General features: G+C 44.7%; 1 long non-coding RNA gene across 2 annotated transcripts; it reads left to right on the top strand.

Moving 5' to 3' along the window:
* The first annotated feature begins 23372 nt into the window (after positions 1-23372).
* Positions 23373-43473, top strand: LOC114698525. Of its 2 annotated transcripts, XR_005090111.1 has the most exons (6): positions 23373-23729; positions 25759-25949; positions 26546-26692; positions 28788-29197; positions 40262-40580; positions 41087-43473. It is a non-coding gene; the product is annotated as an uncharacterized LOC114698525 (long non-coding RNA). The 2 variants fall into 2 exon arrangements; XR_005090110.1 differs by lacking the exon at positions 23373-23729 and having other exon boundaries at positions 23763-25949.
* The last annotated feature ends 28616 nt before the right edge of the window (positions 43474-72089 follow it).

Here is a 72089-nt window from a genome sequence, read left to right as displayed (position 1 = left end):
GTGTATTGTATAGTTGATATGGGATTGAAAGGCAGGCTGTGAGTTCTGTGGCTTTGTGAACACAGGTTGTGAGCAGCACACACGTGGGAGTGAGTTCTCCTGGAGTGCCTCCTCAAGGTGCTATAAGTTGATTTTGTATGAACCTGGACTGTGCGATTTAGGATTAGTTTAGAAGTTGGAGAGGTCAGGTGCAAACTAACTCCTGCTAAGCAATTTCTGGATTTGTGAAATGCCAATTGGTCCGTCATTTTGACAGTATTTCTAGGAGCAGATGTACTGCCGCAACGCAGCTTGGAGTGTGGTGTGGATGTGTGTGTGGGGTTGTGTGTGTGTAAGCTGCAATCCCTGGTAAGCTAATCTTAAAATAACAGATTCGGTTGTTTGTAAGAACATGTACAAGTAATGAGTTGAACATATCGCATAGCATTGTTGTCGCAGATGACTTGTAGACAGCGGTTCGTTTCAGCTTTGGTGAGCTTAATGCTGGTATGTGGCGGACAATTGCGCTATCGCAGCGTGAAAAGCCACCCTGAGCAGTGCTCCAAGTTTCATTGAGCTCAACCAAAACGGCAGAATACAATCTGGGAGGGAGTAAATGTCCAGATTTTTTAAAAGGAAAATAGGAATGACAGTCCCGAGAGGCGGCGAGGGTGCCCAAGGGACGGAATACTGGTGTACTGATTGGCAGAACAAGTTCACTAGTAGGGATGTCGCATGCGACTGGCCTTTTGTGGGTTAGTCCGCCAACTCACAGGAAGTGGCCAGCTTGTGCCACTTGTGATGCAGCGTGGGGCTTGTGCAGGGCAGGTTGTCTTCAATTCAAGTGTAACTGGCACTCACACATCTTCTTTTGGAGATACAACTTCTCTGTCATGCTCTCTTGAGCCGAGCACGGAGGAAGTCATAGATACTAGTTTAGATGGGGGCAGCGTGAGAGACGTTGGGCCAAAGTCTCAATCTACTTACAGGGTCTCCTTCCAGATTAAAAACAGTGGTGAGCTACATGCATTAGCAGTGTGTTTTCATGACTGCATTAATAACTGCTGGCTGGTGTCACAAAGACACACTTTCGGGAAGTGTGGATTCTTAGAACAACGAATCAGCGCGGACACTCCAGCCAGGCTGTGCAGCCCGTTGCAGCTGATGATGCTAGTTGTCTTCTGTATTCCTGTTGTAATTTTTTTTTTAGTTGCTGTGATTGTATCGAATTTTCTGACTATAGTATCATGAAAGGCTCGATGAATGAACAGAGTAGTAGCTATGAAGAAGCATTTGTCGAGTTATAATTTCTGAGTTTCCACAGCGTATTTTTTCAGAAAGAAAAAACGTTCTCTTTCTAAGCACAATGATCATGCATAGATGTGCTCAATTCTTGCTGTTGAAGAAACGCAAAACATGCCTCGGTTCACTAACACATTCAAGAAGCCTGGCTGAGGTAATGACAGCCTTGGTCGAGCGCTTTTTGGATGGCTCTAACCAGCAGCTTTGGTTTAATTAGATAATTTACAGCCTGGTCAGCTGCACTGAATAGTACAGGCAATTAGCAGTGAACTTTGGCGCTAAGCCATTTTCCCCTTTGGGTGTTCATTTAACTGTCATTAAGTTTTAACGTACTAGAATCAATTTATATCGTTATCACCGAACAATGCAAACTTTATTCTCATCAAATCTTATGACCAAGGATATATAGAACTAGATGTGGGTGCACTGTTTAGTAATCTAAGGCTCATTTATTTGTCTGCCACCGCTGTGGATAAGTGGTCAACAAATAGAGGCACTTATTAGAAGTAGCCACGCTCCGTAATTTCCGATGATTGCTTTATTGTGATTCAAACTCAAGAATGGACAGAACTGCGTGGATAGATGTAGCTCAATTGTAGGTTGATTCTGAAAGACTTGGAATAAAGAGAAACGTATCCATAAGGTTCTCCGAGGCGAGGCCCCAATACTAGGAGCTTTCTCCTGGCTTGAAGTGGAGTCGCGTTAGAGCCGTGGAACAAATTGGCAGAAGCGTCGTAAAGAAGAGAAGAGTTGCATGGGGTTGCAGCAGAGTGAGCGGGGGGCAGTGTGCCTTAGTCTCAAGTGATTTCCGCATACATGCATACGTGGGATCCGTTATCGTAATGTCTGGGTATGACTTTGAGGCAGGACAGTAATTAGGAAGGTGGAGGAGAGGGTGCGCAGAGAGAAGGTGCTTCAGCAGGAGAGTGTGGCTAGGGTCACCTAGGACAGAGCTGTAAGTCTCATCTCTTTCTCAAGGGTTACTGATTCTGGTTTTTCTGGATTTGATTAGCAAAAGAATTGGTATCTTCGTCCAGAATGAAAGAGTTTTTTAAGTTCTTCGAGAGTATGTTACAGTTTTCCTACTCACTAGAGATCACTTTAGTAATGCAGAAGAGCGAGTCCTCTGATCCACCAGCAGTGTTAGTTGACCAGGGTCCTTAATGGCACAGGACCTTTTGTACACATAAACTGAGCGTTTTACGGTGTATTTACAAATCTAAGAGGATCTGTGTGTAGATTCAAGCATTAGCGATTAGAAGAATTAGTGCAGCCAATAAGTAGCATTTCAGGAAATTGAAATTAAGTTCGTAGATTGCTTACCGTATAACTTTAAGGCAGAATATTAAAAAGGTAGGTATGGATAAACAGTAATTTTCCTCTGAATGAGATAGAATGCTGCGTATGAATCTTATCTTGAGTACGGATCCAATCGGATTGCTCTTGTGGAACTCTGAGAAATGGGGAAATATTTCTTCCCCACGCAAGCATAAACTAGCAATTAGATAGGAGTTCAAAAATTGCCAATTGCTTTAATAAGACTTCATTCAAATTAAAGAAGACATACATGAACATTAAAGCTCTTGCTTTATTCATTAAACTAAGTTTGAAAGTAATTGAATAATTATAGGAATGTGCTTAAGGTAGCACGAATTATGGTGCATAGAGAGGAAACGCGAGTGCAAGAGTCTCTCCTAACTCACCAGGCCCGATTATTAGTGCCATAAGGAGGCACAGGGTTGACTGGCTTGATGGCCCCTGCGTTCAGATGGCAGCTGTCCAGCGCTACACAGCAGTAGCTTACTCTAGTAAGCAAGCTAGCGGCACAGTAGTCGCTGTTCCACTAAGGAAATGCTTGGCACTTGGGGTAGCAGAACCTTTCTGTGGTGTTGTTCGAATGTTCTACCTCGGGTTGTGCGGAGTTGTCATTAGGCAACACGCTCTCAAGCATATATTGTCTGTAACATCGGACAGCTTCGTCCACGTACCAGATCGCCGAACTCATAAATATCTCGCATCTGTTCTTGTCCTCAGCTTAACTACCGGCATCCGAGCGAGAGTCAGTGGTGACTCCAAATAGCAGATCGTGGGCAAGGTTTTCAACTTTTAAAGGGCATACGTTTTGCAATTGGTGCTTATATCAAACATAATACACCATTTATTAACATGTATGTATAAAAACAATAATAACATGATGTATATGTTTGATAAATATAGCCTACGAGCAAAGTGAATGATATGTATATGCATATATGACAGCAGGTGTAGATGTACAGTGCATATAGGCTTCATTTTTTAGAAAATGATGTACATGATCAAATTATGGATAGTCTAGATAGCCCTTGTAGTAATCTTTTTGTTTTAATTCTTTGTTTTGTGTTTTGTTGCTGCTGTTGAGCCTATTAAGGTGTCCTGCGAAATGTGCTCTTAGACCAGACCTGTCCTAGGAAGAGATCTGCCTGTCTCTGTGCTCCCAAGTGCGGGATTTAGGTGCCGTGCGCGGCACTACTTGCAGCACCCTGTAAGTACTTTATGTTTTTTTGTTTTGATCTCTTTAGGTTGGATTTGTTTATGTTGTTTTTGTATGATATTTGAGAGATTGTTGTTATTTGTTTTTTTTTTTGGTTTCTTTTAGTCTGTTTTATGCACGGAAGACACGGCAGATTATGCGTCTGTAGCTGTTGCGCCTTTCGAGCTCACTGGTAGCCCAAGCATGCGCTGACGCTCGACAGAGACTCCGCGTCCGCCCTCCTCGCCTGTCCTGCTGGGATTAAAAGCGTGTGCCAAGCCTAGCTGAGGAAACGCACTAGAGGTTTGTGATCAGGTGGAGCGGGGTGTAGAGAGTAGTACGCCGACCTTTCCTAACTGCTGTATATCTCAAGGCTGCCGATGTCTCAAACACACCAGCCTCCCGAGTCCTGAGGATTAAGCGTGCGCCACGATCTTAGTGCACAGCTCTCGACGCAATAGAGATCTTCGAGCACGAGAATATAAGATCAGTTCAGAACTTGAATGTTTTGCGGCTCCTGGTGAATTGCTGATCGCACACAAATAGTAGCGTGGCCTTGTTTCTATAGGTACAAGGGCTTAGTTCCGCACTAAGAAAACACGCCTGGTCCTCCTCTCGGATTAGAACACGTGTTCATCCATGATCGTTACCTTTCATTAGAGTCAGTAGCTGAAATATTCAGTTTCGAGCTAAGATGGGGGCCGGGTTTTGCGCCAACTATAGACGCCAGCTGCCGACGATGTGTAGTATCGAGAGCAGGTATATGGTACGAAGCCGGAGAAGAGAGAGCAATCTGAGCTGGTCGAGATCGACAGAGCAGCGGCAGACGGTTGTTGTTATTTCACTCACTGGCAGCGCTAGAGTGTCGAGGGAGAGAAGTTGGAATGGGACATGGGGTCCGGAGATGGGCTGGCGAGTAGCGAAATGAAACAAGAGGCAACTCTCGAAAGAGGCTGGCTGTTGACGATAGACCTGTAGAATTAAGCATCCTTAGGACAGTTTAACTATGTAGTGCAGTTTTCGTCTACTAACCTATTGTATACGCGTTTTTGACCTCAAAATTGAATGAATATAAAGAGCAGAGCTAGTCATCTTTAGAAGGATGACTAAATAAGACAGAACGGAACTGGCATCCCCAGAGATGGTGGGAATTTCGAGCCCATAGAGAGTAGAGAAATACGTATAAGATAGAGCGGGAGCAACAGGTAGATTTTTCTAAGCATGAGTGGAGGAAGGAAACGAAGCACAGTACTCACGGGGATGATGGCGCGTGGGCGTAAAAAGAGCTGGCTAGTTCTGATCCAAGCATCAGTAGGACGTTGGGAAAGCATGGCCGTGGAACAGTTTAGCTGTGCGGGCTCCTGTAGGGATCTCGAACTGATGAGCACCAACATGCGAGTCTGCCTATACACCAGGCTGCTCACTTTAGTGGGCGATGTAGTGGAGGAGCATGGCCAGGTAAATTTCCTCAACGTACTATCAAGTGTAAACAGATATGTTGAGGCTAGCTAAAAGAGAGAAGTGTAGCACATCACGGGCAAGAAGCGCAGAGGAGCTCGTACGACTATGCAGCGGCTCATACAGGTTGCGTGTAGGTGGCGAGATCGCCGATGGGGTAGTAGACTAGATGTGAGTACTATTAGAGAGCTATCAGAGTAGTAAGGCTGATGGAAAGTTCGGAGAGCTAGCTTCCTTGGATTAGTCTGAAGCACGCTTTGGTGCATGCCGAACTGAAAGCTTAAAAGTGCAGAGCGAAACGAATTATAACATACTTCTCGCAGTGCTCGATTTTGCTAAATCTGACTTATAGGTGCTCGGAGTTCATCCATTCTGAACCTCAGCCATGTGTTTTTTTAAGGCCCCTTCTTCTCAATAGCAGGTCCATCATAATCAACAAGGTGATCAGCAAGTTTCATATTTGTACCTTTGGTACCTACATCCTGGATTTTGGTTTTAACCTGTTCTCACTTCAGTCAGACTTGTCCCACGAGCTGTTTGACTATAAGACAGGCGCTTGTGGTTAAAGAGCATACATACAGAAGGCGTAGCAAGCACGATGGCACGCTGGGTGTACAGCAGCTTGCCGAAAGTCTGCCCTCGGCCGCCAAGCCACTGTAATCACTCTCTGGAAATCACACATCCAGGCTGTACAGAGGCAATCCTTTTTTCTTTTTCACGAGTGCATGAGCTATATATCGCTGAAGGTAGGAAGCAGGTAACCGGTCACCCGTCCACCGGAAGCCGGCTAGACAGTGAAGAGACAGGAAAGCCCGAGACACAAGAGTGAGCCGTTGTCCCCTATCGTGGGGAGGGATTGGGACAGAGAACCGGGGAAACGTGGCTCACCTGAATGGGATAACACCTCGTCCTTAGTGACGAACAGCAGGTCATTGATGTAAGTTCGTATTTTTTTCAAGGTAACTCACAGAACCAATACGATTACATGAACATGGAGCATTGTGGGAGCCTCTCTCGCGGTCCTACCTGGCTTTTCCCGCAACAGCTCCACAAGCATAGAGATGATTAGGAAGCGACCATGGCCTGAGAGTGAGGTGTCGAGATGGTCTTGCCTTGCTGTTGCTGGGGGAAGGAGCTGCTCTATTGCTCCACTCAGCCCTGCGGTCTTATAAAAACGCTGGACAGAGACGTCGCGAGCTCCCTGGAAAAGGTTCAGTCCTCACCCGAAGGCGCTATCCTATTAATTTTTGTTTATCGTCACTTGCAAGATTCTCCAGCAATATATCTATAGTCTAAATATGCGCGCTGGCTCAGACACATCAAGAGAGAAGCTCGACGGAAAGGCTCTGATTAATGAGCACTGCGGGTAGCTGTGGGTGATATACGCGCCCAGCACGGACCATAGCTGGCCTATTATCTTTACGACTCGATACGGCATTTTCACTGGACTAGCACTCGTGAGGAAAGAGATGGTACGCGTCCTTGCTGCGAATGTCACGAGGAGAACCAATGCAGAGCAGGTACAGAAACAAACGGAGACGACTGAGCGACAGGGATAGTACCATGAGTGAGAGGCTTAAGCTCATTGAGGAGAAGATATCCTGAGCTATCAGCTTCCATTCAAATGAATTGATGTGAAAGGGTAGAGGAAGCTGGCGAGCAGAGCGCTGCAGTGGTATGAAGGCACCTGTGCCAGACGTCAATGGACAACGCAGTGTTAGAATACCAAGCAGACTCGTCACATAAGATTTATTTACTGGGAAGACAGTGTCGGAGATAAACCGTCATTGCGAGCCCTTAAGTGTGAAGAAGAGTTACAGATGTAAACGTCATATAAGTAACAGTATCGATGTGTGTGACAGGTAGTGGGTCGGGAGTGGTTTTTGTTTTGGCACGAGAGCTAATCTGGGGTTGGGCTCGGTGAAAGAACACACCTCAGTATATCTAATCGTACAGTTGCGTTGCAGATCAACTTGTTTATTAATCTCTATGGATAAAGGGGTACATCGGCGACTTGACTATAATTGTGCTCCAGTTATGCCTCTCAGGCAGCAGAATCGTCGCACTGTCCCCTACGTGCCGGAGGAAATGTATGAACCGACGCACGTGGCTGGCATTTACTTATCGAGACCAGACTCATGGACGTCGTTAGTCTGTTTTTATGTTGTTTATTTATGATTTATTCCTTCTTTTTATATTGCTTTTTTTTTTTTAATTTGGTGTAGTGAAGAGAAGTGTGAGCCTGTGGTGTGTTGGGTAGAAGCGACACGAGAATTAACACAGTATATTGAACATATACTTAATATATAATATAAAACATATTAGCCGGGCAGTGGTGGCACACGCCTTTAATCCCAGCACTTGGGAGGCAGAGCCAGGCAGATCTCTGTGAGTTCGAGGCCAGCCTGGTCTACAAAGCGAGTTCCAGGAAAGGTGCAAAGCTACACAGAGAAACCCTGTCTCGAAAAACCAAAAAAAAAAAAAAAAACAAAACATATTAACACATACATACACATACATAATATATTAACATATACCTAATATATAAAATATAATACATTTTTTTTTTCATGTAGATTCTGGGACTGAACTCAGAACCTCATGCTTTCCAGGCAAGGGCCCAACAGACTGCACTATCGGCCCAGCCCACTAGTTAATACTTTTTGATTGCTGATGGCGTTGCCCTTCGCCTTCCAGCACCAATAGAGGGAACACCTTGGAGGCACCCCGTCCGCAGGTGCCAGTCACCCACACAAAGAGCACACCTCTTCTTGTGTGTCACTGCTTGGTGATAAGCTCGTCAAGATGTGATAAGCTAGTCAAGTAAAAGGTCCTGAGGAGACTGTACCCACTTGACATCTGCTGGCCCTTTGGGACTCCCTCTTGGCTCCTTCCCATGCCTGGGAAGGCTGTTTCCCAGTATGGCCAGCAGTAGATGGGAGAGTTGAGTGCAGCTGTGACAACTTTGATTTACCGAGCCCTCGGAATGAAAGGAGTTGATCTAATTGTTCTTTATTGTACATTTAGAGGAGAATTGGGTGAAGAGCCAAGAACGTATCATCAGAGCATCAGCACCTCAATCACTCCAGACCTCAGAAGTGGGGTTTGGTTATCACATATCCTCAGAGCTGAAGGTGGCTTGGAAAGATGCAGACCTTCAGTGGTGTTTGGGTCACAAGATGCAATCTAGGGAAAACATTGGCCTACCAGTTACCCTTCATTGTCTACAACAACACTGGATTGTACCAGGCCCGGTCCCCTCTCTCACCTCTCATCCTGCCTTCGTTGTTCTACATCCCTCTTACAGACAGAGATGCTCCCTGCGCGTGGCTGTCTTCTGCTTGTCATTTGGCACAGTTCTCCTTGTCCTCACCACTTTTCTGCGCCACTGTTCTCTGACCCCGAATCTCTTGCTCCTTCTGATTTCCTCGCTGCTTCCTTGACTGTTGCAGTTTGGTCTGGAAGTCCTTCCTTGCCCCCGACCCCTCCAGGGAATGGCAGCCATTACTCTTCTCCTCCGCTTTAATGTGTAGAATCATTTCTCTTCCTCCTAACACGTTTCCGTGTCTCACAAACTACAATTTGTGGTGATATTTTATTTGTGCTTTAATAAATGAAGCTTGCCTGGAGATCAGAGGAATGGGAACAGCCATCATAAGTAAACAAAGAAGTCATGCAATGTTAGCATTCACCTTTAATCCTATCACTTGGCAGGCAGGATCTCTGTGTGTTCAAGGCCACACTGGAAACAGAGCCAGGTGTGGTGGCACACTCCCTAAATTCCAAAACTAGTTAACCATGGAGGTGTGGAGGTCTGTACAGACAGGCAGGAAGTGACAGAGCTGGGCAGGAAGAGGAAGGGATGTAGCTGGACAGAGAGCGAATCAGATGGCAGAACAGCAAGGCATATGTGCATGGGTAGACAGGAAGTATCTCACTTTTGGAAGCTGCAGAGTTGGTGAGGTAAGGCTGGCTGGTGGCTTTCCCTATTTCCATGATCTCTCTAAGGCTTTCACCCCTATATTTGGTTCCATGTTTTTTTTATTTAATAAGACCATTTAGAAATTCATCTACAACAGTTCTCTTTCAGGGACCCCTGTTTCCAGGAACAAGTCCTATAGTACACCATTTGCAAAGTCACCCCTTGGCATTTACAAAACAGTGTGCATTAGTTGCTTTCATCTTTCCAAAGCACCTGATGGAAACAAGGGAGGGAAGACTCGTTTTGGAGCATGAGTTCAGAGGGCTTAGTCCATGGTTGCTTGGCCCCTGCAGTTGGATAGAGCATCATGGCAGTGGGAGCCTGGGACAGAGGAGGCTCTTCACTTCATGGTGGATATGAAGCAGAAAGAGAAGAGGGCTATCACCGTCAAAGGCACACCCCCAGAGCCCCACTTCCTCTCCCTCCGCCCCAGTTCCTGAACTCCTCACTACCTCCCAACAAGGACATTCATGTGAAAATTTTCAGACGGATGTGGATGACTCCAGGGATCTCACTAGTTTTGAAAGAACAGAAAATGAACCAATTTATTCTCAAACCCATTAGCATTTTCCATTGAGATGTTGCATGAATGAAGTGCATTCAAAACTGGACTTTAAAACTTCTCTGACAAATACACTGTGAACAAGAGCGTGGCTCAGATGCCAGCGTATGATCTAGATGTGACCGGTGCCCCGGGTCAGCTGTTCTTCTGTGGCTTCCAGATTATTGGACAGCCGATAAAAGAGCAAGCCAGTCAAGCAGGTGTGCCTGCGCAAGCTGGTAAAGAGAAAGGTCCCGTGTTGTTAAAATAGTTTATCCAGACACTATTTCACAATAGAAAATTGCCTGCTTTCCCACACTTCTTAGTCAAGCCTCCCTTCTATTTAATGTACAAAATAATAGTTCAGTTTTCTGGGGGCCTTGGGATTTCCCCTGCACAAAGAGTATGGGGTGCCTTTTCATATCTCCAGGCTGGGGAAACCCCACTCTAGGCAAAGGGCCAATTTCAGAGCCAACAGCTCATTAAGGAGATTAGAGTCTGAGGAACCACAAAGATAATGACCTGGAGGACACAAGGAAAGACAATACCCACTGCTCTGACCAAGGGTACAGTGACCTCCCTGTCTTAGAAAGAGGAAGAAGGATACAGATGAGGTGGGATGCCAAGTGAGAACAGATGTTCATTCCCCCCTGGTGGCAGTGTGTTTTATGGGCACGTCTTCCAGAGACAACAGGCCATTTTCATCTTAAGATCTTTATAAAGCATCTAAGCAGATGCTTTATAAATTGTGAGATAAAAATCAATCTTGGGCCTGGAGAGATGGCTCAGTGGTTATAAGCACTGGCTGCTTTTCCAGAAGACCCAAGTTTCATCCCCAACATCTACATGGTAGCTCACAACCACTGTAACTCCAGTTCCAGGGGATCCAGTGTCTTCTGTCTCCACGGGCACTTCATGCACATGGTGCACAGACAGACATTCAGGCAAAACACCCATACACACACACACAAAAAGAAAAAATTAAATATATCAATCTCAACACTGCCCAGTCACAATCTCTCTGATAAACATAGATGCAAATTTTTTCATTAAAATACTGGCAAGCCAAATTCTAGAACACATAAAAAAGATCATCCACCATGATCAAGTTGGCTTCATTGCAGAGATGGAGGGATGGTTTAGCATACACAAATCAATGAATACAATCCTTCGCATAAAGGACTTAAGGGTAGAGGTCACAAGATCATCTCAGTAGATTAAAAAAAAAAGACTTTTTGACAAAATCAAATGTTTCTTTATAATAATACTTTCATCAAAGTGGCATGATACAAAATTAACCTGCAAAGACTGGTGGCCTCCTTATACACCAATAAAAACAGAAATGCAAAGAAACCATGGAAACAATCCCATCCACAATTTCTATGAAGAAACCAACCCCCCAATTACAGCTAACCAAGAAAGTGAAAGACGTCAATAAGGAAAACCCTAGAACACTGGAGAAAGGAATCTAAGAAGACACTAAAAGGAAAGACCTCCCACACTCCTGAACTAGAGGAACTAATATTGTGAAAATGGCTACTACCAAAGCAATCCACAGACTCAGTGACCCTGTCAAAATTCCAACGCCCTTCTTCACAGACATAGAAAAGTGTCTTCACGTTTATCTGCATGTACAAAAGACCCCCGCAAAGCAAAGCAAACGAGCAAGAAAGAATAATGCTCAAGTTAGTCCATACTTGATTTCAAGTTGTACCACAGAGCCATAGCAAGAGAATAGTGGATCTTCTCGGCCTTTCTCTTGCCTCATAAGGACCACGTGACTTCAGTCAGCCACATCATAGCTCGTCAGTTTCCCCCTTTGGGACTAAGCACATCACACACTTCTGCCTTCCTGACTCTGGCCACTCTAGTGAGTTAACTTAGTTTGTGGAGGTCCTCCATCAAAACCACTGCTGGGTAAAAAACACAATTTGCTGTGTGTCAGGTGCGTTCCCGAGTCCATGTGTCGAGAACAACCTTCAGTGCAGCAGTATTAAGACATAGGACCATTAAGAGGGGATGAGCTCATGAGGCCATGGCCCTTACATGGATTAATGAGGGGTTGTTGAGGGAGTCCGCGATAAAAGGATGAGTGATCTCTCTCCCTCCCACCTGCTGCTCTTTTTCTCTGTTTTCCATACCACCTTTCATCTTGGGTCAGTGCAGCAATAGGGAGCCTGACAGAGTGCCAGCACTTTTATACCAGGTTTCTCAGCCTCCCGAACTGTGAGAAGTAAATTTCCCGGTCAGAGGGATCGTTTTTATAACAATAGAAGGTAGACAAAGATGATACAATAATCCTCTGGATGGAGTCACCGAAGTCTATACACCCCCCAATGTAGGGGGACAGTGATAATCATGATGCAGCTTGAGCATTTGGCCTCACTGATATGCTTACCACCGTGTCTGTGGCTTATATTGATGTGGTCACAGGACACTGCATCTGTGTATGCGTGTACATGGATGTGTGTTCTTTATTGTGAGAGTGGTTAGATTCTAGGTCTGTGTTTCATTTTTCCTTTAGTAGTGCAGCAGATAGATTTGATAAGCAGACCCTTGCCACCTCCACCCCATCACCAATCATGTGTTTCAGTGGTAGCCTGCAGCCTGCAGCAAGGAGGAGACATCCACCCATTGCTTTAGTAGGGTCCATGTGTCCAGAGTCACTTTGTGTCCTCCTTGCTCTTCGTAGCACTTGATGTATTTTCTCCCCTTGTCTGTAAGGGTCCTCACATACTTTGAGAAATGCCTCGCTAGAATGAAAGTACACAGGTTTGGCTTTTCCCTGGGGTGATTTGCCATGCCTTTGAGGATCCTTGTGGCTCTATATCAACCCAACCTCCTCTTAGTGAGTATGGCTTCATTTAAGCCCTCTAAGAAACATCAGGATATAATGCAAACTACTACTTTTATTTTCCCACTGTGATCAGTTTCATGACTGTAGGCAAGGCAGATCATTTCTTCAGATTACCCCTTGGAAAGAAAATCTGTTCAGTGATGGGCATTTTGTTATTTAGAGTCCTGTGTTTAACACTTTATTCTAGATGGTTCCTAGAAACAGCAAGAACACTGCTGTGCTTTGTGACTTTTTTGTGAAAAGAAAAATTTAAAAATGTGTGTCAGATGACATTTAAAAAATATTTTTTTATTTAGTGTATGTACATTGGGGTTTTGCCTGCATATATGTCTGTGTGAGGGTGTCAGATCCCCTGGAACTGGAGTTATAGATCATAATCCTAAGTTTTCTCAGGTCCTGCCCGCCCCTTGGTCTTGTGTTCCTCTGGTCTTGTCTGGCCCTGTGGTCCCTCAGCCACATATAAAATAATCATTCAGAGGCTTGATATTAATTTATCAACTGTATGGCCTATGGCAGACCTCTTGCTAGCTAGCTCTTATAGTTTAACTCAACCCATAACTGTAGCACAAATCTTAAAAGGTCTTACTAGTAAAAACAAACCCAGGGCCAGTTATTGGGGTGAATGCTGGAAGATCAGAGAGACAGAAAACAAGCCACAGCTTCCTCACCTCACCAACTGATCTTGTTTCCTCAGACTGAAAGCCTCTGATTCCTAATCTAAATGGATCTCAGCTGAACTGTTGCTAAAGTGTTAAAAAACTAAAGTTCCTGGTCCTCATGCCTTATATTTCTGCTTCCTGCCATCACTTCCTGGGATTAAAGGCATGTGTCACCATGCCTGGCTGTTTCCAGTGTGGCCTTGAAATCATAGAGATCTGGATGGATCTCTGCCTCTAGAAGGCTAGGATTAAAAGTGTGTGAGTGTCATCATTTTCTGGTCTCCAGGTCTATCTAGTGGCTGTTCTGTTCTCTGACCCAAGATAAGTTTATTAGGGTACACAATATATTGGGGGACACAATATCACCACACATAACTATTAATCTAAGTATCACCATATTTTCTATGGCTTTACCTGCATCCCATCACATGTTGTTCCTAGGATGGCAGTCTAGCATCTCCCTACTCTGCCTTTCCCTTCCGGTCTCTCTCCTTAGATTTCCTGCCTGCTCTAAGCTGCCTTGCCATAGGCCAAAGCAGCTTATTTATTAACCAATGGGAACAACATATATATTCACAGCATACAGAAAGACATCCCCCAGCATGTCCCCTTTTGTATCTAATCAAAAAGGAAACTTTTAGCTTTAATATAGTAAAATTATATATAACAAACATTATCAAGCAAGAATTACAGTTACAATATCTAATCTATTTGTATTTGGCAAAATTAAAGAAAACATTTTATCATCCATCCTATATTTGTGAGTCTAAAATTTCATATCTAATTTATCTTTTATTATAACCAAGGAAAATTGTAATTATAACTATTTAGTCTTCAACTACACCAAAGACCCCAAAAGGCTATGATATTACCTAAGTAAACAAGAAGAGCATTGTAAGCAATTTCCAAAAGTCTAGAATGACAAAGACAGCTAGCTGGCTGGACAGTCACCCAAAGTTCCTCTGTAACATTGGTGCATCCATCTTCAGCCTACAGGCCTAGAGTTTTTCAGTCACTTCTCCCTGTGTCCTGTAGACTATCTGGTAGTCACCTCTATGAAGCAGGAACCTGAAGGACCATCTGCCTTGTCTTGGCAAAATTTAGTGGTCATTTTTCCATGGGTCCTGCATGCCCAGTCGATACAACATTTTGTCAAGCAGTCCAGGCAAGAACAGTTTCTTGCCCAAATGGCTAACTTTTGCCATAACGAAAGCAAACTCCATATGGAGTTTCTTTGATTTCCGCCATCTCCTTTGAAGTAAATCAGTGCTGCCAGGAGCAGACATGTCTCATTGTCTAGAAAGTCTAAATTTTTTAAACATTTTAAATGCCATATTCTATAGGTCTTTGAAGTGTTTGAAGATTACCTACCTAGTTGAAATATATCTGTGTATACCTAGAAAACATAAGTAACATGACTATAAGTTTGATTATCATAGATGACTAATTATTAATCTGTATTTCTTAATTATATATTACAATCTTAAATGAGCTATATAAACATAATACCTTAAACAAGAGTAGAAATATACATACAGTATAACAAAATTAACTTAAAATTTGTATCAATAAACTAAAATCCACAGCAATGTAAAACATTTTAAACAAGTTGTTGCTCTTTAAAAGTAGATTCAATAATTGACCCTTTTATCCTATCATATTTCTACTATCCATTTTTCCTTTTAGAAAGAGATTGCATTTATAATCAACCTCCTTTAAATAAAGATAAACATTTATAAACAATATTTTGGGAATTTGGGCATAGTTTCATCTACTATTTCCTGCTGATTGGGGGTGCTGGTAATCTTATGGGGATCCTGAGAAAATTAAGAATTATAGTTAAATCTTGGTTGTAGTAGTTTGTGAGGCTAGATTGTCTCAGCCAGTTGCTTTGAAGCTGATTTTGGATGTTGGTTCATCTGGGCCATGGTGTCATCAGAGACCTTTCAGGGGGTCTTGTCTGATTAAACCATATTAGCCTGGAAGCAATCCATAGGTTCTCATCTTCTGTGGAGACAAAAGCAGAGCCTCTTTTCCAAAGCAATATATCCTTAGACATAAATTTTGAAGTCAAGATACCTTTAATATATATACATATAGGTTTAACTCAACAGCCTTTACAATCAAATGTCTTTCTGTAGTTAAAAATCCCAAAGACAATATAATCCAGATTCCCTGTGTGATTTCCATTTTTTTTTACATGGCTTATTATATTACTTTTACTGTCTCTAAAGATTTTATTTTTTAAAACTATTTATTTCTATAACTGTCTATCCTCCTTTTCCTCTCTCTTCCAAGCTTATGTACATTTTTACACACAATGTCAACCATTTAGAAGTTTATCCTATCTGAATCTGTCTTTTGTGTATCTAATAGTCCTTTTCTGATCATTGCAAACTGCAGCATGGCTAAGACTGAAGCAGCAGCCTTGGCTGCTGACTCTGCCCATTTCAGCTCCCCAACATGGTGGAGGTACCCAGGAAAGTCACGCTTACTCCGTCAACTCTAGCGTTCATGCTGCCTTCAGGTAGCATGCAGCTGGCCCATAAACGCTTTTTGTCTATATGAGTAAAAGTTAAATCCTCCATGCAGTGTGCTGCACAGCTTGGAGACAGCTCTGGGTACCTATGCAGGAATCCACCATGCTGCACTCAAGCCTGAATGCTGTGGCATCTCTGTACCACGGCCCCCCTGAGACATGGAGTGGGAAGCTGTTTTGGGCTCCACTTTAGAATCTCTTATTAAGTTCTCTCAGGTTTTAGGTGGGGACTCTTGCCCTGTGTTGGGCAGCCAAATGTAGCTGTCAGTTTCCCTGGATCCAGCCCAGCCCTGTGGTCCTTCAGCCACTTATAAAATAATTGTTCAGAGGCTTAATATTAATTGTCTCAGCCACTGATAAAATAATCGTTCAGAGGCTTAATATCAATTGTCTCAGCCACTTATAAAATATCGTTCAGAGGCTTAATATTAATTATCAACTGTATGGCCTAGGCAGCCCTCTTGCTAGCTAGCTCTTACAGTTTAATTCAACCCATAACTGTTAATCTATGTATGGCCATGTGTTCTGTGGCTTTACATGTTCCTAGGATGGCAGTCTGGTGACTCCCCACTCTGCCTTTACCTTCCCGTCTCTCTTCTTGGATTTCCTGCCTGCCTTTAAGCTGCCTTGCCATAGGCCAAAGCAGCTTATTTATTAACCCAATGGGAACAACATATATTCACAGCGTACAGAAATACATTCCCCAGCAACAGATGGTTGTTAACTGCCATGTGGGAATTGAACCCAAGTCTTTGAAAGAGCAGCCAGTGCCCTTAACCACCTCTCCAGCCCCATTTAATGGCATTTTAGACATTTAACCACATTTCAACTCTTTTCTATGAAAAAATAATCTAGATGAATCACTTAATAGAACCAAATACTTCCTCCACAATTTTTAATATATGTACATCTGGTTATATTTTTGTATGTTTAAGCATTTTCTTCTACATAATTTTTGTGCAAGAAACATAATATACCTAGCCATGTAGAAGGATTAGAGCCCCAAATTATAGCATTTACAGAACAGATCAGCATCTTTATTCTGTCAATTTAGTTGTTTTCTTAGGCCCCGATGTCTGAGTTTCTGGAAGTTCATATATCTCTTCCTGCGGCTCATCAGGTACATCAGGACAGATAGATTGTGGGTAGTTGAAGGGAAATAGATAACCTTTCATGGAACACATGAGACCTCAGAGCCTGCTGTCACCATAGCCCATGCTGAACCTCTTGACTCTGTGGACTTCAGATTTGGTTTTGCTGAGGCTACTTTGGCATTGTTGGATATGACACAACACCTTGAACACATCAAAGAACTGGCCTGGGTCCCACAGAGAGAACCTCCACAAGAGAGCTTGCTTCTGCTGTTGGAGGTGAAGCAAATGTCTTAAGTGACACAGAGCACCTGGGACTTTGGGGTCCCAGGAAACCAGGTCTAAATCCACAAATAAGAAGGCAGGGTTTTTTTTTTTTGTTTGTTTGTTTTGCTTTGTTTTTTTAATTTCACAAAATATAAAGCCCAGGAGTAAGCCATTTCAAGGTTGATGACCTCAGTGATTCCACAAATAATAAAGCCCACTTTTAACGTTTTCAATTCCTTGATCTTTTCCTGGGTCATCCTCTCCTGGTTGCTGGTGTTCCAGACATCATCACATTCTCACCCATTTTCTTTGAGATGAAGAACAATCGTTTCTTTTTCTCTTCTTTTTTAATCAAGGAGAAAACTTCCTCCCACACCCCAGAAAGTTATCAGACGACTCTCTAAAACATGGCTAGCCAGAATGATGGCAGAAACTATCCCTAAACCAGTGGCTGATTTGAGAAATAGAATTGCTGTGGTTGTATTACGTTAAGACTTAACTCCTAGCGGTTTACTGGGGAATCTCACTGAACTGGTAAGACGGAGTGTAAACAAGGTCAAAGTTCAGTGAAGCACCAATGGGAGCGAATGGTTGAGAAAGTATATCCAATACTGATAACCACTAATTGCTACAAGCATTTTCTGCTTGAGTTGTATATCCATGTTTATGCATGCTCATGTTCACGTGTGGAGGTCAGAGGACAACATCTGGTGTTATTACTAAGGCACTGTCCACCTTGTTTTTGAGACAAAGTCTCCCACTGACCCGAAACCTGCCAAGCAGGATGGGTGGTTAGCCATTGAACTCCAATCTCTACCTTACTAGTCCGGGATTTCAAGCACACTCTACCAGTTTTGGCTGTTTTCCCATGGGCTCTGGCGGTTGAGGTCAGGTCCTCCAGCCCAGGTCCTCATGCCTGAGCCATCTAATTAGCTCACATCTTCTGAGACAGGCAGAAGAAAAGATACTTTGCTTAGCATTCTGCCTTCCCTGAAAAGAAGACAGACACATTCTGTACAAATAGTAGAAGTTACAGATTCTTTGTAACACTGAAAAGAACATCTTCACCCCACCCCTCCTTTTGAGACAGTGTTTCTCTGTATAGCCCTGGCTCTCCTAGAACTAGCTCTATAGACTAGACTGGCCTCGAACTCAGAGATCTGCCTGCCTCTGCCTCCTGAGTGCTAGATTAAAGGCGTGCCTTTAATCATGCCTTGCTTGAAAAGAAAACCTTTTCCCCCCCTTACATAATATATTCATTATTTGGGATTTTTTTTTACAACGCACCCAATCATACTCACTTCCCATTCCACCCAGGTTCACCCTCCCACCCTTGCGCCACCCCCCCCTCAGAAGAACAAAACAACACCACCACCCCCACTCACCAAGTCCCATTTGTGTTGTCCATATACTTACTGGAGCGTGGTCAAACTCCCAGTGGCCAGCCCCTTAAAGAAAACCGAGTTGCATACACACACACACACACACACACACACATACACACACACACACCCGCTCCCAGAAGCCAACAGCTGTGAAGAGCTCCACTTCAGCATCTTTATCACAGCTTTTAAGGACTCTCTTCAACAGCTTCCTGTCTGGACTGTTCCTCTTCTTGAACTGGCTTACTCCTGGGGCATTTTTGGGGGGGAGGGTGGGTAGGGGGTGGGGGGCAGTTGTCACAGAAGCCTTCAATGTCTCTCTTAGCTATGAGTCTGCAGTCATTGATACCACTGCCAAAGAAGCTTCCTTGACAACAGCAGTGCTGGCAGCATGGATCAGCACGCCCTAAGCTTTCAATCAGCAGTGAAAATAGTCACCAGGGCAGGCCTGCCCACTGCCGCTGAGTTCATACCTCCACCCTCCCCACCGACACACTTGATTTGGGGTAGCACAGTGCTGAGGTAATCGTTTTCTTATCTCAGCCTATCAGGCTCGCCTCCTTCCCGGCTTCCTTGCAATGTTCCTTGTTGATAGCGGTGGCCACATGAAATTCTGGCCAATAAGTAGAAGTCCTCTGAATGTGGGGTTTCTGGGAACTCTCATTTTCATGACAACGGGGTGTATTAGAAGACAGAAGGCTCTCAGGGACCTCCCCCTTCTTACTGTGAGATAATATCAGGTGCTCTAGTAACTCTCTTGACAGCATGAGGTAATGGACATGCGGCAAATATTCATACCAGAGACCCTGAGAACAAAAGCTTCTGAGTCATGAGACCAAGCCTAGAACTACCTACGTTCGGATTTCTGGCTGTGTGAGATCACTGAATGGCCTCCTTGTTTCAGTGACTGAGGCTGGCTCTCCCAGGGCTTGCATCTCAATGTGCTGATGGTAGAGAGGCACTGAGCGCTGACCGGTGTCTGCAGCTCTCCTTCATCCCCCCTCCCCAGCAATGAGTTAGCTATGGCTTGAGGGAGACTAAGTAGCTGGACCACATCTTCCCAGCCCTCGGGGCCAAGGCGGATGACCCCATCCTTACCCACTTTTAGCCCTTTAGCATCCGCTTGATCGTCTTTACTTTTTATCGAGTTCTTTGTTACTATCACTACTACTATTATTATGTGTGTGTGTTTATATATGCACGAGTGTGTGTCATGCCATATCTGTGGAGATCAGGGGACAGTGGGAGTCAACTCTCTTCTTCTGTCATTCGGGCCCGGAGGCTTGAACTCAGGTCATCAGGCTTGGCGGCAAGCACCTTTTCCTGCTGAGCTGGCTCATCAGGGGATCTTCCACTTGTGTTTTCTATATTGTTATGTTTTCTATCCTAGTTCGATGTGAAAGCTTCAGGTCCGAGGCTGGGCCCTTTCCCCTTCTGGCATCTACTCTTACACTGTGTAGAAAGGAGCTTCTCAACGGCTGGGGCAAGATGAGTTCCAAGGCATCTTTCCTTTCTCCACGGCAGCACAGAGGGAGGTAAGCATACGGGGTTTATCTCCTGAAGATACACATTCGCTGCCTTCTTGGTTCTTTTTTTTTGTTTTGTTTTTGTTTTTGTTTTTCGAGACAGGGTTTCTCTGTGTAGCTTTGCGCCTTTCCTGGGACTCACTTGGTAGCCCAGGCTGGCCTCGAACTCACAAAGATCCGCCTGGCTCTGCCTCCTGAGTGCTGGGATTAAAGGCGTGCGCCACCACCGCCCAGCGCCTTCTTGGTTCTTAATTGGAGAACAGAAGGCCTATGGGTCCTACAGAGAGTTCTCCAGGCCAATCCCTAACACTGGGATGGGTCGTCCTTTGGATTTTGGTTGCATACTGGTATTTTCACTTCTGTACCGCTTAAACACATAGTTCTGTGGGTGTCTGTGATGGTTGGCTCGGAACCCCCCTCCCGCAGGTGTCGGTGTTAGGTTATTCTGTCGTGATTCAGTGAAGTGGAGCCTTTGCTGCATCTCTCTCTCTCTCTCTCTCTCTCTCTCTCTCTGTGTTAGGGAAAGGGTACTGGGGTGGAGCTCAGGGCACTGCCCAGGCTGGCAAGCCCTCCCACCCTGTACCCCTCCTGTGTGCATCCTCATCACCAGCGTGTGGCATCTTCCTGGACTAATGTCACGACGGGCTTTGCCCTCATCTCTCCTGTGATGGACTCCTCCCTCCCCAAACCCTGGACCGCTCATTCTTTCCCTGCAAAGCACAAGAGCCTTTTGTGGGGCCCAAGAAGTCATTCCAACACAGAGCTTTGTACCAGCAACTGTGGGTTCTCCTTAAGGTAACTGTGGGTGGCCCTCCATTTATTTTCATGCTTCCTTTTTGTTTCTGCGGATTCTGCCCCCCCCCCAGCACATGCCGTCCATGTCATCTGAATGGCCACTTAGAGAAGGATCAGAAGTTTGTTGTTTCATTTCCAGCATAAATCAAAACTTTGTGTTCGTGCTGTGATGCGGAGTGAGTCCAGGAATAGCTTTGGGATTGCTAAGTGTCTGGAGAGCACCGACTACAGACATGTTTTGAAGCCGGTCATAATAGTTGCTACAGCCGTTAACAGTTCCTGAAAGAATGGCAGCATTATCCACCAGGCCTTAAAATGTGCCCGGCTTGCATTGCACAGAAGTCACCCTGGGAGAGATGGGGATTTTTTTTCTCCTTTCTGAAACCCAGCCATAAAAAGTCTTCAATAACGAGAGAAATTCCTTTCACTGCTGAATCCAACATGAAGGACATTGTGTTGTGACAATTCCACATCACAGCCCATGAACGTTGTCTTTGTGTGAGTGGATGTACGGGCTGTACTGTTTTGTTTTTATTTATTCTGCATTCTTTATTCTAATGTCCTTTCCTTTTTCCTGACCAGAAAGATTGTTATTGAGCCCTTCACAAAGCTCAAATCCTGCAGTGTGTTAAAAAATGTTAACAATTCAAAGAAGTTATAAAAATTTATAAGTTGGCTGAATGCTTGGGAAATATCTGCATATTTTAATATAAATAGATAATGCAAATATTTGTTCACTGCATTGAGAGATGAGCCTCTGTTTTCCAAAAGGCCCTGCTATTTAAATTTGATTTATTTGATTACATTGAAATAAAGGGTGCCCGGAGTGAATGAGGCCAAAGATGAAATGCCACCGTTGTGGGCAAATGAGAGAAAATAAGTTAGCCATGTTGTTGCATTGTGGGGGCTAAACAATCCCTTCCCAGCAGTTGGGTTGCTTTGTGATTAGAATTCTCATGAAGGTGACTTGCCCTTACTCATTTTTTTTTGAGACTTCCAATTTAAGGTTTGGGGTTTAGATTAGCTTTCTCCCTCCCTCCGTCCCTCCGTCCTTCCCTCCCTCCTTCTTTCCTTCCCGTTCTCTTGACAGTTTTACTGTCTCTTTAGAAGATGAACTGGCAGGGCTGGAGAGATGAGATGGCTCAGCAGTGAGACTACTTGCCGCCAAATCTGGTGACCTGAGTTCGATCCCCAGGATCCACATGACAGAAGGGGAGAGCTGACTCCTGAAAGTTGTCTTCCAACTTCCACACGTACTTAGTGGCGTGCACAATCGCATACACCTGCGCACACACATAAATGTAATTAAAAGTTTTTAAGTGTATTGACAGACTTAAGCATGGGCTGGGTGTTTTGAGGGGCTAACCATACAAAGAAAAGTAGGTTGAGTAAAAATAATGATCATGTAAGTTTGAGGGGGCTGCTCTACTTGGTTTCCATAATCAAGATACACATTTAGAGTGAGCCTGGGCCAGAGGTCTGTGGAGAAGGATTAGGATTCAGGGTTCTAGGTCTTTCTGAAGTTCAAGTCAAGGTTGTTAGTGGAGACCTAGAGGATGGATGGAGCTCCACAGGACAACCTACCAGGTAGGTCTCCCCGTCTGAGGGGAGACCCAGAATGCTCTAGGGATCAGACTGTGGCCGGGATAGCTGACATTGCAGAGGCATCTGTAGGAAGCAGCTTTTTCCACAGAGTTAGTGACAAGTCAAGAGGGTGCCCTCAGGGGATGAGTCCAGACAGTGGCTGAAGGGCAACTCTGGAGTTAAGACACAGGAGTTACAGGGCTCAGCTTTGATGTTCTCAAATTAAAAAGCAAGAAGGTATGAATGTGTGCCTTCAGAAGAAAACTCTGCAAAGTGCTACTGAGTGGTCACACCTCACATTCCCCAGCACCAGCTTTACCGCCAAGGTTCTGGGGATAGGAGAGACCAAGGAGGAGAAGAGGACAGGACAAAGCCTACACCCAGGACTGAGCAAGTCTACCCATACAAACATACAAACTGTCTCACAGTGTCATCCGGACAGCCATTGGCTGCTATCCCACACTGTGGCAAACTCACTCTCCTGCTATCCAGGGTCCAGGTTACATGCTCCTCATGCCCCACAGCTCTCTGAGGCTTGTGGGAACCCAGGACACCTGAGGAGTCTGGACTTCCTGGGGAACGAGGCTTGGGGAGGAATCCATTGATAATGTCTCAGGGGGAGAACTCGAAACAGAGACTTTTGCTGCCCTGAACCAAGAGGCCCCATTTGACTGAGAAATAGTATCAACATCTGATATTGCGGAAGGCTGACAGTGTGCCGATCATTTGAGAGCTTACTTAAAAGGAAATGGCAGAGCTGAGCCCGTGGTACACGTCTGTCATTGGGAGGCTGAAGCAGGAGCATTGAGTACTAATGGTTAACCTAAATGACACAGAGAGCCTGTCTCAAGAAAAACAACATGGCCCTGGAGAGATGGCTCTGTGGTTGAGAGTATTTATTGCTCTTGCAGAGGACCCAGGTTTGGTTTTTAACACCCACCTGGTGGCTCACAACCATCTGTAACTCCAGACCTCCTTTTTACAGCTTGTGAGAGAACCAGGAATGCACGTAGGGCAGGCAAAACACTCACACATATAAAATAAATAAATTTTTTTAAAAGGTGAAATAAAATCAGCTGTAGCATAAACAACAGAGAGAAATTGTCAAAATAGCCCAGGAAACACACGGGGAAACTATTTTAATCCTGTTGTTTTCAGACACTAGTATCCTGGGTGCTGGTGACATCTTCCGCTGGCCTCTCCTTGTCTTCATAGTCTTTGTGGTCTCCAATGAAAGAATTCCAAAGAGACATACTGAGTAAGTATAGAACATGCTCTTGGAGAAGGAGGCAGATTGAAAGATTTTCCTTGTGAAAGGGTATATCTATGCAAATATAAACAATTACTTAAGAATATTTAAGAGTATTTAAGAGTATCTGAAATCATGCATCCATTATGGAGTCTCATGATGCTATCAAGTGACTGTGTATGTTTGTGTTTATGTATATGTGTGTATTGGGGCGTGTGTGTGTGTGTGTGTGTGTGTGTGTGTGTGTGTGTGTGTACAATCATATTGTAAAATATAGGAAAGGAAGTATTGAGGGGCAGATGAGGGAGACCAATTGGCTAGTGGCAACCATACCTGACTCATCTCCACTTCCCATCAGGACTTGGTTTCTTTACCACCTCTCAACACTCACACTCTCTGCTTGGGCAAGAATCCAGGTACTTCCAGGACTGGGGAAATCCTTTCATCGTGTTTTCTTCTTAGGCAGACTTCAGGGTGGGGCTTGGGAGAGAGGAAGGAATGTGGCGGAGGAGTGAGGGGGTTCTCCGAATGCGGCAGCATTTGGCAGGGGTGGAGAGTGGTTTATGTAAAAGAGGGGTACAGATAAAACTCTGGGGATTCTGAAGGAAAGGCGACCATAAGGACCACCAGGAAAGATGTTCCAGAGAAGGTGACCTAGAAACTGGGCCTGAAAGAGTGTGTAGGATTTCTTTACTTTTACTTTTTGGTAGGCGTGGGTGGAAGAACTTTCCTTCGGAAAAACAAACAAACAAACAAACAAACACCCAGTCCAGACAGGCACTGCACCACAACATGTGTGTCTGAAGACAGGAGCATGCTTTCTCTCATCCACGGCTCTTCATGAGATCCAGAGGTTAACAGCACCATGAACTCTTGCTATGTTTTGGGTGGTGGCCTGCCCACTGGCCACCCACCCTCCCTCCCTCTCCTTTCTTCCTCCTTTCATTTCCATCATCTCTATGGTTACTTTACTCCCCCACTTTCATTACACTGTGTCCTTGATCTTGTTTTATTAAGTGCTGAGAGCGACATTCTCCTCCTTGGGCTGGCTGCCTTGTGACCAGGATGGACGTTGTGTTGGTGACTTCAAAAGCTAGGTCATGAAATGTCAAGAAGCCTCCTTCCAGAACCATTGGGACCCTCACCTTTGGAGGCTCAGCCACCATGTGGGGATATCGGGATCCAGGCTGGGGTGAAGGGCAGCAATACCACCTGGAAATGTGAATGAAAGATGCTCCTGAACTGAGTCTCCCTAGGTTGTCAATCCTTTCTACAGCCACCTTAGGTGTCACTGAGCAGAGCAGGTCAACACCACTGCATCCCTTTCAAAATCTTGGCACAAAACAGTCGAGCGTAATGAACTGGTTTATCGAGCTAAACCCAGACAATTGGTGCATACATCCGCAGCAACCATCACAGCCAGCGCTGAGGCTCTTCTGGTTCATGGCTTTCTGTTTGGCAGAGAAGGGAGGGTGGGAATTATCGACTCTTGACAAGTCCTGGTTGGCTGATTTACACCTGCTGTCTCATTCCATTTCTCCTAGCACCGCGAGGTAAATAAATATCATTGGCCTAATTGTACAGGGAACAAGACTCTGAGAGGTTAAGTGGCTTCTTCAGGGCCACAGACTTAGTACATAAACCCAGTTTCTGCAGGGTTCTCACACCTCTCTACCATTCAGTAGAGCCTCAGTGTGAATCCCAGAAGGACTGTAAGTAGTCCACTCTGACCACCGCCCAGACCAAGATCTGGGGAGGCAGATGGAGGGAGGGGTACACTTCCTGCCTCCCAGATACTTTAGTTTAATCGGTTTATTCTTTGTATCAGTAAAATCATTAATATCTGCTACTGGTAATGTCACAAGTGCCCCAATTGGGGACTATAAGTACTATGAACCCCCCCCCCCCGGTGTATTTAAAACAGAACTTTTTGAGTAGAACAGAATGAGGTGCTATTGAGTGACTGAATCGTCATGAAGGTCACAGCCATTATGTCTGAATTAACAACCCCAATCATACCTCTACCCCAAATAAACAGGCCTCAAATGACCATGCCTGGACAAAAGAGTGGCAGCCACAGTCCATATCTCTCTTGAGGAAAGCGTGAGTGATGGGCCTAGTACACGGGCCAGGCTTCGTTTCTCAAAAGTATGGTCCACCAACTATGAATGGCTGATTGGTGGGGAGACAGGCTAAGATGATCACACTTCACCATGACCATTTTCACAGGTAGGCCCAGGACTCAACATTTTTAGCAAGCTCCTATCAAATTCTGTTACATCCTGAAGATGGGGGGGTTTGAGATTATAGACCTAGGACCAGAGAACCCTGAGCTACTAGAGAAAGCTAACTGATTTGAGAGTGTTGTTCAGTTAGCCTGTTTCATTTAAAATTGTGAATGCATGCCGGGCGGTGGTGGCGCACGCCTTTCATCCCAGCACTCAGGAGGCAGAGCCAGGCGGATCTCTGTGAGTTCGAGGCCAGCCTGGACTACCAAGTGAGTTCCAGGAAAAGGCGCAAAGCTACACAGAGAAAACCTGTCTCGAAAAAACAAAAACAAAAAACAAACAAACAAACAAAAAATTGTGAATGCATTGAGACATTGGACCAGGGGAGGGGTTTGCCCCCCCCCCAAGGCCATGGTCACCTCATTTAGTGCTGTGGAGAGGTGACAGAGATGACATTGATCTTAATCCCACACTGCCTATGCATGAGTCTTAAACCCACCTACCAGGATGAGGAGAGTTGCTTTATTTTATTACGGAAAGGGTGGTGGGGTGTGATTGGACATCAGTCTTTTTCTCATTATTGTCTCTGCCATTTAGGTTAATCTCACAGAAGAGTTGCTGCACACTCTCTAATAAGGAGCTACAGAAACAGAGTGGCTGTGTGGACCAGAGTCTGTCCCGTTCTGGCCAGCTGGAGCAGCACTCTACAAAGGGGAGCGTGAGGCCGGAACCCCACAGACTGAAGTGAGTGAAGGCTGGAGACCTCACTTTGCCTCCGAATTTGCAAACAGGACATGGCAACAGGCTGAGAAAGCCCGATAGGAAATCTGGAGTTGAGTTTTGGGATCATCAGGGCCAACTTTCTTATTTGTATAGAGGAGTAAACTGAGGCACAAGGAAAGGGAATTGCCGTGCTAAATCCTGGCTCTTACACTTTCTGGCTGTGTCATCTAGGAAAACTCACTTGTTTGCTCTGAAATGTAGGATGCCGGCAGGGCTAACTGTCTGTGGGCTGAGTGAGGAAGAGACAGGAACATGGAGAATGGAGCCTGGCTTGGGGACCGAGTTGCTGTTTGCTGCCCAGGTTCTGCTTAGCAGCCTTCACAGAGCTAGCAGCTGACGGAGTCAGGCCCAGACAGACCTGGCTGCATTTTCCAAAGCTTGAGCTGCTGTGGTATCCAGAATCTCAGCATGCAGGCTCACTGGATACCTGCATTTCCCAGTGTGGTCAAGTGCTATTTTAGGAACTTTCTCTACAGAAAGTGCCCGGGGACAATGGGCTCTGGCTGGCCGCCTCCAGCCTCACAGTCTGTTCTCAGGGGTGGGTGGCCTCTATGTCCTGTCTGTCTGTCTGTGTCCCCAGGTGACCTGTACAGCCGCCCTCTTCCTGCTTGTCTGCTACATGGGACATAAATGTGGGACTGAGGCCTCAGAGGCTAAGCCACTTAGTAGGGATCTGTTCCTCAGCAGCAAGCTCTCCCTGAGGTTTGGGGTGTGGGACAAGAGGCTTCTGGCTGTGAGGTTTGAGTGAGTGTCTAATCCCTAATCTCTGCCTCTCTTTGCTCCTCTGTCAGAGCTTGAGCAGGAATGCTAGCCTCATGTGATGGTCCTGAGACTCTGAGAGGACTGGGCAAAGCACAGGGAGCTACCCATACCCTGTACACAGTAGTGTGTCTGTGTCGGTAACTTTTTTTTTTTTTTTTTTTTTTTTTTTTGGTTTTTCGAGACAGGGTTTCTCTGTGTAGCTTTGCGCCTTTCCTGGAACTCGCTTTGGAGACCAGGCTGGCCTCGAACTCACAGAGATCCACCTGGCTCTGCCTCCCAAGTGCTGGGATTAAAGGCGTGTGCCACCACCGCCCGGCGTCGGTAACTTTTAACCCAGCTTCGTGAATTCAGAGGAGACTAGGATATAGCGAGCAAAGAACTGCAATTTGAAATGCAATGGTATTTTAAGTAATCGCAAAGAGAAAAGGTCAAAATTGAGAGTTGATTGAAAATATAGTATGGTCTTAGAAAGTCAAAGAAATTGACAATGATTCTAAGAGAGAGACAGAGGAAGCAACTTTAAAGCTGTTTTTTCTAGCTCCGTGAGTTCCTCCTGCCTTTCCACTTCTGCCTGGGTTTGTCATTGTTGTTTAAGACATTGACCTAAAAATAAACATGCCAGGAGGGTCTATAAGGCTGATAATCTTATATTGCATGACTTTGAGGGGAGTTTTGATTAACAATAAATCCTATCAATGGAGTTCATTTGCATTTATACTCATAAATCAGATAATGGAAGCCTGCTGGTCACAGTATAGTAGATAAGCAAAACGCATTTTACTGGGTTTCAAAGTGGAGGTTAAAAAAACTCTCTTTAGAAGAGTTGCTGAATCAATGTGGATGATGACTGACCCAAGACTGGCTTCTTAATCCTCCTCCTTTCGTGCATGGTCACTACATTATTCAGGATGAGTCACGTGATGCTGAGGTAACAAACACCCCTAAGGCTCCCAGAGACAGAAACAAAATCATTTCTTCTGTAAGTGACATATCTCTTATCAGTTTGTCTGAGCCCCAGGAGGCCAAGCTGAAGCAACTTCTGTGGACCACACTGCCAGTTGTCATGGTCTAGGGACACAGTGGTAGACTCTCTGGTAAATCAACAGCTTCCACCTGAAAGTAGCACACATTGCTTCAGATCGGAGGTCAGGGCCAAAGCAAGGACATATCTAGCTATCACAAAGTGGAGAAGCGTTCCTACTTTGGGTCTGGGTGAACAGCTACATCTACACACACGCTTTTGTGGCCACCAACTCCTGGTAGGTTATTGACCTGCTCTTTGCTGTCTTCACAGTGCCAGGCTGCTGTAGAAATGGATCAGTGTTGGGTGTCTGCCTGACCTTGGAGCTGAACATGTGACTGGAACAAAATGGGAAATGGCGTCAGAAAATTTGATCTTCTGTTTCATTTCCTCCTTTGGCACCCCTCCTTCCTTGACTCTGGGCTCCGTGACTGGCATGATCTTGGGTCACCATTCAGCCTCTCCAAGCATCTGTCTTGCAGATGGCAGATGGGGACATTCTTAGTCCTCTATGGATCATGATGGACATGCAAAGGATGGTCAATGAGGACCTCCAGTGCCCTTGCCTGGGGTTCTTGAGTGCCCATCAAGGCTGAGTTTTCCATCCATCCTGCCATTCAAACTCCTCCTGGGCACACAGTCTACTCTGATCTCTCCACTGCTACTCCCCTCCTGTTTCCATGGTAAGATTTCCTGTTTGTGTCTGGCTTTGTCCCAATGTTCTTGTCTATGAACTAGGGTAACATAATCCCTACTAACTCGTGGATTGCTGTAGGTTAGGAAAGATCCCTTCATATCCCTAGTGATTGGCCAGCCTGAAAGAAACTCACCAAAGCAGGCTAATGGCAGCTATAGATATATAACGTGCTCAAATGAATATTATTTTGAGAAACCATCTCACATGATGGCCTTTCCCCCAACTTTGAAAGATCATCAAGACTGTTGCTTCTGAACGGCTGAGGGGTCTGCTCTGCTTGAGGGCGGATGGGTACGCCTCCCTTTTTGGCTCCTCAAGAGGCCCTAGAACACATGTATAGATTTTAGGCTATCTCTGTTGACTTGAGGCTAAGCCACTGGCCTTACTGAAGAGAGACTGAGGCCAGAGAGAAGAAGGGATGAGGGACTCCAGACAGATTGGTTGAGGTCAGGCGTAGGAGACCAGGTTACCATCATGTTTCTTGACATACCTGCCTAGAAGAAGACGCCAGCGAAGAAAGGGGTCATTTCTGATGATTCACAGATCTTTTCATAAGCAGATTTATTTTTCCTTGTAAGGCTCTGGGTGACTAGACAGAGATAATAAGATTAAAAAAAAAAAAAACTTTTTTCCTCTAAGCGACTGGTTAAAATGTGGTACAGGCTGTGAGTTACTCAAGGTCATTATTGTGTGATGGGTTATCAAAGGCCTATGCGAAATGTGTGGGACTTTTATGAGCTTGTTTTTATTATAGTAGACTGTCTGAGGGCCCCTTTTGTACAAAGTGCTTTGAAAGTTCTAATGGGACCCCATAATCATCTGTGTGATTATGAAGGTCAAATTGTGCCGAACAAACCCCAGAGCTATTTTTGACCAAATTAGTGGATGAACAGAACAGAATATTAAAAAAAATATATAATTTTGTTGTTGTTGCCCTTTGAGCCTTGTGGGCACAATGAAATCTCTCTCGCAGCCGAGAAAGTGGCGGCAGTCACACATTTTCCCACTTCTCTTGTTTTCTGGTATCACGGCCACCATATCTACCCTGGACAGCAGGGCAGTGCCTACATGGCACAAAACATTTAGGGTCCCCATGAAAAGGATTCAATTTTTTGCAATCGAAAAGAAAAAAGCATGAACTTTCAGGTGGAAGAACATGTGGTCGATAATAGGACAGTTGTCTGTGTCCCAGCATAGCCACGAATAGATTATTCATAGAATATTGTGAAGGACAGGGCCATGCAAACACCACCACTCAGTGCCCCTGAAGGTCTAATGTGTGCCCCTCACTCCCGTTGGCAGCATGGGGTCTGGCTGAGAAGGTTTTTTTTTTCACTGGGTTCAAGGTGAGGGACAGGGCTACACTAGGTTTGGGACGAGAACTGGCTGAGTAGCCACCTCTGTTTGCCAAAGTGTGTCTGCGCCTGTCCCTGTAGCCTGAGTCCCGGGATGCTCTTCCACCACGAGGCCTGTGCTTCCGGCCTCCGTTTTCAATGTTCGATCTTACACTAGGAAACTGAGGTTGGAAAAGCAGTGGACTGTTTCCTTTCTCCTGTGAACCAAGAGGCGGAAAGGACTTTTGTTTTGTTTTGGTTTTTTGGTTTTTCGAGACAAGGTTTCTCTGTGTAGCTTTGCGCCTTTCCTGGAACTCACTCTGTAGCCCAGGCTGGCCTGGAACTCACAGAGATCCGCCTGGCTCTGCCTCCCGAGTGATGGGATTAAAGGCGTGCACCACCACCGCCCGGCTTGAAAGGACTTTGTATTCATTACCCACAGGATGGACTTGGGAGATAAAGGTTATTCAAGTTCAAACAGATCAAAAGCTCAAGTCCCCACTGAGGCCGCTGGGGTCAAAGGGCACCTGCCCTCTGCCCCCAGCTCTCTAGCATTTCATATCGACATTTCGGTTCTGAACTTGCTGAAAAGAGCTCAGAGTGTGGACTTGGGGAAGGGAATGGACACAAATCAGGCTAATTTTAGGGGGATTCTTCACCAGTATCTTGTCTCCAGGCTACCTAGAGCTGACCTAGAGCTGTCATTGCCCCGTGGGACAGTTATGTTTCCTAGAAACTCAGATTTCAGGTCACTCGCTGCTCTGAGGCTAAGACGCAGCTTCTTGCCACTTGAAATCTCTTCTCGGTAATATCCTTTTGCTGAGGGCCGTGTTCTCAAGGCTAGATAGTTTGTAGCCAGAAAGCCTTCATCTGATGAGTGATAGAGATGTCGCAGGATGCCCATCTTGCCTCATCACACTGAGACTGAGGAGGAAATGACCTCTCTCACACCGGGGCCTTGTCTGTTTGTCTGTCTGCATTATCTACATGATAAAGCTGTAGTGACCTTCTAGCCAGACCTCCTTGGTGCACTTGAAACTCACAGGATGCAGCCCTAGGTTGCAAAGCTGAAGCAGTGTGATAGTGGAGACATCACCTGAGCTCAGAGAGGACCTATGAGCCATGCATTGCCAACAGGTGGGACAGACACACTAGGACTTTCAGGGGCCCTGGATGGGTTTGCCATGATGGCCCTGTTCCCCATGAAAGTAAATATGTTAATATCTGCACCTTTGGGTTATTTAACAAGCAAATGGCACCATTTTCTATCACAATATTTCCTTTCTCATGAAAATTCACTGCTTTCTTCTTATTTGAAAACATTTTATGTGTACTCTGAAAGTTTTGTGGGATGTTGACCACCTGTTGTACCAGACGGTTAAGCTGTCCATGCTAATAGCAAGCAAATGTCTGTATCCTCGGGATGACCTTGGGAGGCTGAATATTTATGAATACGAGTCATTTTATTACTCTAAGTGGTAATAATACATGTTACAAATGGGTGTGGTTCATAAAGTGGGAGAGCTTAATTATATAGACAACCTACATGTCAGTGTCTCAGGATTGGCAATAGACTCGTCTATGAAGGCCTTGACATTCCAAAGTCAAACTCAAGACATTGGTTTTAGGGTCAAAGACCAGAGGTTTTTATAAATATTGAGGAGCTGTGGCCTTTGGTCAGGATCCTGCTTCAATTAACCACAAACTTGGGCAAAAGTCTTCCTAGGCAAGCTGTTTCATTCTGTGCGGTGACTCCCTTGTCTCTAGATGAAAGCGATTGACCGAAGCCCCATCGAGAGGATGAAACGAAGTGTTTGCAAAGTCCTTCATACAGTGCCTGGGATACTGTATGTTTTCGGTGTTAGTTACTGTAATTGCCATTATAATTGCCATAATTACCATTATGAAGTTATCTTATTCGACAGACAGAGAAACTTAGGATTCTCCATCATTTTGCGAGGCAATCATTTTGCTAAGTTCAGACAGGTAGTTAAGAAAAAAGATGTCAGAGGTTAGAATTAAGCAATAATTTGTGAAGAGAAGGAGTGGGAGGTAATATAGAAGTTTCAAAGGTAGTTCAACTATAGTCGTCCTTTTTATCCTACTCTATCCAGCACTGGATATGAACTATGCCCTTCCCAGCATGTCATACTCTTCATGCTCCCTCCTGTAGTGACTTGGCTATCACATCAACTGTCTTGTGTTGCTTGGTTTGAGTTCCAGGAACCCTTTCGTAGTAGCCGAACGTGTGGTCACAGTACCTGCTTTATCCTCACATCACCTCATTATGTAAGCGTTGTATCATCTCAGATCACCACAAGAAGGGTGACTCCAGTACAGTATTGAGATAGAGAGAGAGGACGTTCACATAATCTTTGTCATAGTACATGTGGCAATTACTCCATTTTACTATCACTGCTGACGTCTTACTGTGCTAATCTATAAATTCAGCTTCATCATAGGTACACATACATAAGAACCGTAATCTATAATGGGTCTGGTACTGGCTACAGCTTCAGGTACCTGCTGGAGTCAGGGAACATGTGTCACGGCTAGGATGGCTTATTGTACCGATCCTTACCAAACAAAGACTGCTGGAGACAAGGTACGTGGAGAAAAGGCCAGAGATAGTAACAAGGGCAAGCTGTTTCATTCTGTGCGGTGACTCCCTTGTCTCTAGATGAAAGCGATTGACCGAAGCCCTATCAAGAGCATGAAACGAAGTGTGGCACTTAGCTGCTCAGCAGTGGACTTTCTCTTCTGATGTTCAGAGGAGGAGAAATCGTTCAGTCACACAGCAGCACTGGCCAGACCGTATCTAGAATGGCTAACATCTTAGTCTGGAGACGACCCTATGAACAGCATAGTTTGATCTTGTCGCCCTGCCCCAGCTCCCCAACACAAGCAGATTACAGCTGGATGCATCAGACCAGAAAAATATAGAGAGGAAAACATCACCCAGAATATAAAGGTAATGTAGCCATTTTAATGGCACCAGCAATAATAATGGTATTAATAATACCACATTTGGTGCTTTTAAATAGAAGTCCCTTTTTTGTGGTTTATATTATACCACAGTGCAGCTACTGTCTTAATCAATGGCTGAAGAAACTGAGTCTGGTTGCTTTGCCTAACTCACACAACTAAGTTTTGGGCCTTCAGTAATAGATCTTAGATCTGTGCTATCGGTTAAATTCTTAGAAAAGCTTCAAATTGACCGTAAAAAGTAGTAAGTGTGGGCCAGAGAGATGGTTCAGCAGGTTGGGGGGGGGGGCAGTTCAATAACTGGAACCCATGTGGTAGAGAGAGAAAGTAGACTTAGTAAGTTGTCCTCTGACCTCCATACACTCTCCATGGCACACACATGGTCCCCCCAACAACAAAACGTAATTAAAGCAACAATAATTGTATTTGTTGAGCTACTACTGTTTCTTTGGTCCCGAGGCAATGACTGGTCTCACAGTTTCCCATGTCTCTGTCACAAGGTATAGATTCTCAGCCCTTGGTAGTTGAAGAAACTCAGACTCACTTAGGGCATATGACTTATTCCTGATCCTAATTTTTGTAAGTCCAGTTCTTACTTAAGGTTTATTTCAGTTCATGGGACAAGATCTTTGTGCTTGGTACTTGATGATTGGCATTTGAGTGGATATAGTTTTAATCTTTAGTCACTATTAGCCTGTGTGGTAAGTAAGTACAGACTGCTGTAAAACAGGACCCAGTCAGACTAGAAAGACAGCATCATTTATACAAATGAGCTGAAACGTAGAATTTTCAGCAATGAGCCTGAGACGTGAGGAGAAACAATGATCGCCCTTCCTTATTGATCACTGTAAGATCTCAGGTGTGGGGCAGTGAGGCCTTGAAGGTCTAGGCTAGACAGCGTCAATCTTTGCTTTCATCTGAAGATCAGAGGAGCTTGCTGGCTGAGCCCAAGTAAGAATGCCATTATCGCTCTGTCTCAGTGGCTTTAGGGGTCTCCACACTGCTCTCTGTTGTCTGTCCTTTTGGGGGTTTCAATATACACAGGGTTGGATATAACACACTCTGCTTCTCAGAGAAAGATCAGATTGTCAAGACTTAGAGACAAGCTGTGAATTGGTCTTTCATGCAGAGCATGGTTCACAAGGCCAGACCTCAGCCTTACCCCGTTCCCAAGGACTCATTCATCACAAGGACTTGCCGAGATGTGAAAAACAGCCCTCAGTTCTTTCCCCAGCCATTTTCCACACTGCCTTTTGTGAGCCTGAATATCTTGGAAGATTGTGGGCTTGATAAATAAACAATAAACAGTATTTTTTTGAGAAGGGAAGGTTTCTATGAACCTCCCAAGTCAAGTTCAAAGTTTTAAAGGCCCCTGCACTGACGGATTGCAAGCATCTGGGGGTGCTCTGTTCAGAGGGCAGCTGTCCATTCACTACTGTTTTGTGGCAGTTAACTGGAAAAGACCTACAATCATCCCTGCAGGGTAGAGTTGATTAAACAACCCATGACACTTGCTTTCCTTATAGACTACCTTAAAAGTACTTATGAGGCCTTGCCCTGCCCACTGAATTAATCACGTCCATTTTCTGTAGGGTTCCTCTCTGCCACAGTCCTAAAAATATCCTGTCGTCTTGCACCATTCTCCCCTAGTTTCACAAGGGACAGACATAACCAGGGAAGTATAAGCGATTGTTTTTTGGTCTGGTTTGGTTCTTTCAAAGGAATAGATAAATCATCATGCTACGTGATGAGAAAGGAAACGACAAGTTTTTATCTTTTATTCAGGTAGCCTAAATTTACATGAGACCACAAAAAGTTCCTGACAGGATGTTATTGATTGCATTTACCCAGCCGGGGCTTGAGATGGGTCTTCCTGCCACGTCACGGGGCACCCTCTTCCTCCCATTCCTGCCCATGAGTCAAGTCTGAGGTCCTCTGCGTCTCCCATGAAAGTGGATGTCATTCTCCCTTCTCATCAGCAACAATACCCTCTGTTGTTGAGTGCTCCGACTGACAGACAAAGGGAAGCTCAGTCATTGTCATAACTATGTTTATTGAGTACCAGTGTTCCTCATGAATGATTTGTTTATATCAGCTCACATGATCTTCAAACCTCCTTTCTGAGGGAGGGGCTCCTTTTAATCCTCATTTTAAAGGTGAGGAAGTTAAAGAGCCTGGCTTGTGGTTTAAGGCAAGGCAACCCATTCTCCTCTCGCACTTCCTTCCCTGCTTTTATTCAAGCCCTAAACATCAGCCCTTACCTTGTGCCTAGTGAGCTGTGTGATGGAACCGGAGCTGGCAGCAGACAAAGCCTCTGTCCTCATTTGAGATTAACCAATCGCATTTCTTCCTCGTGGACTTTTCCCAGACACCTTGACCCGCTTTCTAGCCTTTCTAAGTGATAGTCTCAGCTGTGTTTCCAGTTGGATACACCTGAGCTGTTTCAAGATTCCAAGTTTTATATGTGACTTAATGTTCCTGTTTGAGGCCTCCCTGTCCTTATTGGACATCTCTTTCCCATGCCCCTCAGGAAAGCTGTTGCAAACTCTTGCCTCCTGTGGACAGTCGCTAAAGTCAAAGTTACTGATATTTCCTAGACTGTGCTGCGCACACACAAACACACAGAGATGGGGGAGGGGGAGGAGAGAGAGAGAGAGAGACATATTCAAGAAGAGACAGAATGACTGATGGTGATCGAGATTATTGGACTCAGTTCAAGAAGAATTTTTTCCTGATAAAATCATCATAAAAGGTGGATTTTTCAACAGAAATGATCACAAAGCCAATCCAGCATTCCCTGATGAGGTTTTCAGTTTGAGAGTGGGGCATCTGAACCTCTAATCCATGATCCTGTGGGCTTAAGAGGCCAGTTTAGACTTAATAAAACATTGGCTCCTAAAGAAAGCTTCCAAATGCCTTATTTGGGAGCAGCTAAGTTCACAACTTCTTCAGCTTCCCACTGTTACCACTTCTCATTCTGGGTGATGTAGAAAGCCATGGGCTGACTGGCTTGGTCTGAACCTACCACACTGGAGAGCAACTGGAAATAGATTTAATATAGAGATGACGGGATGTGAGTTTATGGTTTTGGTCACTTCTGTGTTATCTCTAGTTATGTGCTGGCATATTTCTTCCAGGGAAATTTCCACTGCCCAGTGTGTTGAGACCTGGAATAGTGACACAGAAATTGGACACAGAGGGTCTGTCTTCATACTGATGTGTTTGAGGCTCTGAGCACTAGGTGGGAGCCAAGGAGAAGCAAGATTGGAGACAGAGTTGAAAGATAGTGCATGTAGACCTCTTCCAAATCCTCCAGGTCAGTGGCAGGAACTTGACTTCGATTTGCCCCCAAAATATAGACTGTATGCCATTAATAAAGACACAGGTTTCCAGCAACTGTTAGAAGAAAGACCTCCCCCTCCTCCTTCTTCTTCAAGTTCTTTCCATTAAAATTATAAAATTATAATCATAGAAAGAGCAAAAAGTAGAATAAATATCATCTAGGTGTTTCAGGTAGTTAGTAAAAATATATTGGGGCTAGAGAGATAGTTGAGTGGTTAAGAATGCTCACTGATCTTGTAGAGCACTGGTTCTCAACCTTCCTAAAGCTGTGACCCTTTAATACAGTTCCTCATGTTGGGGTGACCCCCAACCATAAAATTATTTTCATTGCTACTTTAAACTGTAATGTTGCTACTGTTATGAATCGTCATGTAAATATCTGGTATGTGACCCTCAAAGGGGTCATGAGCCACAGGTTGAGAATCACTGTTGTAGAGGATCAGGGTTCTATTCCTAGTGCTCACATGGTAGCTTACAACCATCTGTAACTACAGTTCCAAGGGATCCAGTGCTCTCTTCTGGTCTCTGCAAGAACCAGACATAAATACCCATGTGGTGTATTTACATACATTCAGGCAAAACATTTGTACACATAAATTAAAAGTAAATAAACCTAAAAATAGGTTATTATTTTGGAATTTGTTGTATTGTAGCATTTGTCAGCTTTTACAGTTTGCAGTTTGTTGGGATTTTTTTTTTAATGCTCAATAAATATTTACTTTTGTACTTCATTTTTTTTGTTGTTGTTGTTCTTCAAGGAGAACTCTCAAGCACGTTTCGTCTTTTGGAGGTCTGACTCCTACCCTACACAGGTACCACTTAGTGTTAAATGAAGTATGTGGAGGACATGTATCCTTTACTAGCTTGTGATTTTTCTTGAATCTCTAGGCCATTAAGAAAGAGTTTTCACTGTCAGATATTTATTGCAATTGTCTCCGAGGCACTGGCATGTAGTGTTTTCTTTGCCCTTTGAATAGATAGGAGAAATCCCCAGTGTGATATCAGAGTGTTCCCATGCAAAGTTCATTTTTCATTCATATCATGGGCTATTGGTTATAGTATTAAGGCAACACCACATAGTTAAAAGGGAGGTTTATTTTGTGGGGTAACTTACAAGTAAAGGGATAAGTAACGGGGTCTGGGGAAGGTGTAGCGCAGTCCGGCGGTGTTCTCTGGAGAACTCTGCTCGATCTACCTCCAGCATCCAGGATCCAGGAACCGGCACATCTGGATCTCGGGTCTTAAGGGCTCCTGTCTCGGCCCCCGCCTTGTAGGCGTGACAGTTACCAAATGGGGGTAGTACTTCCAGGTCAAAGCTGGAACAGCTACCCACTGCAATGGACCCTTGAGCATGTCTACTTACTTTCTCTAGTATGTTTCCCTTGGCTCCTTTGGGTTTGGGGAGTCAATGAGATCAGAGTAGCATCTTGGTATACTATGACAATAATTCCATCCTATAGAGCCGAGTGTACCAGGCATGGATTTATCCACAATCCCTTGTTCAGAATTAGCCATATTATCTCACGCAAGGAGACCAAGCAGCTGCAGACACACAAGTAGAAGCACTCTTCTCTAGGCTTCACTATATGTGTAAAAAAAAAATGATAATTTTTGGAAGGTAAGAATGGTCTCACCAGCTGACTTGAGCTCATAAACCAACAACTAGGGAGCCTGCATGGGACCAACCTAAGCCCTCTGCATGTGTGTGACAGTTGTGTAGCTTGGTCTGTTTGTGGGACTCCTAGCAGTGGGATCAGGACCTGTCCTGGCTCTTGAACTGACTTTTGGGAACTCAATCTCTGTACTTGTTTGCTACATCCAACCTTGATGCAGAGGGGGAGGAGCTTGTCCTGCCTCAACCCATGGGAGGCCTGCTCCTTTCTGAATGAAGATGGAGGAGGGGTGGATGGGGAGGGGGTAGATGGGAGGCTGGGAGAAGGAATGGGAGGAGAGGAAGGAGAGAAAACTATGGTCAGTGGGTAAAATAAATGAAAAAAATTAATTAAAAAAAAAAGAATGGTCTCACAAGGGGATTGCCATAGTTGCCCAATGCATTTTTTTTTTTTTTTTTTTTTTTTTGTAATTGGATGTGCTACTGTGCTTTGGTGGAAAGAGAAGGATTTGGAATCAGAATAACTGGATTTGTGTCTGTCCCAGAATATTGCTTATTAGCTGTGTGACCTCTCTTGAAACACAATCTTTCTGAGCATCAGTTTTATTAACTATACAAGAGGGCTGATAATAATGTCTGCCTCACTTAGTGCAGGACTTATTTTCATGGTCAAGTGAGATTAAAGACCCAGTTTATTGTACTTAGTCAGATGCTATACAAATATAAGTACCAAACATTTTTTTCCCCCTTCGGTTCAGCCTTGTTGGATGCTCTGGCTGAAAGATTAAGTGAAGATCAGTCAAGGTGACATGGCACATTTGCCTGCCTATAAAACAGATAAAGATGATGATGTCTCTGTTACTAGGAGACCAGACAACCTCTTCAGTCAGTCTTCTTCCAGAGACTATTGATTGAAGGTGGAAAGGTGTACCCTGATACATGCACGGAGGTAAAAGGACAGCTTGCAGGAGCTGGTTCCTTTTCACAACATGGGTTCTGGGGTTCAGAAACTCAGGTTGTCAGGCTTGGCCACCGGGGCACCTGCCCAACACCAATCTACCGAACCAGCCCTGGTTAAGTGCTTTTGGGGGCACATGGCTCTGTCCTGGGTTTTGGAAGAACCTCTCCCAGGATGCATGCAATGGATAGTTTAATGTCCTTACTTATTTCAGTGGGATTCATGATTTGTGGGGAAATTAGCCCCACTGATGAGAAGCCAAGTGAGTTTCTGAATTTATTTCTTAAAGTCCTTAAGGGTGACAACAGAAGGTGAGGCTTTCCGGAAGGGCTTGGACTCTGAGAGGTAGGAGTTGGGTTGTCAGAGCAGAGAGTTCATGCTAAACCGTGGAGTGGGAGGGACCAGCTGAGAGAGGTGGGTTTGAATAGCAGGCATCCAGAAGGAGGAACTGAGGTTAGAGGCTGGTGAAAGTACTTGGCACACCCTCCCCCCAGTCCTCGTCCTTGTGGCCTCTGGGGACCAAAGCTCAGAGTGGATTTAAGGCCTTGTGCAAGCCTTCCTGATACAGCCTAAGCATAAGTTGGTTAAGGCGAGGCCCCACTCAGCAGAAAACAAGGCAACAGAAAGGTTTGGGCTGAGACAGTCAGGAGCAATATCCCATAGGCCTGAAGCCCCAAGACATTCTAGAAGGCCAGAGACATCTCCCTGAGATGAATGAGATGGCTGTGGCCTTTGGGGGTTTCCACTTTCCAACACATGAAATTCTCAATGGCTGCAAACATGAATCCTTGCCTTCTGTTTTTCCTCTCTTATCTGTAGAAGTCAAACAGTCCCAAAGCCTCTGGACTCATTTGTGTGACCTTGAAACCATCTATCTGAGAAGAGAACAGGAAGTAGAGGATGCCATGGCAACAGATAACCGAAGCCAGCATGGAATGGAGCTAATGGGCAGGGCTGCTCTCAGTGAATACTTCCCAGTAAGCCCACAAATGGTCGGTCACCATCTGTTCTGATTGGCTGATGTCAATGTTCTCCTACTCATTGAACTGACAAAATCTTGGTCTGATATCTGTTGCCCACTGCTCAATGCCAGAAAGTTTCATAGACTTCTTCTCCCAACTTGGCTCACCATAGAGAGGTAAGAAAAGAAGTAGAAGGGATAAGAAGAAAGGAGTGTCCTGAAATGACAGGTGGTTCTTCCCATGGGGACTAGCATCAACCAGAAGTGACTGGGTTGATGTTGATCATCAGACTGTAGTTTCTCACCAGCATCTTATGAAATAATTTAAGTTCAATCTAGTGCAATGAAGAGCGCTCCATATTTTAGCATGCAAAATCCCAAACTGCTGCATTGTAAGGCATTGCATATAAGCATCTTCTCTTGTATGTAAGTGTTAAATGGCTCTGAAGGGCTCTGCCAGCATCATTTGCTTAGGAGGATGAGAAGACTGGTGTTCTATGATGTGAGAGGGTGATGGTGTCATGCCCCAGTCGAGTCTGACTTACCAGCTGGCAAAGGGGACATTATCTTTGTACTTTTTAGAGATTAAGAAACGTTGATAGAGACCCCGTGACAGATGAGAGGCCAAACCATATGTGTCTTCCACATGAATTAAAATCAGACCTTTATTTGATTTCAAACAGGAGAAATATCGAATCCAAGAGTCAAATCCAAACCAAGCCAACTAAGAAAACAAGAAGAGAGGCCAAAAAGAAAAGGGAAGGAATTAAAAGAGTAAAAAGCAAAGGAAAAAGAGAGGTGAGAGATGAAATCCTGAGTGACTGTGTTATTGCCGAGAGCATGGCCATAGAATGGCAAGGCTTTCTCCTGAGCCAGGCTCAGAGGAATAGCAAGGCTTCTTCTGGTCAGAAGTCTGCCATTGACAGTGTGTGAACAAAGTATCCACATCAGTTTCCTTCTCCAGGATGACTGCAACCTGTCGCTGAGTTCCTACGGAGACCTCCTACTGAAATGAGTTAACCAGCCTCAAACCGGCCTCACTCCTGCCTTATAGAATAAGCACACTGAGTTTCTAGGCTGCCCTTGGTGCATCTCCATGGAGCGCACAGGTCACCTCATCCCAGCTTTTGGTGTACCTGTCTGTCATTTCCTCATTCCCTTTTGCCCCAGTTAGGTCAAGTACAGATCATGGCACACACGGCTTGATGTCTCTGTTTTAACAGAGTCAGTAAAAGGAGCTAAAATATTCTTCTAGAAAAGGAATCCTTCAACATGTCCACAGACAAAATTTCAGAAGTTTTAAAGATAAATATTGTTCATATTTAAAAGCAATAGGCGGATTTAAAGGGATTTACATGCCCCTTAAAAATGTTTCCTTTGCCTGGATGGGGTAGGATTAGGACACTGGAAGTCTCTGATTAGGGATCTAGAGATATGAACAATTGGTCTAGAGATCTAGGGCATGCTGTAGTTTATACCTCAATGTCACCCAAAGACCCATGTTCGGGCCTTTTTAAAAGCTTGGCATAGCCCATAGCGCCAGTAGGTGGTGGAAACTTTAGGAGGTAAGGCCCTGGGGCAGAGAAAATAATATGTATTATTATATATAAATATGTAAATGACTGCCCTGTCTATATAGACAGTTTTGTTAAAAAGATAATAACCATAGATTTGTATGGTCCAGTCATTTGTCAGTACGATCCAGGATGACAAGAGGTGATGCTTACACATCAGCTTATTATTTAGTCAGTGCTTGAGAAAATTCTGTGTCATCTCCAGGCACCATAGCTTTCTATGCAGGCTCAAGAACAACTTCTCTTTCCATTCACAATGGGGCATCTACCACACATCCCTCCTCCAAAGTCTCAGGGAACATTGCAGAAGAGGTGGGAACAGTATGAGAGCGTTGCACACTCTCTGAGAGGGGTGTGGAAAGTTGACTTCCGGGCAGGACATGACTACTGCCTTCTCTTACTCAAAGGAGTTGTGATTACCTGCGGAAGACCGCGATCTGTCAACAACTCATCATGGGAGGAGGAGGGGCTCACGAGTCCCCATCCCTCTATGAGGATGTATGATGCAGAGAGAAGAGACATTTTCTTTAGTGGTGGTAAGGTACACATACTCCTGTGATCAAACTCCCACCCACAGTCCTTTAAACAACCCTAATGGAACACACACATACACACACACACACACACACACACACACACACACACACACACACGGAGACATGAATGAAAGTCCAAAGGGTGGTTGGGAAGAGGAAGGGCATCACTGCAGGTAAGAGGGAAACAAGAAAGGGTGAATCTGATCAAAATCCATTCCATACACATACGAAAACCTCACAACGAAGCTCCATCGTTATGTATTGTTAACACATGCTAAGGAAAACCCTTAAGAAGGATGACGTCTCTATGTTCTTCGGTGTCGAATGTGCTGAGGAACATCTTCCACGAAGGAGAGGTGAAATTGCACTATCACTCATGGTGTAGCTCTCGGCACCTGTGTGTGTGTTGAATCTCTCTTCAGATCCCCGACAACTACTCATTTAGTCTGGTCGTGTCATAGCTCATAGCACCCAGTCCTCCATGGTGCTGCCCCGGAACAGTGGCCTCCAAGAACTTTATTATTGATTGTCATTTGGCTGCTCTGTTAATGATCACGAATGCACCTGTGCAGAAAAATGCAAAGGCAAATTCATTTTCTGCCCATGTTGAGCTCACTATCAACATTTGAACTATGAACTATGAATGTGGAATAATGTATGTTTTCAACCACATCTTCTCTGGGATGCAGGTTATATCACTGCATTCCTAGAGATCTCTTTCAATGTTGACCATAGGAGAGGATCCTCAGAGCCCATCAAGAAGAGTTTTCACATTGCTGTGAAAAGACCAGTCTGGGAAAATGATGAGGGGACATGCATTGTAAAGATCCATGGCCATGCGCACTGTGGAGCAAGTCTTCAAACACCTTAGAGTTGGAGGCCACTCCTGACCACCTAATGTGACAAGGAGCCTGTCATAGGTGGGGATGGGGGAAGAGTGGATCAGATTAAGAGCAGCAATGGGAGAGGGAGGGAGGGAGGGAGGGAGGGAGAGAGAGAGAGAGAGAGAGAGAGAGAGAGAGAGAGAGAGAGAGAGAGAGAGAGAGAGAGAACTGATGGCACTCCACTAGGGGTCTATAGATGGGAGACAGTATTGTCTTGGGAACACTGAGAGACAGATAATGGCAGGTCCAAGCTCAGGTAGATAATAAATTCAGAGCCCTGAAGTACCTTATGTCCAGTGTGACTGAGTCAAATCAGAATGTCAGCACCACTCTGGAAGCTAAATCTGAGTCCAGTGGGCTGATCTGTTCACAGACGCATGCTTACAACAAGGCCTGGCTACAGGCCTAGGCAATCATGGAGGTATGGAGACCAGGCTTCTTTAAGGCATCTGGTCAACCTCACGATGGGATAGATAGTTGCAAAGTGCTCTGAAGAGAATCAGTGGAGGAGGAGAGGGGTAGAGCCTGTGCTATTCACAGTATAGGGTCCTAAGATCCAAATGGCATATTGGTACTAGGAGATCTCAAGCAACTGAGAAAATATACATAGGTCTGTGGGGTGCTGTTTAGAATGTGACAAATTTGGAAGCATTGGAGGTGCTATGTGTGGATTACCAGACCTGACTTGGAGCCAGCCCTTCATTAAACAACAAGTCTGCCTGTATGAGTGGCATAATTTTTCAAATGACACCAGCTACTAGGAAGTCTATGCATGTGTTCATTCCCTTCATTCACCTGTATACACACAGACATTTATATGGAAATGCATGTAAGTATATATAGTTCATGTAAAATAAGATATAATTCATATCCCATATTTTACAAATGTACATATCAGGATAGGTATTTATACCATTCACACCTGTGTCTCTCCTATTTTGTCGATGGATGTGGTCGTCTTCATTTGTTTACTTAATTTTTTTTTCATTTATGAAACCTATTCTGTAGCAAACAAAGTTTCATGTTTCTTATCTAAATGAGCCACTTTATTTTGAGAAACAACCCTCAGATAACACAAACGTTCATTTCTTCACTTCCCAGGAGAACAGGACAGGTGTGATGCTGAGTACTCGGCTCTCTGTCTAGTCATAGCTTCTTTCCAGTTGATAACTTTTGTGTAATTTGGAAATGATCTTCGTCTAACCCTGTTCATCCAGCTTGAACTTTTCTTTCAGTTTACAGGGCTTCTTGCCACATTTTCATTAGAAAAACTTCATAAAGGAAAAACTTGAGCAAATAAAGGAAATGAAAACCCCAGTGGATGTTGTGTAAGAATAGAATCGTATCATTACTCATGAAATATTCTTTCCTATAAACAGAATGAGGAACCAGACTAAGAAGCATTGAGTACCGTTTAAATATGCTGAAGGGTTGGAAACTTCAGCTGTGAGAGCAACCCCCGTCGCTGCTCAGGTTTAGGAGGCATCTCTTTCTCATTCTTCACATCCACTAGAATTTTGAGAAGTGACACAAGAGTAGGCTTTGAGCTTTGTGGTTCTAAACTCCGTGTCAACAGCAAGAGGTAGCTGGAAACATCTCGTATGAGTGGCAGTCGTATCACAGGTTGAACGAGGGAGGGTAGAGGGACGGGGCAGATCACATGGTAAGGCACCGGCAAGGGTAAGCCTTGAGTGCTGAGCCATGAGTAGTGGATCTGGTGGAATGTCTCCACTCTAGCTGACACCTCAGCAGAAGACACACATTCCTTAACCACAAGAGGGTTGGGTGGGTGGATCTCAGCCAAGTCCCTTTCTAGATATTGTATATAGTCTCTTGGGACAATCTGCAGCCACCCTGATTGGGGATGCCAGCTCCAGAACTCCACGTTGCATCAGCTGTGGGTGCATCACGGTAAAGCATCTCCTGTTGCTGCATCATACTTACCTTTCTCCCCGATAGGGGCCTCCTGAGCACACATTCCAATAAACCTCCTGCACACAGATCTCAACGCCTCTGTTTTCAGGATGCCCACCCTGCTTCAGCTATCATTCAGCTATACAGACAGAGAGCAATTTTTCATAGCTGTCTAGTTAGACTGCAATATTGGATTGAGTGCAAGGCAAAATGAGACGGAGGTGTAGAAAGGACTCACTGTGTTGGGTGGAAGGGCCAAGTGGGAGGATCAAAGCGGGCAGGGTGAAGAGAGGGATCACAAGCACCAAGGCAGACATGGCTCGTTTGTGTCAAAGTATCACAATGTCCTTCCTGGTTTCTTGGAGCCACCATTACAAGTAAGTAGCAGAAAGAAGCATGCTTATTGTGAACTCTCTCTTCAGATGCAAACGCCGTCACAGCCTTTAGTTGTTTTACTCAAGAATCAGAAAGTTGAGTGGATTGTCCATCTGAGCAACCTTCACAGACATTTTCGAACGAGCTGCTAAAGGCTGGTGCTACAGGCTCATCCTCAAGAGCACTTGCTCCCGTTGGTGGGGAATCCACTGTGCATTAAGAGTAGGTGTGCCACCTCAAACCTCACGACTCAGCCAGATGGGACCAAGAAACCAAGGATCGGATGGGGCAAGGGATTTGTCTGGGGAGGAAAAAGAGGGTGGAGATGCTATTTAATCCCACATTTCTCTAACTCGGAAGCCCCAGCCATGCAGGTCAGATGAGCTGGTCCCACGGAGCCCATGATCTGGGCCTCGTGCTCTGGGGCCCTGACTCACAGGCCTGTGTGGTGACCGAAACACGTGCTTATTCACCCTCTTCAGTCATCTGTTCAAACTGAAGCAGTCATTCGATAGCTCAAGAGTTGACCCGGGCTATTTCCTCTTTAATAACAGTGATAATCACAAACACACTTCTATTTTTAGAGTCCATGGGTCCCTTTCATGTGTCATGTGTGTGGCTCACAAGAGACTGCAATGAGCAGCACAGGACACTGTCCCCGTTCTAGAGATGCAAAATCGGAGACCCTTGTGTCCATGCCCATTCACCTCAAAGGGTGCAGGGTACCAACACTTCCCTTCTGTTGACATTTCTTCCTCTTAAGTCACTTGTGTAAGCAACTGAGAGAGACTGAGGATCTGTGGAGATATATAACCCCCTGCCCCGTGTGTGTGTGTGTGTGTGTATGTGTGTGTGTGTGTGTGTGCTTGTGCATGCACGGGTGTGTGCAAGTATATGCCTGGGTCCGTGTAGAGCCCAGACATCATTCCTCACTCTCATTCCTCAGGAGACATTCACCTTGTTTTCTATGCATGTAAGGCATTGGTATCATATTTATCTTTGTTTACCTGTCCCGTTCCCCTGCACTCTCGATGACCTTCTTTTTTCTTCCCACATCGTTCTCCTCCTACCTTCCTATCTTTTTGTGTGTGCAAGTCGTGTGCAGGTCAGCCCTGCTGCTGCTATAAATATAAGTGAAGATTGAGTGCTCCGCCCTCTGCAGAACATCTGTGTCACCCTCTCCAGGGCCCAGAGAACATTGCAGAAAAGGCAACAGAGAGACGAGGGAGCCGGAGGATGGAGAAGAGTGCTGCGACACACTGTCTTCTGGATATGACGTAGCTGTTGCAAACACCATCTTTCACGTGGATCCAAGACTCATGGATTAGGCTGGGATGGCTGGCCAGCAAGCTCCAGGGCTCCACCCCATCACACCTTCTCCTGCTCTGGGATTACAAAGATAACCTGATTTTATATTTGGATGTTGGGGAGTCAAACTCACATCCTCATTCTTACTCAGCAAGCACTGTACCACCTGAGTGATCGCCCCAGCCCCTCTTTCTTTGACCTTGGTTGAACTGAAAGGTTCTGGAAATATACCCAGATTTGAAAGACTCATCAGGTGAGAAGTAAAAACGGCACACTGAAAGGGATTAAAAACAGGGTCGAGCCTGTGCAACTTACTCGGTAGACACCAGCACTTGGCAGAGTATAACTGGCTATAATTATCTCTCATTATCATTCTGCTCTGGTATTTGATTCTCCTTCATATCAAAGCTTGATCTTTTCCCTTCGTGTCATAGAGGGTCCTTTCTCTAAGCTCCCCTGGACTGTCGTTTAAAACGGATTATCATGTCCCATCAGCGGAAGAACCCAGGTTCCTAAAGTGAGCGCCGTCCTTCAGTGCTTGGGTTGTCCGTATCTGTGTGCTTGGGATCTTGGTGCTCTTATCAGCGTTTCTTGACATGCCTCATCTTCCTGCTGTCACTCGACACAGTCACGAATTCCTAAGCACTGTGTATTTTCACTGGTTCCTGATTTTGCAGTGTACGCCATGCTCCTGAGTACAGCCATCCTGCTGATCGGGAAGATGGGGACTGTACTGTCCCTGGGACCCCGAGTAGCCAGAGATGGGACAGGGAGAGGAGGGGCCGGACAAAGGACAGGAGTGGACCCGAGGACATGTTTCTCTTGGGCTTCGTTAGGCAGCCCACTTCTCTGTTGAAACTTCCTCTTTTTTTTTCCTCCCTGTAAATGAACTGTGTGAAGGAAAAATGACCTCACACACTATTCTGCTTTCCACGAAGTAAAAGATCGTGGTGGAAAATTTACAAGGAAATCCATTCGATTTCTCTATTTCTCTCGCCGTATGATTTTCAGTATGACTCAACCCTAAGACTGTCACTGCTAAGTAGGTCCTTATTTTCCTCATTTGTTTTTCCAGACACTTTATTTAGCAGCTTGCTAAATATAATGCCCCCTCACCATGTGTTTAAAAAAAAAAAACAGATTAAGGAAGGAGACCGGAAGTAGTGATGAGATCCCTGAATTCACACTGTAAGCTATCAGCAGAGACACACGGGGCAGGATATGAACAGAGAGCAGCTCCTTCATTACCCCGGTCATGGAGAGTAGGTCTCACCCGCCTCCAGGGTGAGGAGTTCGTCAGAACTTGGCAACCCAGGCCTTCAGATCAGTGGTCAGCAGACCATAGCCCAAACTAGCCAGATGCTTGCTTTTCAGTGGCCCGTGAACTGAAAATGGTTTTGCATTTCTATGGGATTAAGAAAAAAAAAAAGTCAAAAGACACGTACTATTTCCTGACAGATAGCAAATCATGTAAAAGTCCAAATGAAGTGCTCATAAACACAACAAGCTGTTCTAGAACGGAGCCACGCCCATTTGTTTGTGTATCATCATTTATGGCTGTGTTCACAGCGCTGTCGTGGAAGAGGCAGGTGGTTGTAGCAGAAACTCACAAAGCCTAAAATAGTTTATGATATAGGAACCACATGACTCACGGAGCCTAGAATATTTGCAGTGTAGCATAAACAAGGAGTTTGCTGACCTTTGAGGCAGAAGATTCGGTGGTGGGGGTGGGGGTGGGATGAGGGTGGATGTAGTGGCATGGGGAGGGGGCAGTTAGGTGAGCAATCAACATCAGACGGTTTGAGTCCGACCGAGGACCACTGTCAGTGACCCGAGGTTTGGGCGTGGAACAGTGCTACAGGACGGCTCAACCTCTTCCCACTGCAGGCCCTCTCCCAGTCCTTAAGTACAGAAGATCCTTAAGCGACATTTCCTCAGTGGGGCAGCCGCCAACCCATCACCTCTGCTTCTGTAAGGAGCTGTATTTAAACCCACTGGGGCACCAAATAAATCAATACATAAAAGAGACATGGAAATAGAAGGGAAGCTATTTGAGTAGAAAAGAGGAAAGGGATTAATGGGGTTGCAAAGGGAGAAAAGAGGAGGTAGCAAAGGATGAATGTGATTATATATATATATATATGTATGTATGTATGTATATATATATGTATATATACATATATATGTGTGTGTGTATATATATATACACACACACATCTATCTATATCTATAGATATAGGTATAGATATAGACATGGATATAGATAGATATAAGCAAGCCCACCCAGCACCCTGCGGCCTGGGTGGGTGAGCAGATGCCACTAAGATGAGCAGATATGTGGTGGAGAAATGGGAGAGAAGGAGAAGCAAAGCTGTTTGTACACTGTGGAGGGAAAAAGAACTCAAGTCAGGACAGTAGTGAGAACAGGCTGATACTGGTGGCCTATGCTGCCGCCCAGGGCCTGTACTGCCATCGAGGTCCATGTCTAGGTCCATAGTCCCATCGTAGTTGGGGGTCTGCGTTGATGTCCATGGTCCTTGTTACTTGATACCCAGGGCCTGGGCCACCACTTGAGGCCACATTAGTGTCTGAGGGCCATGCTGTGGCCCGTCCCATACCTGTCTGAGTGGCCTGTGCAGCCACTTAAGCCAGTGGTGATGTCCACCTGAGCTGCAGCAGATGGTCATGTCTGGTTCTGTGGTCCTACCACAGTCGGAGTCTGTGTTGATGCCTGTGGCCTGTGTTACTAATGGGGGCCATAGGAGAGCTGGCCCCAGTGGCCTGGGCAACAGAACTGGCCCAGCTCCTCTCCCGCTGCCTCAGTGGGAAAGCACCCCACCCCCACCCCCGCCAGAACTGGCTCCAGTGGTGTGGGAGCAGGAGAGCTTCTCTAACCTTTTCGGATGGCCCTGGGAGAACCGATTCCCCACCCCCTGACTCTCAGTCCCCAACCCCACTCCCTTGGGCTCCCCATCAGAGGAAAGCTGGTCCTGAAGGCTACAGTGTGAGCAGGAAAGCTGAATTTGATGGTGTGGACATGGAGAGCTGGCCCTAACCCTCTCCTGAGAGGTGTGGTCCCGGTGGAGACCTGGATTTGACCAACTCAGCTACCACCCAGTCTCACATCCAGGTTTGAGTTGGCTCACCCCAACATCTACCCCATCTATGACCTGCTGGAGTTCATGAAGGGGACTGGTCCTGTGCAACCACAGCCTCAGGATCTCTGTGACTCTGGGCAACAACAGGACATCCCAGAGGAGTGTCAGTGAGGGTCCAGTACTGATGATGTACCAGAAGCCAGAGGTCTTGAACCAGACCAAAACTCATTGCAATGAAAATTTGCAATTAAAGCCGTTTGGGAAAAAGGGTATATTTTGTGACACATCACAGCTCCCAAGGCCACTATGACAAAAGAAATATGATGGAAAGGTGGGAAAAATGGAGGAGGGAAACATTTTTTCCTTTTTTTTCTTCTGGTGGAGGAGGCTACAAGGTTGAAGGCAGATATGGAAGGGCTGGGAGATGAGTAGGATTGGAGTGCATGATGTGAAATTCCCAAAGAATCAATAAAAATTACGTTAATATACATTATATGTACATATAAAGAAATATACCTTCACTCTATGCCGTAAGAAAGGGCAGTGAGACTCAGAGTCCTGATTTTCTGGAAAGCCGCAACCTGTGAAGTGGTTTGCACAGAACTAATACCAGTTCTCCTCCAATCCATCGCTTTTTCTAGCACAGTGCTCACCTGTAGAGAGAAGCCACGTTTCCTGGTTAGAGCCCTGACTGAGGAGAGACTGGGAAAGAACAGGATGACGCCTGGAGCCATGCACAGTCCCCTTTAATGCTTCCTCTCTGTCACTCTGCGGGTCACAACACACTTGTCTTTCAATGTCAGAGGCCCCTGCAGTCAAGACTGAATCCAACAACTAGGGAGTTATTGCATTTGCCGGATTTGACAAATTAAAATACAGAACACTGGCTAAATTTGTATTTCAGGCACTCAGGCAATTCTTAGTATATGTATGTCACACGTAATATTTCAATTTATCTTCATAAAGCACACCTGAAAAAGTTACATTATAGTAATTTATTATTGGGGCTGGAGAGATGGCTTTGGGGCAAAGGGTGTGTACTGTTCTTATAGAGGAAGCTCACAGACTCCAGTTCCAGAGTATCTGACTCCCTCGTCAGGCCTTTGCACTTAATTTCACACACACACACACACACACACACACTATATAAAAAAGAAATCTCCAAAAAAAGAGATCATTTATGGCTTACTTAGAAATTAAAAATTATAAAATTAAAACAGATTTATGTTTACAGCAATCTTGAGGGGAAAGCACAGACAGCGTCCCCCTTCTAATCTATGAACCCCTATATAACCCATATCCCATAGCTGGATGTACATAGACTTAGTATCAATACCCCCCACCAGAGCCGTCCATTGGCTGGAGTTCTACATTGATATATCACAGTCACCCAAAGATCACAGTTCACTATAGCGCCCTTCATTGGCGGTGTACATTCCGTGGGTCTGGACAAATATATGGCAACGGATATCTGCCATTTTGGTGTCAAACAGTATGTTCACCACCCTGAAATTCCTCTGAGTTCCACCTAATTCATCTTCTGCCCTAAATCCATGGAACCCACTGTTCTTTTTATTCACCTTAGAGTTTTACTTCTCCCCAAATATCATCTAGTGCAAATCACATAGCACACAACTTTTAAACTGGCCACTTTCTCTTGGTGACCTGAATTTTGATTTCTTTCTTGTCTTCCTATGGCCTAAAAATGTCTTTCTTTTTGGTGCTGAATAATATCCTCATTGTCTGGATATACCACAGTTTATCTGTTCTGATTTCCCCACTTACTACACAGTGGGACCTGAAGAATCTTTAATTACATGAAAGAATTCCCCTGTCTGCATTCTTTTCTTTCTTTTAAAAACCTCCTTTCTTAGTTTTCAATTAAAATTTTCACCAACTTTCTCCGATTAGTGTTTTGATAATATTTTACTATGTGTACTTGAAAATATGGTTCTGAGAAGAGGCCCTCGGGTTCACCACACAGCCATAGGGGGCTCCCCCAAATGGTTATGATTCCTTGAACAGAGAAGCAATTGAGGATGCTGTAAAGGGGGATTGTCCTACAAGGTAAATAAAGCATTATTCCATTTCTGCAGGACTCAGGATTACAGTGCCAACTTTTATCTAAAAAACAATGCTGAGGAGAAATACTTGGGACACAGCACACAAAAGGATGGGTCCTAAGACGTGCAACAACCACAAGTTTCTCTGTATACAAGGCACCCACAGTATGATCATGAAATAAAAAATAGAAGAGCCAATCCATAATGCTAACAGGGTGCCTGTTGCTTTTTATACACATTTTATATTAATTTAGTGCTCTGATAATTTCACATGTGTCTATGACACATTCTTATCACTCCTTCCCCACACCTCTGTTTTCTCCCTCATCCCTATCAACTTCCCTCTTTACTTCCAGAACCTTCCCAATGTTCATGACTTCCAGGGTTGGTTTTATGACGCACGTGGTTTAACCAGGACCATGTGTGTGACTATTGGATTGGCACTATCCGCTGGGGCCTTCTGAATTAAGTTATTTTGTTATATTCGGATATCCACTGTTACAGCAGTATTGAGCTCAAAGATTAAGGAGTACCAAGAAGGTGGGCTCTTTACTCTGTGGCAGAAATGATAAAAGCTTCCAAGGATACGTGATACTTAAGCTGGGTTTGACATTGAGAGCAGGAATTTCTCAGATCATGCAAGGAAGGGTAAGTCAGGAAGAGAGAGGAGTATGTACCAGGTTGTTACTGAAACACTGAATTTTGGAATGATGAGGTGGGCTACGTCACTGGCACACGGGTGTCTGGGAGATGATAGGCAGTTGATGAAGATGAAGTCTAAAATTAGACTTAGAAATCAAGCTCGGTGTTGATGTAGACGTGGCCTTGGAACTAAGGATGCCGTAACTTCTGTTCTCAAGGCAGAGATGCTGGTGGACAACTCTAGGGTCACCAACCTGGCAGCCTGTGCCTTGTGTCTCTTTGTTTCAGGTCGACCTCATGCTATACCCTTGGCCGTGGTGTGAAAGAAGTCTTATAGTGATTGATATTCAGTATCCAATTACTTTATTTAACCTGGTGAGGGGAGGAGACGCACAGACAGCATAGACCTGAGGTTGGAAATTCCTTCAGCCTTGAGGCTCTAACTAGCTTTAGGAGACTCTCTGGTGTAGAGAAGTCTAGTGCTCGTCAAGCTTATCCCAGTCACTTCAACACCATGCATAGATGACACCTTTCATAAGCAGTAGCAACAGTTAACAGCCATAGCATCTTGTATTTGTCCTCTGAGATCTCTTCTCCACACTTGCCATCTGGCTGGGTGCATGTCCTAGTTAGCTTTAAAACTGTCACCCTGACACAGTCTAGAGTCACCTGAGAAAGGAGTCTGGTTGGCCTGTGGACATGTCTGTGAGGATCATTTGATTGTTAATTAATTGATGGAGGGAGGCCCAGCCTACTGTGGGAAGCATCATTCCCTAGGTACAGTGGTCATGGGCTGTATAAGAAAGTTATCTAAACGTGAAACTTTGAGCCAGCAAGCAGCATCCCCTCATGGTTTCTGCTTCAAGTTATTGCCCTGACTTCCCTCAAAGATGGACTATAACCTGTAACTCAAATAAATCATTTGCTTTTTGTTTTGTTTTGGTAAGAGTGTTTTATCGCAGTGATAGAAAAAAAAATGAGAGCACTCCTTGAGAACACATCAGTCTATGCATAATTCCAATGGATGACCTTGGCTTCACCTTGAAGGATAGAGCAGTTGGATCCCTGTTGAGTCACTGCAAGCTGGGTAGGCTGTGTTCTTCTGCAAAAATTCAGCTCCTATGGAATCCTTTCTCCAGCATCAGATGTGTTCTCTAGTCCCAAGGCTTTAGACGAATAGACTCCAAGTCTTGCTTGGAGCATGGAGTCTTTGCTAACCTTTATTCACACCTCATAAACAGTTACTTCTTTAAACTCTTTTCAGCTATCCTGTTTGAGTGCATCTTTGTTTCTCAGTGGGATTCTGAAAGCAAGTGTTACACTAATTATTCATTTGCTTATTAATGCAGACCACAGAACAGGTTCAGGAAAGGATAGCTCATATGTTGCTGTGTTGTGTATCCATCAGATGACTATCTGCTATGCAAGGGAATGTACTGGGTTTGGTAATAAACTGTAATTTCAGTTTAGTTCATATCTTTACAGAGTATCATGTGTTCAGCTTCTCAGAATTGTTGTTTCTTTTGCTGGTTCAAATATAATGGTCAAGAACACTTTGATGGCTCTGCTCTTCCAGAGGACCTGGATTCAATTCCCAACATCCATATGGCAGCTCACAACTGTCCATGACTCCCGTTCCAGGGGAATCTGACACCCTCTCACAGACATACATGCAGGCAAAAAACCCAAATGTACACAAAGTACAAATAAATAATTAAAAAACACTTTGATGTTAGAGAGATCTAGTTTGAGTCTGAGTTCTTTTAACTATTACTTTGTGGTTATGGAATAATGATAATGTTACCTTGCTAGGCCTTACCTCTAATATGAAGGTGATAATTATTTTCTCACAAGATTAAAAGAGAGATTACTAAACACTTAACTTGCTGCCTCATATATAACAGGACTATTGCCTAAACGATGCTTTCCAGGCTGTGTGTCTTAGGAGTCAGCTGTGGAGGCTACAGCAGGACGTTCAGACAAAACAGTCTACAGTGGCAGAACTCCTCTGTGTTTTTGCTGTCCTCTAAATGGCCATTGAAAACTCGAAATGTTTGATGTGCGTGACGGGGTAGCTGAATTTTTATTTTACACAACTCTTTTGTGTGTGCACGTATAGAGATTCACGTGTATGTGTGGTGGAACTCACACGTGGCGGCTGAAGATCAACTTCAGGTGTCGTCTTCCCCTGTCATTCTTCATCTTATTTTTTAGAGACAGGGTCTCTCTCGGACCTAAGTGCTTGCTGAATTCAGCTAGACTGGCTGGCTGGCAACCCTCCAGAGATCCCCTGTGTCTGCTTCCTAACACAGGGCTTACAGATGGATACCACATGCCCAGCTTTCATGTGGATGCTGGGGATCCAAACCAAGTCGTTCTGTGTGTGCAGCAAGTGCTTTATCCACCAAACTATCTCCTGTCCCATTTTATGGAATTCTAATAGACTTGAAATAGTTACCCACTGCTCAAGGCGGTCATGTCCGACAGTTTGGGTTTCAAGAGTAACCATAAAAACCAAGTCATCTTGCAAGCTCGTCAGGACTATTTAGACTTATGAACTAGAAAGTCATCACTGGGATAAAATCAGAGCAGCCTGTCAATCAGTTAGATGCTGACAGGATACCATAGTGTTTGCAACACTCAGTGAAACAATAGGTATTGCAGCTGAGGAATTTGATAGGGAAAGGTTTATATCAATGGATGTACATATTCACACCTAAAGGAAATGTCCTAGAAAAAACTGTTTTTAGCTGGAAGCTATAGAGATCATCTTGCATTCCCTTGTAAATTAGATGATAATGTGAAGACTCTGATGCTCCAGTCTGGAGTCCCTGCCAGACATTTCTATTCAATATAGCACTTGTTCCCGCTTGAACCCATGGGCTTACTCCGCCCCCAAGTACCACACTATACTCAGGTATGACCTTGAATTAGAACGAGTGTGTGAGATAAAATGCTGTTACCATGCTAGATTTAGACATGGTCTTTTAAGAGAACACTTGGGTAGTCTAGGTGGAAAAAAAACCCAGCATGTATCATAAAATGGTAGATATATTTAGAGGGGATTTTCTAGGGAGAGAGAGTTCAGAGAGAGAGAGAGAGATGCTGTTTTCCTTGAATGTGAGCAATTAAAATCTTCACAATATTCTGCTGTGACCCCTCAGAGTGCCCCTCCAGATGCCACATCCACATTCTGCAACCTGTTCTCTCTACCCTGGGAGGCTGCCAACTACATTCCTGGGCTTCCCCAGCTCTTCATTTCTTCCTGGAAATGGCCCTGTTGGAAGCATCACTAATAGATCTGGAGAGCATCTTAGAGTAAAATTGGGGCCTTCATCCCTCTCACTCCCTTCTTGTGGGGGCAATTGGACTGCTCAAGTCTTGGGGATGAGTCAGCTCATGTATTTTCTCAGTTGTCTCTCTCTCTTTTTGGATGCCGATCACTCCCCTTCAATCTTTGTCCTACCAAGGGTGAGAGGCATGTGGCTGTTGCTTGCTCCAACTGGAGCATGATTTTTCTTGTGGTTTTTTTTCCCACCCTGACTACTTCTCTGAAAAGAGCCCTTTATTATAAACTCCCCTTGAATTTCACAATTTGAGTTTGCCATTAGTTCCTGCTGGTACTCTCTCTCTCTCTGCTATATCTATGAAATAGTATCTGGATGCTTTCTCACCAAGCCTTTTCTTTCTTGAGACAGTTGCTGCAGAGATAATTTAGGACAGGGCGTTTTAAAGCAGTTGTTTAATCTAACTGCCTTACCAGACACCAGCTCAGACCCCTCCAGGGTGACTCATTCTGTTTGTGTGGGTGGGGTTAGTAAACTCCCTGAAGTGTAAGAAAGATTGTCTTGATAGTGGTGACAGAGAATTTTCTCAAAAGTCCAACTGTATAGCCCTAAATAAAATAAACCAAAAAAAAAAAAAAAAAGTTCTGTGCATTTGGAAGCCTTTGGCAGTGACCCACAGCTCAGCCCATCCTTTACTGGGCAGGATGTGGTCTAAGTGCTACATATGCGGTTAAGAAATTTCCCTTCTGTGTATCTTCATCCTGCAGCGTGATGTGGACAAAAGTCTATTCCAAATGGCACTTGAAGTTGGGAGGCCTCACACATAGCAATAGAAGAAAGATTTGAGGAGAATCAAGATAGCTCCGCAATTTTCTTCTGCCTCAAACATGGTTAAAAATGGCTCTCGATGGGCTCACTTCCTTTTTTGGGGGGCACAAACAGAAGAGGCTTGGCTTTCTATGGAATGCTGGGGACAGATGACAGCCTTCCTGGGTGGCTGCCTATCTGGTAGATTGTTTGCAAAAGTGCTAAAAGCCCGCCCCACCCCGCCCCCTCAGCCTGTGAAATTCCCTTCTTTTCAGAGTCTCTGTCATAATTCCTGAAAGTCCCATGCTTAGCATGGAACCTTCTCGGCATCATGGAAGTCTTTGGCAGGTTAAAATATTTATGGTTGAAACTATTGTCTCCTCGTCATTTTGGTTTTTTTTTTTCTTTTAAAGATTTATTTATTTACTTATTTATTTATTAATTATATAGTATTTTACCTGCATGCCAGAAGAGGGTGACAGATCTCATTACAGATGGCTGTGAGCCACCATGTGGTTGCTGGGAATTGAACTCAGGACCTCTGGAAGAGCAGCCAGTGCTCTTAACCACTGAGCCATCTCTCCAGCCCCCTCCTAGTTGTTCTTGCAGAGTGGGGAAGTTGGAGTTCTGACTGGAAAGGTTGCATGTGCAAGTGTGAGGCACAGAATCATCCAGGAATAGCAGATCTGTTGGAGACCGCACAGAGTGGACAGATGTCCATAGAAGACACTGGATCCTCTCCTGTGTTGCTGTGTGGACAACACAATTGCTGTGGACTATGCTCATTGTTAATAATAAAGCTGATTGTCTGATAGCTGGGCAGGAGGAGATTAAGCATTAGAGCCAGACTAAGAGAATTCTGGGAAGAGGAAGGGCAAAGTAAGAGAGTTGCTGGCAGATGCAGAGAAAGCAAGATGAGAATGCTCTACTAAGAAAATGTGCCAAGCCACATGGCTAAACATAGATAAGAATTATGGGTTAATTTAAGTGTAAGAGCTAGTTAGTAATAAGCCTGAGCTACCAGCCAAGCATTTATAATTAATATAAGCCTCTGTGTGGTTATTGGGAAGTGGCTGCCAGGTATTTGGGAGTTGCTGGCAGGACAGAAACTTCAAACACAAATTTCTTGTAGCTTTTGTAATATATATATATACTTTATATATATTTTTAATAAATATATAAATGTTTAATAATATAACTACATTTCCTTTTCTGGATCAAGCATAAAGAAGATGGAGGATGTCTACCATGAGAGATTGACAAAGGATGTCTAAGGGTGCACTTGATCTGGAAGAACTAAACTATTAGGATAAATCAGAAGCCAGAATGCCAAGTACCTCTCAGAATTGCTTATTTAGTCTCAATTACATTGCTGAGCAGCAATGAGCTTGGGACTTGGGTTTGGAAGGAGGGGAAAAGAATGTGAATGGCTCATGTCTGTCAGGTCTTCCAAAGGGCTCTGTCTGGCTTCAGTCCATTATTAAATTTAATGGATATTCAGTGGTTCCAGGTAGACTTCAGGGGTCTAGCGCTACCCACCTTAAAGTTTGCTGCTGTGAGTCAGTTCACAAGGAGTGAATGCGTGGGCCTGTATTCCTTCCTGTGCTCATGTCTCCAACTTGGGCATCGTATCAGCTGATGGTATCTGGAGTCTTGCTGAGTTCTAATGGGATGAGAGGCTTATTCTCTGTAGAGCACGCATTTAGACACTGAGTTTCTCATTCCTGTATTCTCTGGAAAAAAAAACAAAAACAAAAACAAAACCCTGAGGAATCATCCTTGATTCCCCTCTTTCCACCACACCCCTTTCTAACTTAGTAGTAAATTCCTGGAATAATGTGCTCCGAACAGGATCCCCTCTCACACTGCTCTCCATCTTGGTTTACCTGAAGCCCTCCATCAGCCTTCCAACACATTTGGGGTGAAGTCAGAAAGTCTCACTGTGGCCTCAGATGGTCACATGATCTGACCCTCTACTCATCGCCAGCCGCACTTTCCTTTATCTCTCTTCCAGGTGCCCCAGCCTACATCACCTCACTTTCACTCACACATTGTGGGAAGTGATGCCCTTTCTTCTCTGTGTTACTCCTCAGCTCCGACCTTACCTTGTCTTGTCTTCATATGGCGGCAGCTCACCATTTCCAGGTGTTACTCTAATAGCTCCTTATCTAGGTATGGATTCCCCATTCTCACCTCCAGAATACTGGTTTTTGATAGCAGGGACTTCACTTACTGATCATTTTATCCTACTGCCTAAAAGAGGATCTGGAAAGTAGTCATTGTTAGAAATTGATTGTTGAGTTCATGAGTGGATTGTAGAAAGAGGCCATAGGGTTATAGGTCAAGTCACGTGACGACTCAACAAGGTAATGCTTGTGGAGACAATGAGAAAGGCACAGTAAATGAGTGTGGTGAGGGCTGGTGGCAAGAGTCGTCCTGGAAGCCACAGGCACAGGCGTGGGACACTACAGAGCTTCTAAGAAGTTGTAGCCATGTCAGAATTTGGATCAGTGACCATAATAATGACAATCGCCAAAGCCAAGGTCAAGGCCATGGTAGCCAATGTGAGTTCCCAGCAGGAAGAATGTGAGGCACCTTCAGGTCATTTCTTAGATGGAAACTTTTTACCTCATTGATGGGACAGAGCCGCTCTGGGGCCTGAGTAGCTCTGAAGCTGAGTAAACTTGCTAACCCCAGGAGGCTGTAGATTGGGGTCGGCCGGCCATGAAGCCATTGTTGTTCAGTCCATTTAAAACTGTGAAACATGTTTTCCCCAACCAGCTTCAACATACTATAACCTCCCTCTTGCATACCACCCCTATCCACTCCCCGCAAATAGCCCAACAATTCTCCAGGCAAGATGTCACAATGTAGACAGCCCCCCAGAGACCGATGAGTTCCATGGCCCACTCACTTCTCATGTTGGGGGAACTCCGCTCGGCAGCAAGGGGCTCTGGGCTGTCTGGGAATCCCCACGGCGGCAGCAGCAGCAATCTCTGCGGAGCTGGGCAGAAAAACAATTTTCAGATTTAGCACCACAGCCTCACGAGGAGGGAGGGCTGCTGCTGTTGACTCGTCGAAAATGCAAAGCCAGGCTATTGAGATTATCTGGGGTGTGGGAGGTCAGCCCTACAGGCTGGAAGCAAAGGTCCCAGCTGGAAGCGCAGCAGAGGTTAAGCCCTGCATGTCCAGCCTCGCCAACCTCCGTTCTGCTGGCCCACCCTAGGGATCTGAACAGCAAGAAATCCATGACCGTGTGTGCATAACCCGGTCCATCCCTCTTGGCTTCAGAGGAAGTGAGGTGAGGATTCTTCTCCACTACACAGCTAAATAAGCCACTCAGACCTTTCATGACTCACAAACCACAGACCCCACCACAGCCGGCATGCGCCTCTTCAACCTTGTCTACAGATATTGATAGAGAGCCTATTGTGTGACTGACGCTGTGCTGGGTGGGGTTGAGAACGGAGGGGTAAAGCAAGATTCACTCTCTCCGTTCAGATGCGGACAGTCCCGTTCCAGCGTGGTCTATTCTATAGAATGGAAGGTATCAAGTACCAGTTACAAGGAACTAGCTCTTGCCAGTTGTTTAACCGTGACCTTGGGCGAATCACTTCCCTTGCTTACCTTCATTTTCCCCCACCTGTATTTTAAGGAAATAACATAGGTTATGCGGCCTAATGGGGCACAATTTGTTAGCAACAACTTACCACATGCGCCAATAAAGGTTAGTTCTGCTTCCGGTTCTGATTTAAGGTGCAGAATTGTTATGTTAGTGCAGAATTGCTATGAGGACACATTTTATATTGAAATAGTTGGGTCTTGAATAAATACACACACTTTTAGAGCCAAGACTAGAAAATAAGTGAGTAATTGGAAATAACATTTTTGCTTCCCATTCGAGCGTCTTTCTGTCCGTGTCTATCTTCCTCTCACTTTTCTAGAAGCCCTGTTTTCTGGATCTGCTGATTGATAGACTGGAAGGAATTCAAGCAATGCAGATAGACCACATCATCACGGGTTGAGCGTGGGGCCCGCCTTACAGGGCTTCACTTTTACCTGAATGATGATGTCATTCTAGGCATCAATGGGAACTCTCCTGAGACTTATTAAAGAGTTAGTTGGTCATTGGTGCTGAGAGAGAGACACACAGAGATGGAAAAGCCACAGCAATAGACCCATGACTACACAGGAACTTGGTCCTTGACAGATCTCTGGAGAGAGGAAGAACCATCCAAGCACTGTAATCACAGACTACGGAAGAAAAGAAGTGTGTTCCAAGTGCTGCATGGCATTGGGGCCTAAACTGAGAAAGGCAGTTTAAAGTCTTGCAAAGTACACATAGAACACCATGAAACACTGAAATAGTGCATTTGTTGCTAGCAACGACTCCACAAACTTAAAGCATAAGCTTCAGGCTAAAGAAAGGTATTTCCAGTGCCTGTTGCCGGCAAAACATTCAAAATAATATTTTATTTCCCACACATCCATAGGAAAGAAAATCAAATAAATATAAGCAAATCAAATGGTGAAGTCACAGGAAAGGGAGCACAAATTGCTCTCGATAGCAAGAAAAATTTGAATTAAAAACTCATAGCATGATGTGATTTTGTACTCTTTGGGCTGACAAAATGATATATCTCATAAAAACCGAGTTTTGGAAAGGAGAAAGGAGAAAAGCATTCCCATATACTGCTGGTGGATGTGTGACTTGGTGAATTACTCTCTCTACCCAGGCAGTAACTGTCAAAATTGGTGTCTGTATCCTAAGATTCAATGACTCACCTCCTTCCGTGGTGTGCAACCCAGACACTCCTTTGTACATGGGTTCTCAGTGTCAGGCACATAGTGTCTATTGGCCATTGTTTACGATGGAATCAGTTACATAATGCAGCATGATCCTACAGCTAAAATAAATGAGATGGAACTTCATTTACTAATAAGGACCAATCCTGAAAAATAATATTGGGACAGGAATAGTAAACTACAGAAGCATTCAAATTATATGATTAATTTAGACAAGGATTTTAAAATATACTAATGTTATACCGGTAACATTTTATTATCCATCTATGCATGCCTTTTACTTGTGGTATATGTTACATGCATATATCTGAATAACATGTACTTTTAAAGCACATATGTGTTCACATAAAGTACACAGTGAACATTTTCAAAACCAAGAATGGGACAGATTGCAGTTAGAGGAAAGAGGAGTCATGGCAGAGGTTGGATCTGAGAGGGTTTCAAATATAATTAAAAGTTAATATAAAATCTAGGAAACTGATGTACGAACACTGTCTTAGTTAGGGTTTGTATTGCAGTGAAGAGATACCATGATCACTGCAACTCTTAAAAAGGAAAACATTTAAGTGGGGCTGGCTTACAGTTTCAGAGGTTTATTTCATTATCATCATGATGGAACATGGCAGCATGCAGGCAGACATGGTGCTGGAGAAGGAGCTGAGAGTTCTACATCTTGATCCACAGAAAGCAGAAGGAGAGTGTGTGCCACATTCGGCATAACTTGAGCATATGAGAACTCAAAGTCCACTCCCACAGTGACACACTTCTTCCAACAAGACCATACCTAATAGTGCCATTCTCTATGGGTCAAGCATTCAAACACATGAATTTATGGGTCCCAACCTATTCAAACCACAAAACCAACCAAGTTCAAGTGCTCGTCTATATATTTGATTTAGCAAGCATCTAAGAAAATGGAAAATAATTTGTTTCCTTTCCTTTAAAAAATCTACATGGATAATAAATTAATGTTATTGGTATATTTTATGAGAAAAATTTTATTTTTATATTATTTTTATATTTTTATTACTTCATTAAGAATTTCATACATGCATACAATGTTTTTAATTATATTCACCCCCCACTCATTCCTCCTAACTCCTCCCAGGTCCCCACCCTTTCCCAATTTCTTATATTCTTCCTTTCTTTCCTTTTTTTTTTTTTAAATTACCTATTAAGTCCAATTTGTACCGCCTATGAAGTCACCAGCGGCGTAGAGCCATCCATTGGAGGAAGGTTGACAGTCTACGGTCACAGGCTTAAGAAAAACTGACTGTTCCTGTCACAGAAGCCATCTGCTGACAGCTCCCCTCTTCTGGGATGGTCCCTGAGCTTCCGTGTGGTATACATGTCCTGTTTGTGCTGTTGGTTCACTTTCTGCTTTATGGATTTCAAATTAGATCTTCAGTTGAATGATGGATACCTGACTGTGACTCCTGGATCTGGAACACACAATTTGACTCTGTGCCATGTTCCCTTTGCTCATGGAGGACAAGGAGGCCATGTGTGCATGTGTGGTTCCCTCCCCTTCACAAAGATGCTGGCTCAGGGGATGCAGACCTGAAACACAGTCCATCCTCTGCTCTCTCAGCAGTCCCTGTGGGCACAGGCTGGCATCTAGCATGCCCGCATCAAGCAGAGTTGGCATCCTTTCCTAGCTCAGGCACCTAGAAAGAGGCTCTCCTATGCTGACCTATGACTAGAATGCCTTTTCTGTTTGTACAGAGGCATAGATTAGAGTGAAAGCAGGGGCTGGAATTGGCCAAGTCATTCCTAATAAGGTTGGACACACACCCCACTGAGGACATAGAGGGAAGATGGATTGGGCTCACTTGTCTCTACTTCAGCCTTCTCCCTCAACATCCTCCAAGTCTTCAGTGCTTGAAAATAAACTGGGTGCCACATACCTGGCTCCTTTAGCCAAGATACACCCATATTAAGACTACTGGTGAGCTTTTACCTTTTTTTTTCCTGAGACTGTGGACATTTTCTGATGGGCTGGAATGGAAATGCACAAAAGGTTGAGGTATGTTGTATTAGTACATAGCTAGGAAATCAAACTAAGGCAGTTTGAAGTGAAACAATATATTCAAGTGGTATTTGCCTCATTTCTACTTGGGGACATAGTAGGGCTCTGTTTTCATTCTGGGCTTAGGAGGATGGGAGTGGTACCTGTACTCTTCTTTAAGAACCCCTGGATCAGCAGGAGATATCAATGAACAATATGTTTAGTGCAAAATAAACAGGTATTTCTATCTGTGCCTAAAAACTGTAACCAATATTTCGAGAGACTTGTGTTAACAGCGATGATGATGATGATAATTGGATTGGTGCATTAGTGGATTCTACCTGTTATAAAATATCTTGGTTCTAAGTTAAAACCAATGTAGTTTATATCATGTGAAATGCACCCATCCATTTTTTTCCCTAACCAGTAATCTAAGAAACACCTGGTGAGTGCCTACTATGGGCTGAGGGTCCAGGGGTTGAAGATGAGGCCAGAATTCTTTAAGAAAATTCCCAAGCCCTTTAGAACTTTTACTACAAAAGAGAGAAAAGGGGAGGAAGGGGAGAAAGGAGGGACAGAGGGACAGGGTGAGGAAATGAAGGCAGGCAGGAAGGGAGGGAAGTGGGGAGGGACGGGAAGTCCCTCCTTGGAGATGCTGGTTTGCAAGGAAGAGTGGTAGTTGACAATGGCATCATTTAAGCATCTGCTCCTGCCTGGCCTTTATCTTTCCCTCTGCAGAATGGTTGTTACCCGAAGTGTGAAGGACACAAAAGTATGCAGAACCCGGGGGGGCTCTGGCAGAGATCACTCTGCATCTGAGATATAGCTTACCTGGTTGGTCCTTAGGGAACACGTGGATGACCAAGTAAAAATGTGGGCCCAGCTTCTAAGCTTTAGCCCACAAGCCTGAGGTCTATTAGCAAAGTGCAGACAATTAAAAGCTCTGGCTTTTTCATTGTTGTAATTACAGCAACAGCTCTGGTACAAATTATGATTCATTTACTGTTCAAGCAATTAACATCTGGGCCGCCACCAAGGAAACCTTTTTTTTTTTTTTTTGGTTGCAAGATGGCATCACATGGTGCTCACAGAACTGTAGAGATTCAACTCCAGGAAGAGGAGGAGGCTTTGCTCCAGGCTGCAGCGGCAACAGGGGTTTTCTTCATCATAGAAGTGGGGCTCTAGCACCCCTGAGATGAGCGTGATTCACAAGATCATTGTGACCTTTGTTATTTATATGCATACTGTTGTTATGAGAATACACCTGCAAAATGAGCATGGCTGTTTAGCCGGCAAGAAATTTAAATGAGATTATTCCTAAGGCATAATGCCTTATGCGTTCAAGTGAAAGCATTTTGATTTCTTTCCAATTTGTCTCTTGGAGGTGGCCAATGGAATTTTTTCTGTAATGGATGATGTTGTTCAAATGTCTGAGTCTCTTAAAATTATATGTTGAAATTCTACCGTCAAGGTGAAAATTCTATCCTCAAGGCGATGGTATTAGGACTCTTAGGGAGGTGATTGGGCCATGAAGGGGAACCCTCACACTGGGATCAGTACCTTTTATTTAAGAAATCCCCGACAATGGGCTCTGTCCGACATCACAGGGAGAGGCATTGCCTTTGACACAGGCAGCAGGCCCTCAAAAGACACAAAATCTGTTGGAACTTTGATACTGTACCCCTCATTTCCAGAACTATGAGGAATTCAGTTCTGTTGCTAATAAGCCACCGGATTTGTGGTGCTTTGTTAATAGTGTCCGACCTGCACTGAAGTAACAGATACATACAAATCCAGTGTCCAAAAGAGAGTACATCGTGAGGTCTGCAGTAACTTGGGGACAATCAGGACATGATCTCAAATGTTGGTGTTGACTTCAGAGCCCTCAAATGTTGCCTCTGTTACAACTCACGCTACTGAAAATGACAAGAACCCAGGCTGAACCAACTCAAACACAGTCGGGAATCTCATCTCTAGAGTGTCCTGGAAGCTCTTTTGACTTCTTCACTTGGAGTTAAACTTTATCTGCCCAAGATTTTGCTGACTCTTGTGTTGGATTTATTTCTAGGCTCTGAGTAGGATCCCCAGAAGTCCAAGTTGCCCTTTCACAAGTCAGGATCCATCCAAGTTAAGCAAACATTTGACCTAGAGCTTCACTCCAAGTCCCTTAAATTCATCACGATGGGGCCAGTGTAGGTCTGGATGAGCCACTATACCTAAGGAACACTGATGGCTACTGTTGACTTTTGCTCAAGACTAGGAGCAGATTCTTACACTATGTGGGGTTAAAAGTCAGGGAAGATGGAGCATCACTAAGAAACCAGCAAGCACTCAGACCTGAGAATCAGTGCTGCTGTGAGAAAAAAGGATAGAGTTTTCTTAGAGCAGTGGTTCTCACACTGTGGGTCACAGCCCATATGGGGAGGTTGAACCCCCTTTCATAGGGGTCATCTAAGACTATTGGCGAACACAAATATTTACGTTATGATTCATAACAGCAGAAAAATTATAGTTTATAGTTATAAAGTAGAAAGAAAAATAATTTTATGGTTGGGGGTCATGAGGGACCATATTAAAGGGTCAAGCATTAGGAAGGTTGAGAACCACTGCCTTAGAGGAAATCTCAATTGGCCGTCACCATGCTTTGTAGACCATGGCCCCTCTAGGTATGGTCTGGAGCTGAGAGAATGAACAGCTACCATGAGATGTTGCTTTCATTTCTTCCCATTAGCCTCAAACAGTCCTAAACTTGGCTTCCAAACCCTGGCTGGAAAGCAGTTATAGCCATAAACCTGTGGTGAGAACTCAAGGTATAAACTAACATGTAATCAGCAGGGCTGTCTGAAAGAGGTGATCTGACAATTACTCAGATCTCCCGACAGCACACGAAGCGGAGTTGAAGCAGTCATTTTCTCCACGGGAATTTTGGCAGACAGCTAAATGGTGACTTTGTAAATAGGTCTCTGAAAACAGCTACCAAGAGCTCTTGTTGCCTGGTAGACCCGCTCTATATATGAGGTTGGGGTTGGGTGTTTTGTTAATGCATTTATTCCTCACTCAGGTCTACTGGAGAAGATAGAGTCATGTGCATCCCCCAGGTAAGGAGTCCGCAGGCCAACGTAGGCAGAGAAATGTCTGGATTCATAACAAACAAGTGTGCAGGCAGGATTCGAGCCCTGCACTGTCAGCTCCAGAGCGGGGGTGAGGGGTGGGGGGTGGGTTACCAGCTTCCTTTAGCTTCCCTCCCTTCTTCTGGGATTGTACCCAAGCCGTAGCATCCATCTTTCCTGCTCACCCGTCAGATTCGAGAGTCTTTTCTATGATGACGCCATGTCCTTTGCAGCAGGAAAGCCAGTTCCAAGCATTTCTGGGACACTAGTGGAGTTAGACAACTGAGGATAGAAGGAAAGACCCATGGTAGTATATTTGAAGATGCGTTTTTAGCGGAGGAGAACATAATTCTTGGACGTTCTTAGATCCAGTTTTGCACCAATTGTAAGTCTGGTGGTTGGCTAAGAAGACGCCACTCAGCTCTCCACCTGCCTGATAGCAGCTCCCTCACACTAGTGAAATGAATCGCTGAAAAGCTGCCCTGACTCATTCCTGAAGTCTGTCCATGCCAGCTTCTGCCACCCCCGCTCCACAGAGACCAAGCTTATTAAGATCTCTGAAGATCCTCACTCCTAAGCCCACGTGGAAATTCTTCCTCATGCCTCTTTTCTGGTCTCCATGGTGCTTGGATCACTCCATGATGCCCAACATTCTCTCTAGTAAGCATTAACTGGACTGTCTTCCCTAAGACAATATTCTATGTCATTGCGTGGTAGTCCTGTGTGTCCCATCTAGGACTGGTAATCACATTAGTGACAGATAAGATAAGCACCCTGCACATTTAATGCTTCGGTTTGGAATATGGTTTAGAGGTAACTTGTGCCCTAAGAGAAAATGTGCAGGATGCAGGATGGAGGTTGTAGAAACTTCAGAGATGGTGCTTAGCAGAAGGTAACTGCTGCTTCTTGGGAGTCTCTTAGGAATGGATCAGTATTCTCAAAAGGACTGATCCTGGCTCCTCCTTGGCCTTTTCCTTGCTTGCACACCTTCTTCTTCTGGGGCCAGCTCTCTTTCAGAGGATGCAGCCAAGATGTGATGCCATGCTGCTTGGATTCTAGAACTATGGACTGAATAAATCTCCTTCTTTTACCCAGATTCAGGCATTTTATGAGAGCAACACACAAGGCACGTGGACAGAAGGTCAATCTCAGAATTTTTATAAATGACCCAACTCCTGCATGACAATTATGAATCAAGAACATCTGGCATGCAAATTATGCTTCTTACTTACTCTCACCTCATAGAGACCCTGTGTGTTTTGAGCTTGGATGTATAGAGGCTTTGACGTCAATTTAAGGTATCTCCTCATCTTCATTCCAATAAGTCACAGCTTTTGGGTTGTGGTGGAGGCATCACGTCATAGCTTGGTTGATTCCTTATCCATCATCTCTTCTATCGTCTTCATTTAAATCCTAGCTATGTCTTTATTCATCGCTTTCTCATGTCTCCATTTTCTTTTTAATTTTTTTCTTTTCTTTGTGTTAGTTTTCTTCCTTTCCTTCTCGTTGCTCCCCACTCCCTCTTCGTAAGGTCTCATGTCCCCCAGGCTAGCCTTGAACTGAAGATGACCTTGAATTTCTGATCTGCTTGTCTTGATCTCTCCGATGCTGGGACTACAGACATGAGCCACCATACCTTGTTTATATGGAGCTGGGGATCAAAGCCAAGACTTCATGCATGCTAGCCAGCACTCTGCCACCTGAGCTACATCTTTGGCTCAGTGATAATAGTCAATGCCCAGACAGGAAAACAGACTTTGCACCAGAGTTTAGTAGGTAATTAGTTAGGCAGCATTGGAGAGGTGAAACAAATCAACTGAAAATCGAGGCAGCATGGAAGTCTTGTCTTTAAGAAGCAGCAAGGGGAAGAAAGGGAAGCTTATGGAAGGAGCTATACGGAGAAAAGATGGAGGCAGCTGGCTCAGGAACTTCCAGAGAGTTCTGGTCATATAGAAGAACTCTGGAAATGAAAACTGACTGCTATCCTGAAGGCCATGGAGTAGAATGGACAGAAACAAAGGCTGAAAGAGGAATGATTAAATCCTTTCTCCCTCCACATCTAGTACCCCTCTTCTCCCCACCACGGGCAGTTCTGCAAAAGACCCAGCAGCAAAGGTGACGTAGATTTTCTCACCAGTGCCGACATCCCCAAAGCTGAACATAGAAACTGGGTGAATTAGCTGTTATGTCTTAGTGCTCTGACGAAATACATGGCTGAGGCATCTTAATGAAGGGAGGGTTTCTACATGGCCCACAGTTGGGGGTATATTCATAATGACAGGAGGAAGCATTCCATTCAGCAGGAGTACAGGCAGCTGGTCACATTGCCTCCACAGTCAGGAAGCAGAGAGAAAGGAATACTGGTGTGCACAGCCCACATTCTCCCTCCCTTCATTCAGTCCAGGATTCTGGCTCATGTCATGGCCTTGTCTTAGTCAGGGTTTCTATTGGTGTGGAGAGACACCATGACCACGGCCACTTTTATAAAGAAAATATTTCATTGGGGTAGCTGGCTTACAATTTCAGAGGTTCAGTCCATAATCATCATGGCGAGAGCATGGCAGTGTGCAGGCAGATATGGTGCTGGAGAGGTAGCTGAGAGTCCTACATCTTGCAGGCAACAGGAAGTTGACTGAGAGACTGGGTGGTATTCTGAGCATAGAAAACTTCAAAGCCTGGCCCCACTGTGACACACTTCCTCTAATAAGGCCACACCCACTCCAACAAAGCCACACCTCCTAATAGTGCCACTCCCTATGAGATTATGGGGGCCAATTACATTCAAACTACCACACCTCCAAACCCCATTTACAGTAGATCTTCTCATCCCAATTGACCTAACCTAAAAACTTCCTCACAGGCATGCCCAGAAGTTGTTTCCATGCTGGATGAGTCTGAATCTCATCAAGTTGGCAGTCAAGATTAAACATCCTAATACATCTTATAATTTGGATCAAAAGTGTCCCCCAGAGGTCCATTTGGTAAAGGACAGGCCCCCTACATGATGCTATGAGAAAGAGGTGAAGCCTTAAGAGGTAGACCTAGTGAGCTATTTGGGTCATTGGAGACACACCATTGAAGAAATTAGTGGTACCCAACACCATTCTCTCTCTCTCTCTCTCTCTCTCTCTCTCTCTCTCTCTCTCTCTCTCTCTCTCTCTCTCTCTCTTTCTCTCTCTCCTCTCCTCTCGATGGCTTTGTTCTTCCCCTTGCTTCCTTCATGATGTGACATCACAGCCTTAATACAACACAGTCAATAATAGATCATGGCTGAAGCTCCCTCAAATTGTGATCCACAGTTCTTTTATTTTTTTTTTCAGGGAGAAACGTATCTAGAATTTCCATTCCCCAAGTTTGCTAGGTCTTTATTCCTCCTCATCACAAAAAGATAAATAGAGCCAGTGAGATGGTTCTGTGGGTAAAGGCACTTAACTCTAAGCCTGATGATCTGAGTTCTATCCCCAGCACTCACGTGGTAGAAAGAGAGAACTAACTCCATCGAGTTGCCCTCCTGACTCCCACACTCCCACTGTGTCATGCCCACACCCATACACATGCACACGAAACACTCAAAAGAGTGAATATACACTTGCTTTTAAGCTCTGGACAAATGATTCCAATTTTCCTTGGGAAAAGCATCTACATTTCTTTGACAAGTTTTTGTTTCCTGCTTAGATGAGGGGTGGAAATACTAAATTTAGACCAAACTGTTAAATTAGGTCCAATTGTCAAATTTTCAAGTCATTTATGGTTTAACACACTTACATTTCAAGTAAATATCCAACCCGACTCAGATGTCGATATAATTAGTCTCTGCTCAGTTTGACACACCAATTTCATGCCTCTTTCTTAGAGGAGTTTTTTTTTCTCCCTCCTCTCTTAAGATGCCAAGAATGCCCATGGCCCTCTACTGCTGTAAGTCAAGGAATGTGTATGTGTCCGCAAAGGTGAGGGCTTGGTGAGTAGAGACAAAATCTAGCAGTCGGGGTGGAGCTGGGGGCTTTCTTCTGGGTCTAATCCCTGGCATATGACTCTCTCAGCCTGGAGGATGCATGCTGCTGTCCTCTTATGGGGCATGCTGGGTAGACATTGGCTCTTCTATTTTATGCAAAGGTATATGTGCGGTGTGTATTTATGTGCACATGGAGACGAGAGGGGGATGGTCAGTGTCTTCCTCAATAAGATAAAATAAAACTCCCCACCTCATCAACTGAGAAAGGATCTCTTGAGCTGGAGAGACGGCTTCAGACATTAAAGGCTAGGCTCTCAAACAAAAACATAAGACACAGGATCTCTTACCTGAAGCCAGAGCTCCCCGATTGGACCAGTCTAAGCTGGCCACCTTGCTCATGGGCTCTCTAGCCTCTATTCCAGATGCGGGATTGCAGATGAGCCTCCGCACCTGTGGGGCACTTATGTGGGTGCTGGGTATCAGAGCATCCGCCCCGAGGTTTGTGTAGCAAGCCCTTTACCCAGCGGCCATCTTGCCACAGCAGCTGTGGTTCTTGATGAGTTTTCTGCCGTCTGAGTGTCCTGCTGTCCACCCTGTCGCTCGGCCCTGGAAAGCAGTCTCTAGGAGTCCCCATACACCCCTGCGGTGCCACAGTGGACGGGCTGCTGCTGCCGCCTGACATCCTCTTCTAGTCTTGGGCATTTTAGTCCCGAGCTCCTCCTGCCTCTTCCCCAGCTTGCTTCTGTTCTCACAAGAGGCTGACTCCTCTAGGCTGCATCGTTCAGTCTCCAAATCCTTCAGGCTCCAAGACCGGCTAGATGTGGAGACCCTCCAGCAACTGGGAGAGGTTGTCGCAGATTTCAGGGTGCAGATGGCATCACTGGCAGAAGTGGGGTGTCTTTTATAGTTTCAGTTCCTGGCGGACAAGCCCTTGCACCCCAGTAATGCCGTCTCTTTTATTTGTCTTCCCACCTATTGGAGTTAATTAAATCCGTGCCTGCGCTGCCTAATCTTTGAGGTGTGTTACTACCTCCTCTTTGACCCTTGACTCCATCATCATCTGGATAAACAGTTTCCAAGGTTTAATCCCCCCCCTTTTTTTTTCCGAAATAGGGTTTCTCTGTGTAGTTTTGGTGCCTGTCCTGGATCTCGCTCTGTAGACCAGGCTGGCCTCGAACTCACAGAGATCTGCCTGGCTCTGCCTCCCGAGTGCTGGGATTAAAGGTGTGCACCACTACTGGCCGCCTTTAATTCCCTTTTTAATAAATACTCGCATGGCTCCCATCTTCCTGATTCCATAGGCCCCGCCTGGCTTATACCAA

Source organism: Peromyscus leucopus, chromosome 16_21 (assembly GCF_004664715.2).
Source record: "Peromyscus leucopus breed LL Stock chromosome 16_21, UCI_PerLeu_2.1, whole genome shotgun sequence".
NCBI lineage: Eukaryota > Metazoa > Chordata > Mammalia > Rodentia > Cricetidae > Peromyscus > Peromyscus leucopus.
This window is presented reverse-complemented; position numbering and strand designations above follow the sequence as displayed.